Source organism: Argiope bruennichi, chromosome 11, assembly GCF_947563725.1.
Source record: "Argiope bruennichi chromosome 11, qqArgBrue1.1, whole genome shotgun sequence".
NCBI lineage: Eukaryota > Metazoa > Arthropoda > Arachnida > Araneae > Araneidae > Argiope > Argiope bruennichi.
The window spans coordinates 34,135,869-34,196,816 of record NC_079161.1 but is presented as its reverse complement, the minus strand read 5'-3'; the positions used below and the strand labels follow the sequence as shown (position 1 = coordinate 34,196,816).

At 30.8% G+C, this 60,948-nt stretch overlaps 2 protein-coding genes across 2 annotated transcripts in view; both read right to left on the bottom strand.

Moving 5' to 3' along the window:
* Positions 1-635: 635 nt before the first annotated feature.
* LOC129957481 (glycine dehydrogenase (decarboxylating), mitochondrial-like) lies at positions 636-39,707 on the bottom strand. The gene is made up of 25 exons (XM_056069805.1): positions 39,479-39,707; positions 31,409-31,487; positions 28,437-28,572; positions 27,750-27,914; positions 26,665-26,742; positions 26,302-26,449; positions 23,283-23,479; positions 21,831-21,927; positions 19,705-19,810; positions 17,943-18,082; positions 16,756-16,836; positions 14,418-14,518; positions 12,998-13,082; positions 12,567-12,608; positions 12,206-12,348; positions 11,390-11,465; positions 10,216-10,341; positions 8,391-8,470; positions 7,280-7,462; positions 6,184-6,437; positions 5,069-5,164; positions 4,132-4,239; positions 2,883-2,947; positions 2,726-2,806; positions 636-843 (listed from the first exon to the last, which is right to left on the bottom strand). Exons 1-25 carry the CDS (start codon positions 39,653-39,655, stop codon positions 730-732), a joined length of 2,958 nt encoding a protein of 985 aa, XP_055925780.1. The 5' UTR covers positions 39,656-39,707; the 3' UTR covers positions 636-729.
* Positions 39,708-47,688: 7,981 nt separating this feature from the next.
* LOC129957518 (uncharacterized) overlaps positions 47,689-60,948 on the bottom strand; it is a 14,643-nt gene continuing 1,383 nt past the window's right edge. Inside the window, exons 2-7 of the mRNA XM_056069856.1 lie at positions 59,104-59,332; positions 55,266-55,318; positions 53,892-54,002; positions 52,258-52,305; positions 49,257-49,313; positions 47,689-47,861 (exon numbers count right to left, since the gene is read on the bottom strand). Coding sequence (XP_055925831.1) covers positions 47,754-47,861; positions 49,257-49,313; positions 52,258-52,305; positions 53,892-54,002; positions 55,266-55,318; positions 59,104-59,329 — 603 coding nt within the window. The 5' untranslated portion in view covers positions 59,330-59,332 and the 3' untranslated portion in view covers positions 47,689-47,753. The remainder of the gene's footprint in view (positions 47,862-49,256; positions 49,314-52,257; positions 52,306-53,891; positions 54,003-55,265; positions 55,319-59,103; positions 59,333-60,948) is intronic.

The following is a 60,948-nucleotide window of genomic DNA, read 5'->3' as shown; positions in this document are numbered from 1 at the left end:
AGCTAGAGACTAAATATATGACTGTAGATAGATCAAGATTGTAATTTTTTATAGTTTAGCCTAAATTTTATTTCTTCATAATGAAAAATAATTCACAGAATTTTAATTTGAATGGGCCCTACTTTATTCAAAACCCAATCCACAACTAACACATTGTATTTGAAAAATAAATATTACAGAATAAATACCCATGAAAATATTAAAAATAACAGAAGTCCGTCCTTCAAGCAGTTAACTTTCAACTTACAAGTTTCGCCAACAGATCTTTGAACCAGAAATACGAAACAATTATTCTCCACGGAGCTTTTAATAAAAAGCCATGAAGGAAAAATAAAGAGATAAGATTGCTTTATTTATTATAAGTCTTATTTTATTAAAAAAAAATTTCTACCTATCAAAATTGCAAAGGTATTTTTTTTCGTACAAAATTTTTGTCTCATAAATAATGTAAAAAGTAAAAACAGCTCCTATTTTTTTTTTTTTTCAGAAGCCCATACTTTATTTTTTATGACATATTTCGTGCTTTTCACTTTGCCTGTTGAAACATATTATATCCAACTAATTGTTTAATCGCAAAAACTTGGCACATTTGTCAAAATTATAGAAAAATTAAATGCAGTAATGACACAATACTCTTTGATACAACAAGTTTATTTTTAAAAAAAATGAAAGATGAATAATTATGGAATAAGGCATAGATGAAGCATTAGTTGCATGTGCTTTTATGAGTTAGTTCATGTAAGCTGAAACTGGCGGGCACGTGCATACGAGGTTTGTATCGCCATAGGCGTCATCGATTCTTCCTACATTTGGCCATAATTTTGTTTCTGGTCTCACAAAATCCTGTAAAAAGAAAATGTTTTGCTAAGTTAAATAATTAATGATTAAAATAATAATATGTAACATTCGTTACAGTCTTATGTTTTTCTAAATTATCTACAATTTCTGGGCTAACAATATTAGGAATTTCCTTTTTCTAATTGAAATACGACTTTAACTTTTATTTATCTTATTATATAATACATATTTCCTCATTTTCATTTTTTAATGCTCTGCTATTTCATAATATATTATATAAGTAAATAGGAATTTCATAGCCAGTATTTTTCTGAAATACGGGCTATGGAAACTGAATAAATCGATGTCCATTATTTAAAATATAAATTTCAAAAATATAAACCAAATAAAAGCATTTAAAGAGACAATAGTAAATTCAGTTAGGATAAGGAAAATTAATATTTGGAACATTAGAGTTCATAATTTCACAACAGGACAAAAAAAAATGAATTCATGACGAATATTTATAGAAATTCAAACTTTCTCTTAGAGGCTGAAAATAACATCAAATGGATATGAAAATAAATAACAAAAATATTCCATTTAATTATTTGATCTGGAAAATTTTTATTATATGCAATTTTATACAAATTTTAATTATATGCAATTTAATTGCATGCAATCAGACATTTTTTTTCTCATGATGAATACATTTTTAAACCACAAGAATATTCACAAAATATGACTAATCCTTTCCTACAACATCAACGCCAATCATTTAATAAATTTAGCATGACAAATAACTCTCTTCAGAAACATCAATAACCTGATCCAAACAGCTGAAATTATACCTTGATAGGAGAACTATTAACAGTACGTAGAAAGAAGAAAAAGTAGTTCTATACTTAGCAATTAAGAAATCTTGAAATGTGACGCTTTGAAATGCGAAAGGAATGAAAAAAGAAAGTGCACGTGCAAGACTGCACGCCAAAGAAGAAATGCATTCAAGCATTGTGTTTCTTTTAGCACATTCATTCTGCAATAAATTTCTTCAATGTAAATACCATTCACTTCAATCGAACTGTGTATCATCTCACCTGAATATAACAGTATGGAAAGTTCAAAACAGCATATGAAAAGTTTCCTTGAAAGTAATGAAAGACCTCATTTAATATTTTAATACAATTCTTCAAGTGACAAGGCCTACGGTAATGTAAAATCCATTAGCGGCCATCAATTTAAAACGCAATACATGATACAAATATGATTTTGGTGACAGAGCGCCACCTAGCGACGGATATTCGTTATGCTATGCATCTATCGGATATTCTGCAGTTTGGAGAGCCAAAAAACAACAATCAGCTTATCAGAGGAAAAGAAAATACGAAATTCTCTATGGTTTTCAAACTGCTGCAGTGAATTCTTATTTTTGCAGCTTATAGCTGATTTTAAAATAACCCATGCAAAGAAATAAAAAGAATAATTTTAACATATCAAATTTTTCCGCCCCCGAACTGATACGCAAACGATAGCAGATCTTCGAAAAAACACTCAAATCAGTTTTCAGATTTGACAAATATTGAAGCGAGTTTCCAAAAAGTAATCCATAGCACGATTTGTTTAATTAATGGAGGTCAATTTGAATATCGATTATAACATAATTTTTTTCTATATTTTTAAAAACAGTAAATCAGATAGCTGTGATTAAAAAGTAGCCGGAATACTTTATTTAAAGTAGTAGATCTAAAGCAGATATTCTTCAAAGTTTTAACCTCTTCGCGGAAAGTAAATAAACAAACATTTCATTCAATTTAGATATTTCCAGGTAGGAGTTAAACAACTGCATTCAAAATATTATATAGAAATTTTTAAATATTACCGATCTTACTTTATTTATCTTGGTTATAAAATCAGTTAAAGCTAAAAAGTAAAATTGCTAATGAATTACCGCAGGGAAAGCTGCTTTCTCTCTCGAGTACGGCCTGTCCCAATCGGAAGAACAGACGACTCTCTGAGTATGGGGCGCCATCTGGGAAAAGAAACAAACACTTTCAATATATGCACATTTGGAGAGAATACATAAGGAATACTAAGATAAATCTTACTCTGAGCACATTTATTTCAGGATCAGAGATTCCTTTCTCAATGTCAGCAATTTCTTGACGGATATCTGCAAATAAGAAGTATTTCTATAAGTCGAAGTCATATGATTCAAGGGGGAAAAAATTGATAAATTTAATTCCATTCTTTAGCGCTATCATTTCATTACAAAATCGTATGATACAGATAATCTCGACTACATAGAGCTTCAGAAATAATAATTTAATATTTACACAGAAGTAAATACAGAATAATTAAATGAAGTAGAAGTGAATAATACATAAAACATTATATGTAAATGATACATAGAGTTCTGTATCATTTACATAGAAGTAGATAATACAGATGTAAATAATTTAATATTTACATTATTATTCCATGTATGTATATTACTATTCTTTGCTTATTATTGAATGCCCAAAAACAGCCAAACCTGACAAAAAAAGAAAGAAAACTGGGAATGAAGACTAGTTAAGTTCTTATGCATCTGTTCATTATAAAAAACAATTAATTTTAAATCAGTCATATTTTTATCTTGTACAAAAGGATTTTTATTCTGTACTTGAAACTCTATCTCTTCTTTTCAAAATTCTTCGAGCGATAATATATTTTCGGAAGTTGGACAATTTTACTGCTCTTCAAAATTACAAGCTAATGGCAGAACGCATGTTTTAATTAATAATTCACATTTTATTCATTATTACATAACTTTTCAGGTTAGGGTTGAACTCTTAATAGCGATATTATATAATTCAAGAGAAAATAAAACAAAACCAAAATATGAATAGAAAAAAAAGGTTATAATTCTTCCGTCGTATACAACTTGTTTTAAAACAGTGAGAATCGTAGTAAATCTGGAAATAGAATACTAATTCTGCTTATAGTTTGGATAGATTGATCCATTGTTTTAAGAATCTTTGGACACCATAGTAATGCTATTTTTTCCTCAGTGAGATTACTAACTGCTTTGCTTGGATTCAACGTTTTTTATTATGATTTAATTTTAAAGTAGAAGATTTTTTTTTTAAAAGGATTCCAAAAAAGGAACGATGATTTCATGATTGGTATTGTTTCAAGTCTTCTGGCAACACAGATTGTAGATTAATAAAGTTTTATTTTATTAAAGTGATCACTTAATTCGACAAATTGAGAGTTGAATGGAAATGTTAAAAGTTACTGCCTTTTGCTCTTTAACAAGCAGTAATAGTGGCAGCAAGAGGGAAAGAAACATCGGACAGTATCCCATACACTTACTAATCATGGCTTGGCAAAACCTGTCTAATTCATCTTTGTCTTCCGATTCGGTGGGTTCTATCATGAGGGATCCAGCTACCGGCCAAGACACTGTGGGTGCATGGAAGCCTTAGAGAAGGAGACGAAAACACTATTAGCCTTGACATTACAAACACATGAAATATGAGAAAATTGTTTAAAATGGCGATTATTGAGGAAAAACAGAATCGCCTTTGTATTTCTTCTGAAGTCCTTAAAAAATATGACCTTTTATGCTCCCATTAGATTTTCTATACTTGTGTCCACTTTGCTTAAGAATCAACCATTTACGCAACAGAAAAAAGTTCTATTTATTTTAATGAATTTTTTCATTTAAATTTATACATATATACTAGCAATTTCCCGTATCGATTTTCATATTATACAAACAACTGATAATGTGTAATTTATTTCAGTGTAACATTTAAATGAATCAAAAAGTTTATTTATTTATTGTGCTTTGAAAAATCTTATTAGAAGTTTATTATTTTTAGAAGTGTGAAGAACATCATTGTTCTTAGAAGTTTTTGAGTACAATTTTTACAATATTATTCTTTGATGCATTTTTGGTGTGATGAAAGAAACGGATTACTTTTTGTCTCTAAGAAAAATGAATGAAAACTGTTTTGCATTTGTCATAAATATAATCGACTTTAATTTCATTTGTTTCATGGAATTATGTTAAGCTTTTGGAATTCTATAAGTAAATAGAAAATAAGTTATATAAAGATATTAGGATATGTTGGGCTTCTAATCTTTAAATTTATAATCGCATGCTTCTTTCTCAATTCAATTAGAACTGTCAATAAAAATAAATAGTCAATAGAATCAGTTGTAATAATGTTTTATGATATATTGACGCATAACATTGTCAATCGGTGAATAACTTTACTCAGAAAGTGAATAAAAAATGGCATACCATAATCTTGAAGTCTCTTGGCGATGTCCATGGCTTCAATATTGGCTGTCTTTTTTAAATCTCTCACATCGATGATAAATTCATGAGCCACAGTTCCTAAAGAAAGAAAATTAATTTTTATTTTTTATATTCACAAGAAAACACATTTTAAAAGCATCTGAATCATGAATTCATCTCAACTGAATCGTTCAATTTATTCGAATCAGATTTTAAGTATAACTTAATCATAAAAAACTTGCTAATCATAAATTCATCCTAAAAAATCATTTTCACCATAAAGTAAGATTTCATCTGTTTAATTTACCAATCCTCTATAGATATAATTTAAATGCTTTAGAATACTCAGATTTAAGAACTGCTAGCATGGAGAGAAATTCGATTAATCAGATTATACATTTTTTTCATTGATATAGTTAAACTTCATTTTAATATTGACATAAAATCAAAGTCTTATGGCAGAATTAGTTGATTACATCAATAAGAAATTTGTATAATTAATTTACTGAGCATTCTGAAATTAGAACGATTGCTGATGTTCTCTTGATACTTTTCAATACGCTCATGAAATAATTAACGATGCTAATACAATCCAAGTGAAAAAGATTTTAAAAATATATGATTGGATAATACGTTGTTTTGAAAAGATCCCTAGAATAACGCAATAATGTAGGATTTATATTCAGCCAGAATATAAATCCTACATTATACATTCAGTAAGACCACGCATGCGCAGAAACTGTATAAGAGCTCGCACTTGTCCAGTTCAGACAAAAATTTGGGATTGTCCGCTCTTTCAGCGCATGCGTAATCTTCTTTCTGCGCATGCATGACTTACCGGAATCTTATAACTGGCTGAGTGTAAACCCACTAATAGCGTTCACAGGAGTTTACCACGCCTATTTCAGAAAGATCACGTGACCACAATGGCAAATAGTTGTCCCGATGAGACAACTATTTGCCACTATCCCATTTAGCCTTGACCCGTTAGGGTCAAGTGATATTCCTAAGGTAAGCGTGGCCTTCCATTGCGCGCAATAGTTGGTGTGTGAACGCTTCGTGTGAACGCTGCTTCAGTGATTTTACAGTACTTGCTATTAATACTAAACCGGTTTTACCTCCTTTTCCGTAGAACAGTATGCTGTAGTGATCCTTCAGTTTATTGCACATGTAATTGGCATTCAGGATGGCAACCTCCGTGGCCTTTTTGAGTCCTCGAGGACCCATCATTTTGATATAAGCCCAGGAAATGGGTAAAATGGCCGACGATCCCCACGGAGCAGCACTGACTACTCCGAAAGATTTTGATGTCGATCCTTCCAAAGGGTTAATGATGGGATGAGAAGGCAAAAATGGAGCTAAGTGGGCCTTCCTAAAATTATTAGGAAACATGAATATTAGGAAGTTTTAAAAAATCCATTCTTTCATTTTCAGCAGTAAAAATCCAAAGTTGGGAATTGCTATTTTGATTGATTCAGGCATATATTGAAACAATCTGAAGTAAGTTAAATATATTTAAATTCAATATATTAAATATTTTCCCTTTATCTTATATTTCTTGAAATAATAACAAAAGGAAATTGTACCAGCATCGAAAAAGAACTACTTTTCTGAAATTTATTTAGAATTAATATAGAGCAATGCGTAGGGCTTACACACATTTTTGGTCTATATATAGAAGACCCTACACACATACTGGTATATACATAGAAGACCTTACACACATACTGGTCTACACAGAGAAGAGCATATACATATTAACTGGTATACACACAGAAGAGCATACACACATTACTGGTCTACACAGAGAAGAACATATACATATTAACTGGTATACACACAGAAGAGCATACACACATTACTGGTCTACACAGAGAAGAACATATACATATTAACTGGTCAACACATAGAAGAACATATACACATCCACTGGTCTATCTTTATTAGCAAAAGATATTGTATCTCCACGATAGTCTCTATTCGGAATGCCGACCAATATCATGACAATATTGTTGGGCATTTTGGGCTAATAGGGACATGAATGTGTGTATGCTATTCTGTGTTTTCTTGTTATGAGTATGTTGGGAGTCTCGGTCATAAATAACAGGCGTTAATAAGTTCTTAGTGAATGCTGTTCTTCATAACAAATATAATAAAAACTTTAATTAATCTAATAATGAAATAGAGCTGAGAATGGAACAAAAGGGAACGCACACTCCTATGGGTCCCATACCGGGTCCTCCTCCTCCATGAGGTATACAGAATGTTTTGTGGAGATTGATGTGGGAGACGTCCGACCCGTAATCGCCTGGGCGACATAGTCCGACTTGTGCGTTCATGTTGGCGCCATCCAAATAAATCTGCCCACCATAAGAATGCACCAATTCACACATCTCTCTGAAAAGAAAGAAAGAATACATTAGGGAAATGCTTTCAGTTTGAAATGGTGTTCATAATCAAACAAAATCGAACCGTTTTAAATTCATTGGGTATTGGAAAATAACATATGGTAATAGTGATTCAAAATTCAACCTATAGATTGTTAGGGGAGGTATAAATAACAGAAATACACCAGAATATCATAGGAATATTTGATTGCAATAGTCCGAAAAAGCAGGAATTAATAAACTGGACAAATTCCTCCAAGCATATTAAAAATAAAAAAAAATTCGAATTGTGAAGAAAACAGTTTTTTCGATGTGTGAAAATTTTATTGGAAATTGAAGTAAAAGATCCGTATTCATTAAAAAATGTTCGTTGAAACTTGGATTATTGATTACAATATATAGTCTTCCAAATATTTAACGAAAAAGCGAAATGCAATTTTCCCGAATATTCTCCCTATAATTTCGAACTTTTTAAATTGAAAATAATTATAAAACAACCCTAACATTTTTTTCAAAATACCCTAGCTAGAATAATTACAAACAGAATAAAAAAATTCAACTTATAAAATTTCGAGTTTCATTCTCTTTTCACTGAAATTTATTTTATATTTTGAATAATATTATTAAATGAAATGTCTAGTGAATAATTACAATACATTATTCAGCTCTTAAATAGTCCTTAGTTTATAATAAAATATGAATAATCGATCTTACAATGAAAATAACTGCTTAAAAAATTGTTTTGAAATGATATTAATACCTAGTCATATCGCACAATATTGTTCAACAATATTGTGCGATATTATATAATATTAAACAATATTACGATTATTGATCAATGTCATACAATATTATACAATATTTGTTTGCTGCTAGGGAATAAGCCATAAAAGTTTAAAATAAACAGGTTTGAGACATAAAAACCAGAGTGCTCATACCTGATGCTTTCCTCAAATATGCCATTCGTAGATGGATACGTGATCATCATGCATCCGACTGTGTCCTTGTATTTCTCTAACTAAAAGAAAAATCACTAAGCATTGAAAAAGAAAGGAATTGATTACTAGTGATGACATTTTTAATATTTTTCCAAAAATAATAAATTATCAAAGGAAGTGAATAGAAATAGACTTTCGTCCAATACTTTGAGTACCTCTTTTTTCCCCCTTTCTTTATGTTACTGTTATAATACAACAAAACAAGGTTTTCTTTAATTATGGGAAAATTTTATTTATAAATCATGTATAAAAAAGACATACTCTAGAGCAAAGGAACGACCATTGCAGAAACCCTTTTGTTAGAATCTTAAATCTGATTATAGAAAAAAAAAAAGTGCCAATATATTACCACTTTCATACGCAATGAATCTCATAAAATATGTGAAATATCCTGTATAGAAAAATGTTTTGTTTTTCTGCTGTTTTTATGTCCTGATTGATTGTATTAAACAGTCTGTTTCTAACATTGCATTTCTCATGCTACAAACGATGTTCATTTCTGTTTTTATTGTGGTAACAATAATCTAACGGAAAAAAATCAAGGCATTGCCATTCAAATATTCGCAATGTAGACACTATTACTATAACTTTTGTTTCTCACATTATTCTTAAATGAGCATCTTACAATTCTTCATACAAAATTTCAATCCATTTCAATTGATAGGCATGATAGCCAAGGACTTTTATATCATCAATTTAAATTTAAAATCACTTTAATTTGCTAACAAATATCCTCTTTATGTAGTCCTTTATTATGCGACTCCATTTCTATGCCACAAATGAATTTTTTTCTGTATGCCTCGCCAATCTTTAGTGTTTGGCTCATGATTTTAGAAACACCTTTTATAAATCATTATTTAACGACTGCGAATATGATTTACAGTTCGTAAATTTTCTGATGTGCGAAATTTCATAATTTGCAAGTGGCAGGAATGATGTAATTAAGATGGATTCTGCACATTCATATTAAGGCATGATTTCAGTTTATTTTTCAGATTAATAATTTCTAGACAAACAATATTCAGAAGAGTTGGATAATAGTGATATTATTATGTTTCAAATATAGCGATGATCATATAATAGCTATATAAACAGGTTGTTATATTTCTGTCAATCGCGAGAAACTGAAAAAAACAAAAACAAAATATTAAACTTTTCAAATTATTTTTATTTTATCTCTCACTTTCAATACAAAACTTCGTATTCGTAATTTTGAAAATCATTCTTTTCTTATTAATTTTCAATGCCTTATTGCTTCTCGTCAGTATTTATTTGACATTTTTTTTTGTATAAGTATTCTTTATTTTAACTTTTTCTTTGTTTAATTTTCCATTAATGAATTAATAACTTTACATAAGGAACAAATTAATTTTTCATTATGAATCGATGGAGTCCCAATTGAGGGCACATTTACTCTGCATAACCACAATCACAAACGGTCACTCCGACCCGCCACTAAGGCACACGGATTCATCTGATTGACCGGACAGCCGAACAGCAACTCAAGCGGGAACTATGGTTGAGTCTTAAGGGACGTCACCGGCTACGGTACAAACTTTCCCGTGAAAAGCATGTCCCAGCATCGGTAGGAGATAGTCAACCCCCACTCTTTCTGTTCTCACCAGGGTTGTAAAAACCAGCAACCGTACTGGAAGCTTCTCGTCCTTATTTCTGAGATGCCCCCTCGAGGGAAGATCTGCTTTGCATAAGAATTAGCAACGAGAATTTTTTTTTATTCTCAGTAAAAAATAAAATCTTCATTTACCATTTGCTTTAGATGGTCCATGTCAATATCTCCTGAAGGCAAAATATTGATAGCCTGAACCTGCATGCCAGCCATCTGGGCGCTGGCGGGATTAGTTCCATGAGCAGACACAGGGATGAGACATACCTTAGAGTGAATAGAAAATCAGATGTTGAAATTAGAAATTTGATGGAAAAAATACCAATTTTATTAATAACTTTTGCATTCTTCAGCTTATTTCTTAAGTGAATTTGTCTAGTATATGGTTTACGTCCAGATCATTCCATCCTATTGATATAGTTTCTAAACCAGGTCGTAAGTCTTTTCTAAAAATTAATGAATTAGTTGAAGTTGAAATTGGCGTCAGTGAATAACTATAAATGTTATTTGAAGATTGAATAAGTGAATATATCCATTTTGATTTCATAATGAAAAAAAAAAAAACCCAACTCAAAATATTTTAACAATATTTTACAAATGTTTTAGATCTTATGAAATATACAACATATCCTAAATTAAGCTGAAAATTTAAGAAATGTAAAATTGCGGCATTATTAAAATTGATTCCATGCTTGTGCATGAAAAATTATAAATTACATTAATAGTTCAACATTTTTTATTCTAATTTCAATATTTTACTAATATAGTGAGTGTGTTGCGACTTTCCACGGAACAGCCCGGTTTTCAGATACAATATTTTCAATCAGCATAAACACAGCTACACCACCAAATTTACAAAAAAAAAAAAAAAAAAAAAAAAAAAAAAAAAAAAGACCAGCATGTTAAAGTAAACAGTATGGTGGAGGGATTCCACCGTTTCCAACCGAAAGCATTCGGTGTTAGCGCAAGGGTTGCGCATAGAAAAAAAACCCGACCTCAGGCTGCAGGTCTCCCGTTCAACTTTTTGTCTGTAAACGCCACAAGAGGCTTCTGTAAAACGCCACAAGGGAGCGCTCTCTGCTCAAGGGGAAAAAGAGATGTTACACTAATAGATATGAATTTATTTGTAATACTCTAGTTAAAATCTTAACAAAAACTAGAAATTATGAATCAAAACACTTCAAGACGAAAGATTGACTTTTTTATGTATATTCTTTTTTATATTCTTATTATATCATTTCCTTTAATTCTCACAAACAAGAAACAAACTAGGTTATTTCACTTCATTTATATGTAAAAATAAAATATATATTACATTTCTTTTTTCTTGTCCTGTGGCTTTGAGATAGGACATTATGGTCATGAGTCCGGCATATTCTCCTTGTGCTCCACTGAAAAACAAAATTATTCTTAAACCAATTATTTTTAAATATATTAAATAAGAGTGGTTTCAGATTTATAATAGCTTTAATTCCTTTTCATCATGCGCTATCATGATGTTTGCTTTGTATAAAGGTTTAAAGTCTTCTATTAAAACTACAAAGGCAGTTAATTAATATATTTACGAGCTCGTGGTACACAAAAGGCCTTATTGTAAAAGCGAAGTAAAAACTTACCTATTTCCTTTTATTTATTTATTTGGAAAAGTAAGTAGATGAGAAATTTAAATTTCTTCACCTTGAGTGTTTATAAAACAAATTTTCATTAAAAAAATAATTTACAAAAATTGCTTATTTTAATAGCGGGAAATAGTTTTGATACGTGTTACTACAATGGTAATGATAAGCTATCAATCGTTTAGTGTCGTTTTGTTTTTTAAGTGTTCATTTTTATTTGTTCTTTAACTTGATTAAACAATATCTGTTGCAGTTAAGTAGTGAATAATCATTAAATTTATAAATTTTGATGTAGCATATACATTTTATAACATGCATAATGAAACATATGTGTACTTATTTGATATGTACCAAGCGTATTTAGAATTTATTGGGCAACATTAGTAACTAGTACAAGATTCATCACAACAAAGATAATTGAAATATGTCATTTCCATCCTGACCTAAACGCCCCGCGTGGAAAATGTTCGATTGATGACTTTGAAAATCATCATTTTTTTTTAAGAAAATCTCACCTGTTTGGTTGGAACGATATGCTATCGTAGCCCGTAATTTCGCACAAATCCCTCTCGAGTTCTTTGAAAAGTCTCTGGTATCCCTGAGCTTGTTCAACGGGGACAAAAGGATGTAGGTTCACCAATTTAGGCCAAGAGCATGGCTATGTTGTGAGAAAATAACGTTAAATCATTATAAAAATTTTATTAAAAAAACGAAAGGTACTAGGAGTAATATTGTTGTGTTTGTAGTATCTTGATACTTCCTTGCTTATTATCTTAATGCTGCACAATTTTTATGATTGCATATAAATAAATGTTGATTGCCTATATTAGTTGAAAAATGTTTTCTTAATAATTAAAAAAATATTGGGAATCTTACCATCATCTCTGTTGTACTGTTGAGTTTCATTGTACAAGAACCCTGTAAGAATAAAATTCAGTATATTATGACTATAATTCCAAACAAAGTGCATTGCTTGATTTTTTAATTCTGTAATATTCTCTGCCTTCATTAGTTGTTGTTTTTGCTCAATATTATACCCAAAAAGAAAAAAAAAAATTAAAACTTTAATCATCATATGTCATTGATAATATCTAATATGAAGTATTATGGCTTAATAAATGATACATATAAATTTTGCAAAAGATTTGGTATATTACACATAACTAAAATAGATACATTACAGTCGCTACTTCTGAGATACATCAGGTTATAGTAATTATTCAAATTCCACATTTTGATAATTTTATGTCATTACGACTTTAAAATTGTTAAAAGTGGTTTTTATTGAAACGAATGAAAATAAATACCAGAGGAATCATAGAGTGGACCAATGAGATATCTTTATTTTCCAGAGCTTTCATGTACCGCACCAATCTTGCTTCAGATCGGTAGCTAAAAAAAAAAAATCTGTCATTAGAAAAATGAATGCTCATTCTTTTTCTCAAATTTCTTCTATATTCAAAATATTTATGAAAGAAAACTTAATAGCGTGTCTGATGAATAGAAGTAGCTTTTGATTAATGAATTTTTATATATGTCCTATATAGTGATATTGCAAATTTATATTTATTTTAGCTTCCTTCCGGGAATTTATACTTTTATCTTGAAATTACAATGAGGTAAGTAAAATTTAATTTGTTATATAACCATGAGTATAAAATTTCAGATTTTGACTTAATCGAGTAACAAAATGAAATACGAAATATATCGACCCTTTCACTATATTATGTGAAAGCATAAAATACTCCGTATTAAAACATTTCTAGTAAACTGGGGCGGAAACTTTAAGTTAGTTCAGGCATGAAGAAAAACAATATTTTTTTATTAGGATCTCTGCTCAGAAACATAAAGGGTGGAGTACTATTACATGAGGCTCTTTGGCAGTGAATTAATAAAAAGACGATAGTGCACTAGATTTAATATACAACATAGGTTTAATGAAATTTACAAAGACAAAATACACATTTACATGAATAGCAACATCCTTAGCGAGAATTATTTTGAATGACACTTAAATTAAGTACTTAAAGCTAATTGCTGTTACTGCTGCTTACATTACCATACCTATATATATAGCTGATGCTGTTATATACCCAAATAAGCTGTTTTGTATATTTTTATCTGATGCTTTTTTAAAACTTAATATACTGTCAGTGATTCAACTCACTTGGCGTTTGCTACTCCTAGATCTATTGAAAAAAAATAGTTTCCTTGGATGACTGACTCTTAAAGTTTGTATCTTTATTGATGAGAAAACTTTTTTATATAAATAAACGAAAGCCCGAACATTCCCAATAATAGTTTACATTGACAACATAGTTTTCAAATACTAAAAATTGGAATCTAACAAATAAATCTGAAAAAGTTCTTAAAAGAATGAAAAAATCTGTTGTTTCAGATAATAAAAAATATGTAATCTTTCACATGTAGGCTAGTTATATTTTATGCACAAAATAATCTGTTCTGTCAAACCAAAAATTTAAAAACTATTTTTTCAAGTCCTTTCCTCCCTAACACCCCAAAACTGGCACCTTCAATTTACCTTTCCTGCTGATACGATCATCTGCATCTTATATAAAAGCATCTTGATTAATGGATTAAGTTTTAATTTCGTTATGGTAGAACTTACAGATTCCAAAAGTACAGATTGTGAAGACGAATTTTCAATACAAAATGTTTATATTCTACAATTTCATTTTTTTTTTCAAGCAGATAAGCTTTTCTTACCTGTTAAAGACTGGATGTGTCAACAATTCTAGATTTCTTTTGAATTTGTCTCCATAAAAGAATGCATTGCTAGAGGCATCAAAGGATTCTGCCAGTTCTTCCTGCAGTAAAAAAAAACTGTTAATTCTGTTTTCATTCTTTTTTAAACTCTGACAATCAATAAACAAATTATATTATTTGTCTTATTATCTTATTTATTTTTATTTTAGTTGAACAACAATTAATTATTAGAATATATTTGATTATTTTAAAGTGTTATTTGATTGAATTTTTAATAAGTATTAGATGATAACATATTTTATTTATATATGTGATTCTATATATCCCCAGTAGCACACGTATATTGTACAATATTATACGATATTAAACAATATTCGCAATATTGAATAATATTGTTGAATATTTAATAATATAAAATCTTACAATATTGTACAATATTGCGCAACATTCTATGATACCTGGGATTAGGGATGACGAATATTTTACGAGAGGTTATTACGTAACCAATATCAAAAAATCACAAATACCAGTGATCAATACTTTTCAAAGAGGGTGTGATTCAAATCCTTGATACGATCTTACTGGTGATATTTCGATTACAGGTATTGGATCACGATATTAAGTAACAATCGATATGATCTGTGAATGGGTTGGAAAGTGAACGAACCGATTATTCTTAGGATTATCGTATCATTCAGTTGCATATCACTGAAATTTATGGGAGCGGTGACTTCACTGGAAAGTGTGAAGTCACCGCTCCACTTCATGGGAGAGACCCTGACTCTCCGATTCGCATTTGACGATGCACTATTGCATAAAGATCATTTTTAATTGCTTGTGACATAACTTTGCATATATTCTTACTGCTGGCGCCATCTATTGGTAGAATATAGAATTAAAGTAAACATTTTAAAGAAATGACATATTTTTAATTCAAATTTTTCAGAAAATGGTTTACTCCAATAAAGAAATTAAATAAATAGTTTTGAAAAAAATCAAATTTAAGAAGTAAGCGGAAATAGATAAATGAATTCAATCACACGTTACTTAAATTAGTAAATTAAGTATTAATTGCAATTAATAAATTTTATATTTAATACTAATTTATAATTTTTAATTAATAATATGATTGAAATAACAGATATTTGGAACAAATATTTAAAAATAACAATAGCAAAATTAGTTGTTATTCAAAAAATCGTGGATTATACATTTCTACCTGGGATACACAACCAAAAATTGCTCCGCAAAGTTTAGCTTTTGTTGTTGAAACAACTTATAGGATATAATCAAGTTTAGATAAAATTTCATTACAACTTAATGCATAAGGTTTGTTTTTGTAGGAATAAGTTATTTAATTATTTGATATTTGAGGATGAATAAATACAAGATAGAAATACAAGCTTTTTTTAATAGTATGGGTATGAACTAAAATATACTTTCTCAAAATATTCCTTGTGATTAAATACAGCTCAGGTTTTAATCAAATGTTAAAAAAATATTAAGCATGGAAAAGAAAGATATAAATAATTTTAAAAATAAATTTTCATTTATTATAATTCATATAGAATTATCTCACTAATACTTATATAGCGTTAGAGAAGCGCCCACTATCGTTTCCGTCTGTCTAGGAAAACTTAAATGGATGTGTGATGACTCGGAACTCTACTTTCGTTTTGGAATCAGTTTATTTTTGCACAACACAAGACAGGGAATTTCATGAGGTTATTTACATCATGATGATAGAAACTGATCAGAGTATTTACAGATGAAGTGGATTGAAATTGATAAAATGATCAGTACATCAAAGAGATGAAATAACGTAACGTAAAATTCCTTTCCTTAAAGCAAACACAACATATTCTACTTAAATCAAAAACTGGATTGCCAGATTCCGAGCTGCAATAAGATGTAAGGCAAACTCTGTAATGAAAATAAACAGGAAATATAAAATTTATTAGGAGTGGCAATAAGATGGCTGGTATGAGACAAGCAAATATACTCCGAATTCTAGGCTATTCTTATGGAGTAATATATTTCATTTATTTGTGTAATATCAAGCGGGTATTGCGGTCATTTAATATTCTTTGTAACTTAAGAAAAATTAATCTCAACAATGTTAGAGAAAATTCAGTGAATGTTGAACTCATTTCCGCATTTGTATACAGACGTTCTTCGTATGTCTGTCGTTCTTGCTTATTTTCTAATAGTTTAGTGTATTACGTTACATTTCTAATAGCTATAGAATATGAATTAAAATAAAAAATGAACAATCAACTATTCTAATTAAATGTAAAATTTTATTATTGAGTGAGATCTAAATTTTTACTTATCTTACCACTGTTGTAGGACACTCAAAAATGAAGAGTAAATCGCTTAAGTCTTTTCGTTCTATAGTTTCATCTAGAGATACACCAACCTATAAAAAGTAAATATTAATGTAGAAAAAGTTGAATATTTATTTTATGTCTTAACAGAGAGAGATTAATTTCTGATATGAATTGTAAGAAAAAGAAATCATGAAATCTCTACAGCGAGTTTTTGTTTTTCTGACCATTAAATTAAAAAGTAATATGTGGGTTATCAATTTTGCTAAACAAAATTTGCAAGTATCAAGGATGAAAAATATACTTGCTTTGACAATTATTAATTTTCCTTTGGTTACTATCATAATGTGACAATTACAAAATATTATAAGTGAGGTCAACCTACATGTCATTAACGAATGTTCAATATTAAGATCGTATAGTTGATGTCGCGATAATTTCGTTCAAATTCTAAAAAGCGGTATTTGCTCGTAGGTCAATATTAAATTATGAATTTATGGTAGATTTCTCTTTTATTACATATATATCTTCATACGGAACACTTGCTACAGAGAAAATAATCGAAACAAACAAGTAGAAATGAATTTTTTTCTACTGTAGGCAAGAATTCCTCTTTTTGCTATTCTAATATACCCATACACGAACTACTCAGGTATCTGTTGAAACTCTTTACAAGTATGTTCCGGATAGAATATTGTATAATATCTACACAGAAAACTATTTTTTTCATTATAATTTATTGTTTGTTTCTTGTGGCACTTGTCATAGACAATTCCGCTGATAAATACAGCAATTTTAAGCGTCTTTTGTTTCAGTAGCATCATCTAGGGCCAAGAGTACAACTTAGCTACTTATGCGTCATAACCCTTGTCACGGAGTGGGCTGCATGCATACATTTCCTTACTCATCCACAGATCGTAAATTAGATCTGAATCAGAGAACGTTCACTTTCGAGCTAATACCTCAAGTGGTAATGTCTCCAAGTGGAGAACTTTGTGACAGCGACAGATTAATACATGCACCTGCCATCTTATACACGGAGTCTTCGGACGGCTGGGTTCGAACTCACTACTCAAACGATGTGAGTCCAACGTCCTACCAACCACGCTATCCCGGCCTATAATATTTTATAATTTTGCTGATTACTTATTAGATAAGAGTGACATCCGTAAATAAAGGTCATTTCAGAAAAACTCACCGTGTCGTCATCGAAATATCTTAAATTAATCTTTTTCTCTTCAGCTCTCTTCTTGACCATTTTCACTCCTGACTTAGGTTTGATCTTGAGAGTATCGAAAAATTTGCCGTGCTGCAACTTGCTTCCACCTTGCGTCACACCTGTGGAAAACAGCCTAATTTCAACTTTTCTTAGCAGCAGCAAAAAATAAGTAGAAGACAATATATCATCAAATGAAACTGAAATGTCTTATTATGATCAAATAAAATGACAAAAAAAAGTTATTGCTTGGGGAAAGTTGCCAAATTAGGAACCGTTCGAGAGATTAGACTGATGTCATAACCTCAATCCTATTAATATTCAGGATATCCTGGAACTAAGCTCCATTAAGGAATTTTAATAAAGGAAATTATTGTTAGAAAAGCATTTTTATTCCATACTGAAAGACAATGTCTAGCCTATTTTTCGACATAGCTACCATTGTTGTTGAAGTGTTTATCTTAAATCCCATTCCCAACGAAAAGTACGAGCCTTGCTTCCGGCGCATTTTGCCAGCTTTCCCCCTTAATTTGTGGTCATGTGGGGTCTTTGATGACGATTCATTTTACGACTGTTTTCGATAAGCTTCCGGTCGATGTTCACTGGCGAAAGTGGTCCTATAGTGAGTCAGATGGCAGATTTACTACCATCTCCGTAAAGGCAACAGGCCATTACTGATATAGTCGGGACTATATATACGGGGATTTATCAGTATAGGCGAGCTTTACAATGTCCTTCTCGTAGAAAAATGCTTTTTTTTTTGTCGTATGACTATTTAAGCCAAATTTTTACGCAGTAGCTTCTGAGGGTAAAGACATCTGAGCACCCGAGGGCAGAAGTCTGACTTCTAGCTCAAATGAAGATAGCGCACACACACACTCGTTTGTACAACCCCTTTTTACAGGAGAGCTCATTCACGCACCTCGCAGAGAGAACACAAAGAGGAGAACAACCCTGCCCGAACCAGTACTCGAATCCGGAACGTCTGGATCACGGGGAAGACGCGCTACCCCTTGGCTAGGACGCCAGCGTAGAAAGACGCTACCTGCAGTGATGAAGAATCGAACAGGAAAAAGCATTGGCAAGTCAAGATAGTGCTTTGATTCTCCTTAAATTTTTTTGTTTAACTTCTGTAAGCAAATTATCATCAATTAGAGAAACTGGTCCATTTTCTTGCGAATATTTTCTATTGTGAATATTTTCACATCTTTCATTGAAACTTCACTCCCAATTCCTTACTATCGAACCTCTCATTGCTTACAGTCAACCGTTTGAATGATTTGACTCATCATTTGATAAGAATCCATATTTTAGATGGCAAAAACCTCTGTACTAAATTTGTATCTGTCAAGCACTTTGCGTTTTGTATTTGTCGAATTTCATTCACAGGAAATCTGTCTGTACTCAAATACCTATACAGACAGATTTCCTGTGAATGGGTCTCATTCAAAATTTGATATAAATCTTCAAATTGGGTAATAATTCTATATATCAAATTTTAGCCGGCTAGTTTAACGTGTTTTTGAGATATCGTGCTCTTAGACATATTGACTGACAGAGATGATGCCACAATTTGTGTTTTTCGGACTTGAGGAGATCAAAAACATAAAGATTCGTCAAAATCTAAAGTACGAATTTTTTGACGGTTACAATATTTCCTCTAAGAAAATAAAAAATGTTTAGTTGGTCCAAATTTGTCAACTTTCCCTTATATTTTTCGACAAATTGTTGCAAATATCCCTACCAGCGGCCAAAAGGCGGGTTGCGTTATTTACTTTCGTTGCTATATTGGTGAGTCCTTCAGCTCCATGGTATACGGCATACATAGCAGAAATGTTAGCCAAAAGTGCCTGAAAAATAAAATAATCTATTGTATAAACACCGGCGTTCAGCATGTAATATAAAAAGTTTGGGATAAATAATCAAAAGTTGCTGCCAGACACTTAAATAATGCTTCTTAAACTCTTCATGGGATTACATTTTACATGGTTTTCTATCACATTTTTAATAATGGAATTCTGTGAGCTATTGGTTCATTTTTTATTATTATTGAAGTACCGAAACAAAAGAGATGAGTTATTCAAATACTGTTCTTTCTAAATTAGTCGAAGTTGTTTTGAAAAAACAACAACAACAAACAAATCAATTGATGATTTTACATTTTACCGAGAAGATATTAGACAGAAGATGGGAAATAAAGAATATTATAAGAAAATGTAAAATTGGAAAGAAAAAAAAAGAAAGAAACCGAATCAATACTAATAGAAGTTTTATTTTCGGTAATAAACAATTCCATAAAAAATATAATTAAAGTATTTGTTCGTAAAATAAAAGTATTACTATGAACTAGAATAGTTTTTCTTAGAAATTAAGAATATTATTATGGATAATAATTAAAATAATGATTTTTAAAATAATATTATTACTACGAATTGAAATATTTGATGTTTATAAATGAACAAATTGGAATATAAATAAAGTGAATAAGATGGTGTAAAACTGAAAAAACGAATCAACGGAAAATTTATTCTCAGTAATTAATAATCTTATAGATAAATAAAAAATAATTAAAACATTTGTTTGTAAAATAAAAATATTACTATGAACTAGAATATTTATTCTTAGAAATAAGAATATTATCGAGGAAAATAATTAAAACAAAGATTTTTAGAATAGTGTTATTACTACGAATTGAAATATTTGATGTTTATAAATGAACAAACTGGAATATAAATAAGATGGTGTAAAATTGAAAAAATGAATAAATAGAAGACTTATTCTCAGTAATTAACAATTTTATCAATAAATAAAAAGTAATTAAAACATTTGTTCGTAAAATAAAAGTATTACTTTAAACTATAATATTTATTCTTAAAAATAAGAATATTACCGTGGATAATAATTAAACAATGATTTTTAGAATAATATTATTACTATGAATTGAAATATTTGATGCTTATAAATGAAAATATTAGAATATATATTTTTAGAAATTAAAGCTATCTTTATAAAAGTTAATTGTAGGAATTCGATGAAAAATTGATTATACAATCATATGAAGAAATTAATCACTTGATCTTAATAAAAGAATAATTTCTGTTTTTGATAAATTGATAAAATATGTATTTTTAAAGTGGCTTCATAGTTTATATTTTGAAACAGAGAAAAGAATAATTGGAGAAAAGAATAATCAGAGTAGCTGCTTATTTTTAGATATAGGAAAATGAAAACAGCCCAAATTATACATTTTTTTGACATTTGTTCTTATTTACTGTGGAAAAAATCAAAAAGTATCGATAAAAAGGAATTTCTTGATCCCATTTGTTTAATTGTAAGGTAGTTTTAAAAAATCTATTTGAAATTTTTTTTCTTGACAAATATCTACAGGAAGAAAACGCCAATGTTTCATACAATAATAATTTATGAAGCTAAAAACAATTGCAAATAAATAAGATAAATAATAAATTTAATAAAAATAATGTATTAATAATAAATAAATAATTGATAAAAATTAATAAATTATAATTAAATATAGATTAAGTCAATTAATAAAAATAAAAATAAATAAGCATGCTAAAAATAATTTGTTTGATTATTTTGCTTATGTGAAACTTTGAAACTTCTTCATCTGAATCCCTTTTACGGAACTTGCGAAAATATTTTCAGAAATATATAAATTATTGGCTTTGATTTTCAGCTCAAATGAATGGGATATCACGTGGAATAATATAAAATAAGTGTTAATGTCAATCATACTGAAATTATTTTATTGTGCATTATTCCGTGAATCTTATTAATTTATATATTTTAATTCAACAAAATCGCGCACAATTTCAAAATATTTTAAATGGCGAATTAAAAGAAATTTACCTGTGCTGTGCAAATGTTGCTGGTAGCCTTGTCTCTCCGGATGTGCTGTTCTCGAGTTTGAAGAGCCAAACGATAAGCCATGTTTCCAGCAGCATCTCTGGTTTTTAAAAGAGATTAAAAAATCAGTTTAAATATTTTTTACTGAAAGAAAGCAAACGATTTTTTTCTTTCTTTCATAAAATAAATTTTTTAACATGATAACTTTTTGACTAAATAAATAAAGTATTTTTTATAGGATATTCTTTTATTTTCCATTGATTTATGCATATTATATGAGCGAATTGTCGGTCTCTTTGCCTAGGGGTAGCGCGTTTTCCCCGTGGTCTGGGCGCCCAGGGTTCGAGTCCTGGTTCGGGCACGGTTTTTCTTCAGTTTGTGTTCTTCCGAATGAGCGAGCCTCGCTATGAAAAGAGATTGTGGAAGCGAGTGTCATCTTCATATGAGCTGGAAGCAGACTTCTGCCCTCCGGTGCTCAGGGGTATATACCCTCAGAAGCTACTGCACTCTACCTCTCCGTGGCAACACAGACACGCCATCATCGTATGAATAATTTTTTCTTAATTTTAAAATGTAATCGATTTTTAAAAAAATTGCATACTTTTTCACATTTTAAAATTGCTATATTTTTTTTTCTTTATCTATTTTTAAAAATAATCAACAACAAACCGTGAAAGTTTTTATTATTTAATTATTTAAGATCGTAAGTATTAGCAAGAAATGTTGACTTTTTTTTCGATGCTGCAAAGATACATATCTAAATAAAAAATCATGGCAGAAAGCTAAATTAATTTTTCTGCCACAATTATAATTCATAAAAATTCAGATGAGAATAAATTAGAAATTTTATTTTAAAAATATTGACTTTATGTGGACGAACACGCAATCTAAAACGAGTTAAATTTTTTTAGGAAATAAATAATGAATGTCTTTTGTTGCATTTTAAATTGCTTTCAACAATTATTCCTTTTTTAAAAGCCGATGTACATGTTAACCGCTTGACCTCGAAAGCCGTTAATGTGCACTTTACCTAACTAATCTGCAAAAGAACTAGGCTGTTCCGTTAAAGTGAGGAATCAAGAGTTTTCAGCATTATACCTACGTAATTTGCTCGTTAACGGCTTCCGCATGGTTTAAGTCCAAAAGTTTGTTTCTCTCTCTCTCTTCACTTTTAGTTTGATTTCACGGTATTTTGCTCTTTCATAATTGGCATCTGTTGCTAGTGTGTAGCATACCTAATTCCGTTTTCAAATTCTTTTCTGCTATAAGCGAGTAAATTTGTATCATGATTCTTTGCACTATAGCTTTTAATTGATTTTATCAACTATTTTATTGATTGTTTGCTTGTATTAAGTTGATTCTTTAGAAATCGGAAATCAACTACATCACAGAACAAATATATTACTTCGCTGAATTACAATTTTAAAAAACCAAACTTTGACTTTCACATCTTACTTTGTGACTCCTACCATTCTCCCAGGCACCAAGCGAATAAATTTATTCTTGACAGCAAAGAATCCAGCGTGTGGCCCACCATAGTTTAGGTGCACCCCAAACCTCTGACTCGTCCCGATTGCAACATCCACCCCGAATTCACCAGGAGCTTTCAGAACTGTCAAGGCAAGTAGATCGGTTGCGCACACTGCTATTCCCTAAAAGAGAAAAAAAACTTACAGTTAAGCCTTGTAATTTATTAAAAATTTGGCTTGAACCGGAGTTTAACCCCCTTCTTCGCCAAGATGCGATAACGAGCCAAAGCTGGCAACCTCCGTTTTCTCTAAATTGGCAAACCTATTATCTTTCGCTTTTATTATGCGCTATGATTGGACATCTGCTCCGTCGCTTTTGAACATTTCACAAAACACGGCGCCAGACCGTTGTTGGCGAGTTGGCGATTTTTGAAAATTGCGCCAAGCAGGGGGGTAAATTCTGGTCGTACCAAAATTTGTTCTGTGAAAAGTAACATCAATAATCAATGACTCTAATCACTGCATCTTGAAGGAGTTATTTATTTCGGCACTTGTTTAGTTTCATGGCTCCTAGATTTACTTGGCGATTTTCAGAATACGTCAAAATTGCGAAGCTTCATTATGTATCATGTACAAAGATTTCACCAAGATTGTTGCATTTCCGTCTTTACTCGACAATTTCCAGATTACGCCAAAATCGCCAATGCCGAGTTGAAAAAGATCTGCATCTCTTGGCGATGTATGGCGCTGTAAGTAGAGATAATGAAGTACCCTTATTTGTTTTATTCCAATGAGAATTACTGAATACTTAAAAACTCTAATGTCTTTCGACGGAATTAATTCTTCATCATACCTAAACATGTAATAATATCGTTTTATACTTGTTCAGTTCAGTTCAATTATATTAACGTACCTGTTTTAAAGCAACACTATGGCTATTTTGGGGCGGACCTCGTAATTTTGAACAGCAGCCAGATGACGATGAACACAATACCAACGAGAGGGCATTTGGCCCCGACGGATTTAACGTGCATCAGACCCGCTTACATGGCGGTTCTTGGGTGGAATCGGTCTTAAATTTGAAACTCTCCGGTTCCGAAGCCGTGGCCTTACCACCAGGCCACCTCGAACCACATTTTGTACTTGAAGTTAAGGTATATGAATAAATTCGGGGTGAATTTTTTGAAAACTGTTTAAAAATAGTTATATTTTTGAATAATTACATAAAAAAAATACTGAAAAAAAAACATCTATGAAACAAAAATATACAAGTTAAGAGGCAAAAGTCTTTTAAAAATTAGATTTTTTTTTTTTTTTTTTTTTTTTTTTTTTTTTTTTTTTTGCTAAAAAAGAAGTGTAAAGCAAAAATCTTCTAAATTAGAGGTTTATCAATTGATTTGCTTGAAATTTTGGAGATAGTACAAGAAATACGTTGTATAGTTCCTGAACGAAAAAATAAAATTATTTCTATTCATTGCTTAAATATTGGTGTTAAACGGTTAAATAGCACGAAATCTTCCAATTTTTTTTTTTCACATTTTGACGAACTCAAATAACTATAAAATATTTCTAAATAAATAGATTACTTATTCTCTAGTTCAGAAACTGCAAAATATTTTGAGGAATTATATATATTCATTGCTTAAATATTTTTGTTAAAAGGTTAAATAGCACGAAATCTTCCAATTTTTTTTTCACATTTTGAAGAACTGAAACAACTGTAAAATATTTCTAAATAAATAGATTACTTATTCTCTAGTTCAGAAACTGCAAAATATCTTGAGGAATTATTATATCAAATTTGAACAAAAAAATATGAATTAGATTTTAGTCTCTGAGGTTTTTTATAAGAAAAAGTAGCAAAGATTAGAATTCGAGAAAATGACATTTAAAGACGTAAAATAGCTTTAAAAAATATGTGAATACAAATATATAATTCAATGTAACTTCCCAAAAAAATAGACTTGGAAACAAAATTCGGACGATTTTATAAAGAAATCCGTTCAAACATTAAGAATATTAAATGAAAAATATTCAGAATTCGCAGAAAATCGACTTTTTATCATAGTTACTTATTTACCTTAAGATTAACAAAAAAGAAATGGATAAATAGAAATCGAGTTTTCAAAAATCGATTTGCGAAGTGATATTAAAAAACCATCACAACACTTTAACCTTTCCTAGGGCCGTGGGAAGGATGCTTCCCACCAAATTTATTAATCTTTGTATGAAATTATGTAGGTTGGTATAAGTTCTGACAAATTTTTTTAGTAAGTCAGAATCTTAGATGCTTCAGTTCTTCATCTCAGACAAAATGATGTGTCTTGATTTGTTACTTAATTATTACTTAACCAAATTAATTAATTAATCAAATTAAATTTATATAATAAGCTAAATGAATCCCTTTTCTTATTCTAATTTCAAGCCTCAAAATATTTTAATATAATATGACTAGAAAAAAATGGCCCTTTAAAGGGTTAACAAGGAAATATATCGTTTTAAAATACACCTAAAATACTTTTAAAAAATAGAAAAAGAAGAAAAAACTTATGCGACAAACAATTGATACAACTGAAAGCTATTTTTTTAATTGTAAAGTGATTTTAAAATCATTTTTGTTCAGTAATATTTTTAGGAAGTTAAGCGGAAAACATTGAAATTCCATTTAACTCTGATTCATTAAAATTCTAATCACCATTTCAAAAATTAATATTCCCACTCTCCAAAATAGAAGCTGTAAGAAATTTTATAGCTGGTTAAGTTAATGTTAACCAGCTATAAAATTAAGTTTTAAGTTAAACAATCTGGTTTGCAATGCCACACATATACATGATCCTTTTTATTATTAGCAGATATCTTTATCAAAAGATATGGTAATCCATTATTTATTTATTACATTATTTATTTGGGAGTGCATGGCAACATAATGCATAGGTTTCTTATGTATTATTGAGACTCATCTGAAATTAAATTTATTAAATTACGAAACATGCAGAACTACTTACCCCTCCCTTGTGACACTGTTCAACGAGTTCAGTGAAGTCCTCGATCTTTCCTTCGGTGTCTGGGTACTGGAATAGAACACCAGAATGGTCCTTTTTGGATAAATCAACGTCCTTGAAGTCCGTCACGATTATGCGCACTCCCATGGCACTGGCACAAAATGTGGCACATTATTTTGCAGAATAACAAAGGTTTTCATTTGTTTAGTGGCATACAAATATTTTCAATAATGATTTTTTTAAAATTCATGTTTGTCTTATTAAAATTGGAAATCTTCCAGCGCTGAATCGAATAAATTAAGTGCCACTTATGAATACAATATTTATGGCTGTGTCTTTCCAAAGAAAGTATAGCATTTGTCTTACCTGGCTCTAGTCTTAACGACAGCTATCGTCTGAGGGTGGACTTTATCAGAGCAGTAAAATTTCTTTCGTCTTACATATCTATAAAGAAAAAGAAAAGCTCTTCTTTTCAAGACCTGTGTAATATTTAGGAAAGAAAAACTAGGTAAAAATACATTTTTGCTGTAAATATACATACTTTTTTAAATATTTATATATTAATCCTACAATGAATCATGCAACCATTTGAAAACACGTCTTTATTTTCATTTATAAGCTTCACATGACTGTTCCAAAGGGCATCAATGAGCGTTAGGAAATTCTTTTTTAAATGCTTTTTGATAAATGTTCGTAGAAAAGACGTTGTATGGCAACAGAATTAGATTTAAACTGGAAGCTTGCAAAAGTACCAAGATCGCTATTGTATGAATAATTTTACCATTAAAAATATATTCAAATATTTTTTGATTAGTAAAAAAACATATAGGTAGAAAAGGACGTTTACTTTTATTGCATAATTATTATAATAGGATTTGTGTCACTGAGATATTTTTTGAATTAATAATGTAGCGATTTGGTGCATTTTGATTTTTTTTAAATTTCACGAAAGAAAATTAAAAACATTTTTTACATCATTTATCTGAGTCATACGCAGTTACTCAAAACACACACACGCACACACAGCATAATTTTGGCAGATGCATGGCCGAGGAGGTAACACTTTTGTAATTTAATTTTTTAACGATTTGTTTTTAGATGGGAGGCAGTAATTTGTACATGAGGACGAAAGACAGAACCATGTGTTCAAAGGAGAGCAAAGAGGACAGAATTTTTTTCATTTAGTGATTTCACTAAGAGATTCCGATAGGGATTTTTGTGACACGCATCGATTTAGTAAACAAGTATTGAAAATGAATATAAAAGCTTCGTAATTAGTAAAGTTCTGTTTTATGCATTCTTAAACGAGTACTGAAAATGAACAGAAAACTCCTTAAGTTGTAAAATTCTATTTATTCATTGTTAAACGAGTACTGAAAAGGGATAAAAAAAGCTACATTTCGATCTCAAGAAAAGAAGGGGGAAAAAATGAGCGTCAATGTTTAATTTACCTGATGCTGAGAGACATAGCCTCAGCCGCTGCTGTTCCTTCGTCCAAAAGCGAGGCATTGGCGATGTCCAGTCCTGTGATATCCGCTACCATTGTCTGATAATTTAGGAGACTTTCTAATCTTCCCTGGGCTATTTCAGCCTGGTATGGAGTGTACTGCGTGGTCCTGTGAAAATAAAAAGAGACTTGGACCAGTAATTCTAAATAATTTAGCATGAATATATTTTATGCTCGTTTGGTCTTCCAAACATTTGCAATCTTGTCTTCATCAGTCGTTGTATGCTGTGTGTAGAAATTAAATTTATTAGCTTTTGATTCAGCGATATAGCCTATCGAACATTTTGATTGATCTTTTCCTTAGCATTTTATAGCAGACATCCATTCTATAGATATTATGTTAAAATGAAAATGAATTCGATCTAAAATATATGCTACATGCTTGATCTAGTCACTTAATATACGTTAGGATAAATTAGAAAACCACCAAATTATTAAAACAAAGAGTATTTTTGAACTAAAAATAATAAAGGGAGTACAAATGTTGTATTCATTATAAAAGCAATTAAAGAGATCAGAATTGAAATAGAACAGTTGAATTCTTGAGACTTTAAAAGAGAATTATTTTTGAGATCCTGTAAAGTGTTTTTTAATTCAAAGGTACAGAAAAGAATCGAAACGGAAATCTCACCATCCTGGATTCTCGAAGATATTCCTGAGAATACAATGAGGTACCAGACAGTTGTAGTAGCCCATACCTATGAAGGAGCGCCAAACTTCATTCCGATCTGCTACTTTCCGAAGATAATTCAGCAACTCGTGTTCACCTAAACAAAACAAAAAAAAATCAAATAATTTGGTGGAATTTTTAATGCTGTGAAATTATAATACATTTTGATTCTAAAATGTGGATGATTGTGATTATGAAGTGGATTATTCTTTTATTACTTTATACCATAGTTCTGTTTTAACGCCTTCTACATTTTTTTTCTGCAATTGTTTATTATGTCTTTTCTGTGTTTCTGTAAAAATGGGTATCAGAGTGAACTTTGCTGTGCTACAAGTTTAATATAAAATAAATTTTTCTGCCTTTTCATGCACCCATCTTTGATCCCTTTCCATCTCATTTGGTGGACAGTTTCGGTATCATTATATTCGTAGACTGTCACCATAAAAATCTAAAATTTGAATTTATTGCATCTTCTAAAACATCATGTTAAGTCTATTTTCTGTATTAAATCTTCTGTTGTGAAAATTCGTGTTCATCCATCACAATCGTTAAAGAGAAAATTACTGCCAAGTTCTTGAGCTTCGATATGATAATACAACTAAGGACAGTAAATTATTGGTAAACAGGAGCATATTAAACCAACAGTGTAGCTAAGAGTTGTCGAATGCCGTTGGGAATGTTTAAATAAATTTTATATAAATAGATCAGGAATAATTCTACAAATTAATGCTCGTCAGTTTGACTCTTTTTGCCTTCCAAATGTGGACCAAATGTAAAAGAAAGAAGAACGTAGCGAAACGGCTATGCTCTAAATCCTTTGTTTCATAATGTTGAAATGAAAGAAGTGAATTTATGTCAATTTGGTCAACATTAGTGCATATCAAACGTCGGGAACTATGAAAAAAGCTCTCTGTTTTCGAGCCCTGAAGCCGTTAACACTATTGAAAAATGCAATGGACATACTGCAGACATTCTTAATATACTGTCAGTTTGTAGGGTAAAATTTTGGAAGGTATCCACAGAACAAAACTTGCTTCGTAAAATGAATCGAAATGAAAATATCTCTTAATAAAGATATCAAAATAATGAGACAATGAAAGAGAAAGGGGAATGAAAAGCAGATATACATTACTGGTATTTTTGGAATAATTTTTTTTTAACATAGAAAAAAATTTCAAAACCAATTTAAGCGTGAATTTATTTTTCGTGCAAAATTTATATCGATTCGTCGGCTGTAAATCATTAGCATTTAGTTGGTTTAGGATATCAGTTACTTTTTAAATAATTATGTACTTAAAAAATACACAATAATTGATCAATCTGATTTAATTTGAGTGGGATTTCATATAATTTTTGTTAATTTCATGAAAGGGAAATCTGTCGAAAGAAATAATATCATAATATATATTATTTCTGTTGCCACCGTCCCTTTTTTTAAATAAATGCAAAGCATATAGCGATAACTAAAATATTAGTGGTTAGAGTTTTCCCATACTGTTATTGGTGGGATATAAGGTATTTCTTTAACTATATGATTGCTACTTTGATTTTTATGCAATTCATTGGTCAACAAAAAAAGTTCCAAATGAGTTTTTTTATATATATTAACGTTTTCTGCTTCGTTGTATCCTGGGGATGGAGAAAACAAAGAATTCGCTTTCATTATTTTATATAAAATTCGGTTTATCTTCTCGATTTGTTGTTCTTTATATACTTGATTGGCTAAGATGTCTCAGGAAAAAAAAGGAAATAGCTTTATTCCGGCATCATTCATCGTAAAATAATAAAAAGGGTATCATTCGGGAGATTTAAAAAAAGATCTTAAAGATTTAAAGACTGTTTATTTATTTAAATAAGAACAAATTTCAAAATTTCCAAAAGCAACACCCATTTTTCTATTTTACTCATCAAATTTCAAAATTGCATCAAAAACTCATCAAACTCATTTTTCCTTCTGAAAACTAAATTTTATTTGTCTAGGTTTATTCATTTAAAAATTAGGAGCTAATAAAGTTTTGAGCTTCTAATGTTAAAGGAAAATCTTTATTCATATCTTAAAAAATAATGTAGTTATTGACCTGAACTCTTTTTGCTATGAAAATATAAGACATTTACAGATTTTGCACACCCATCATTAAAAAGTAGCTTCTGATATGCGAAAAAGAATTTCAAAATTAGAGTTTAAAATGTCTTAATTTCCAATGCCCTAAAATTTGGGAATAAATCGAAGGACAAGGCCATTTTATGGTTGCAATCAAAGTTTCAGCTCATTCCTATGAGTAGTTTTAACGTTACATTATGTTTCTTGTTTTGTGCTTAAAACGATGCTCTTAAGGGCGTACTCACACATTTTAAAGTGGCGATATCATTTAATTTGGCATTAATTAATCAATCTGTCATTACAAATTTGGGAAAACCTTTATTTACTCTGTAAAAACTGTGATGCAAAGAGTATTCTTATTACCTCCGAAACAGCTGAATATGGAGTAATCCTGAAAGAATTGGGGATGCTCACTTATAAGAATCAACTCTTCTGCATGAGAAGGGCAGTACAATTACTTTATTTTAATGTAACATTTTAACGCTTAAAAGCACTTTATTGGGGTTCACGTATAATTATTATCAGAAGAATAAAGCATATATAAGAAATTTAATTTAAATTAAGCATAAGGAATGTTTCAAGAGAGATAGCTGGTCTTTAAATGCGATTAAATTTTAACTAACACGGTCAATTTATCATAAATACTAGCAAATTTCTATAAATAAGCGTGTTAAATGATTTGTAAGAAACAAGGTAGATTTTAAATAGTTATCATGCATGCTTATAGTTTATTTTTCTTCTGGTAAGAATAAAAAGTACGATGTGTATAAGTGCTTTATTATGTAGTTAGAAAATAAAATAATCTCCGCTGCGTAGGGAACAGATGCCTTACCTTTTGGAGCGCTGATATCCATAAGCCGATTGAGTCGAATGTTTGCCGGGACGGTCTTGTTTATGAGCTCATCAATGCTCTGAAAGGAAAAGGATGCAATAAGTTAGGAAAACACATACACTACATCAAAAGTTTTAAAAAAATTGAAACCCTAGTCCGAAGCAATAGCATAATAGTGCTTTAGGTGTGATTCGTCTACCTTTGATTAATTTTGAAATTCACTTTTTATTATATAATACAGAAAATGAGCCCACATAAAAAACATTTATATAATATATAAAAAACATTTATATATTAAATGTATATATTATATAATATATAATATATACATTTATATAAAAGAACGGAAAGTATGGTTGTAATTTATGTTTGAAAACATTTTTAAAATTTCATTATTATTATTAAGAAAAAAATTGGCATTACTGAAAAAAAATTTTTTTTCAATGGCATAATGGTCAAATAATGTTCTTTTTTCGCAACAATATATTTCGAAATTACTTAAAAATTAAATTTTCTACTAGGTTTTAATCTAAAATTTAATTAAACTTTTGAAAAGTTACCCTTTATTAAGCACTTACTTCTACATGAAGCTGCATTAAGTAAAAATCGATTGTAAAATATATATTGTAGTTTTAGAGATGCTTTAAAAAATTAGAATACTATTATCGACATTACATTACAAAAATAAAAATACTATTACCGATGTCTAGAGAGTATCTAAATCTTATATATCTAAACATGGGAACGGCCCCCTAACATAAAATGTCGAATAGCTTTTAATGTAACCATAGTATATTAAATCAAAATTTATTCATTGCATAATTTTTCCTTAAGAAGTCTATTCATATCATCAATAAAGGATGTTGCTGTAGAAAATTTTAAATTTTATATGATATCAAATATATCTACTATCTCTTATGAGCATTTTAGACACATAGTATTTTATTGCATATTATTAGATTTGAAATGGTAATTTTAATTTCAATGTATGGTGACAAACAGCAGAATATTGTCAAATAGTTCCGTTTTTTTTTTATTATTATTATTATTTTTACTTAAGACTGTACATGTAAACACAATAACACAAAACAAAATAACAATGAGCGTAATGGATGAAATTTTATTTTATTTATTTTTATCAGAAATGAATTTTACTGAATATACAGTATGCGCCAAAATATACAATACCGAAATGAAACGATGAACAAAATGATATTATTATCTCTGAGAGTTTATTTTTTCACAAAAGAATTTAACATACATACACACTATTAGCGTGTTGATTTACCACGGTATGCGTAATGTAAGTGTTCAAATTGCGCACCGCCTCGCTGTTGACAGTGTTCATATCGTTCACGCAAATTCTCAAACATATCCTGAAACAAAAGTTGCTGCAGACACCTGCAAAAAAGAGATGACATTCTCACGTAATATAAGCACAGTTCTTGGTGGATCTTCACAGTTGAACATACTCTCCTTTAACATCCCCCTTTTTATTGACACAGTACACTACCAGAACGGCAAAATTTCTTAACAATCGACAACATAACCGTGTTACTTGGTGCTGTCTTATTGAACTTCTTTTGGAATTGTTCTGCCGCCTTTTTCACATCCGCTTCCGTATGAGCGAAAATAATGCTCAACTACAAATGCTTTTTCCTCCGTCAAGAGAACCATTTCCAACAACAACTGCACAACACAACTTCCTTTTCAATACTGAGAACACGTGTAGCCGGAGCTATGCCTCGTCGACAACCTCAACCACGTGTTCGAGATGCGCGAGTTTCATGCTGTATATTTTCTCGCATACTGTATATGAAATGGTTGATTGCCTCACCGACCTACTCACTCCTACATATGTGACCATATTTAATGTTAAAAATTCAACAAATTAGGATTAATTTGATGTTAAAAGTGTACCTATTACAAGAATTGAATCTTGGAGAAGATACATGAAATAGCTGGTTGCAAATCGACAGTTTGCTCGCGTATATTTGAGCACAATATATGTTAAAAATGTAGCAAATAATAATTAATTTAATGTTAACCCTTTGGACTCCACCGGGAAATATATGTCCCGCTGATATTTTTAAATCATCTAAACTGATGTAGAAACCATCATCCAATCAATGGTTTTCTGTGATTACATTCATATTTTAGTAGAATTTTTAACTACATCTTAGTAATAAAGTAGTAATAAAGAAACCCGATAGAAAACTGTATGTACCATGAGTAAAGTTGCACTCTGTAAAAACTATTTTGCCTTGTATCATACATGGAAATGTTATGAATAATGTCGGATACGTAATTGGTAAGAGTTTTCTTGCAATAAAAATGTTTTAAAATATTATAAAATCTAGTGACTCAACTTTCCAATGCATTTCATATGATCACCTCAACCCCAATGGGACACATGTATCCCATTTAAAAAAACCCACTGGAGTACATATGACCCACCTCAAAAACTGCACTTATAGTTAATTGTTTTTTTATTTTTATTTTAGCAGGATATAGCTATTGATACTTTATTCGACCCATTAGAGTCCTAAATTATTTTAATTTTGGAAAAGAAAAAAACTGGAATTTAAAAGGTAAAAAAGGTAACAATCTATTACAAGAATTGCATTTTAAAGAAAACATATGAAATGTTGACTGTTTATCAGCTGTTTATTCGGGTATATATGCATACATTTGATGTTAAAAATGCAACAAATTAAATGCAAGAACTAATTTTTGGAAAAAGTATATGAAATGATTGATTGTCTTTCAACCTTTTTAATCGCGCATGTGTAAACATATTTCATGCAATTGCGTAAAATGCAACAAATTAGATAAGCGAATATCGAAGTATGGTTTGTACACCTAGATGGATCCAATACATCATTTTTCATCATCAATTTTGGATCAAATACATCATTTTTCATCATCAATTTTGGATCAAATACATCATTTTTCATCATCAATTTTGGATTAAATACATCATTTTTCATCATCAATTTTGGATCAAATACATCATTATGTAGAGATTACATCGGTTTGTCTGTATTATGTAGAGATTACAAGTCAACATTTATCAAAATACGATAACTCTGATACACAACAAATTGAAAAAATGTGGTTTTGAAAGCAAAATTATATTTCTATATATAAAAAGAGAAACTTCTGTTATTTTTTTCCTTGAAAATCGTTAAATCTGTGAAAAAATTTTCGACGCAATGTTCTAATTTTCTAAAAACGTCTTAGATATTCAGACATCATTGCGAAACAAGCATGTAATCCGTTGCTAATAACTCGTACCTGTGTCCAAGGAAATTGTTTTCACAACATTTTTATCTCAGAAAAAGCCAATTTTAATCGGAGAATGATAAAATTCTTAAGGAGAACATTTCGTATCAGAAAAAAGTAAATATATGAGATAACTTCTCGTTATATGCCCTACCAAGACAAAAGTTAAAAAAAATACGAAGATAGACGAAAGAGAAACCGAACATTTCGATATTATAAAATAATATGATTTTCAAAATTATTTATACTAGTACATAAATATTAATTTCTAACACTAATCATACCAATGTTTAATACATACCTATTTCTAACATAGCCGGTCAAATGACCGGACTTTATATTTCCTGATTGAATAATGAAATACAAATGTTAGAAAGTAGATAAATAAATTAACTTCATTCTAATTAAACAAAATTGTATATTGTCAATTTCTATGTATTGCAGTCACAAAGAATAAGAATTTTTAAATCCTTGCTTATCAGATTTTTACATATACAGGGTGTTTCCATTGTACATTTTTCGCAAACATATTTTTCACATTTAGAACAAATGATTTGATAGTTTTATTTTCGTTACACTATCCTATTTGCATGTCTTACATTGATAAGAATCAGTAACAGATTTAGGCATCAATCGTTTTGTATTTGTTCTTTCTTTTGATTGTTCACGGGCTTCTCGAAAATTGGCGGCAAGTTCTACTGCTAACTGGAGTAAAAAACCTTGTCACGAGATATTTTCGTCTGTCGTTTGCTTGTACAAAATCCATGCATTTATGCCAGTTACATCAATGTGCAATTAACTGAACACAATACTTTGAATACGCATTGCATCATAATTTCTGAGCCGATAACCTTATAAAGCAATAAATTGTTCTCCCGGTCAAATGACCGGTTGTGGTAGATAACAGTATAAGATAACTATTTCTCAAAATAGACAAAATATAAATCTAAAAAATAATAGAATATTAACTTATATAATTCTTAGAAAAAAGCATGAAGTCAGATGTGCAAAAGCGATAAATGATATTCGCATTTTCGATGCAAAAGTTCATAATCTTGTCATTTGCCTAATTATGGTATGTTTAGTGCTAAGCATAAAATTTATATATGCTCATTTCCCTTTATTCATTAGCCGTCTTAAGCGACCAGTTAGTAAGCCAAGAATACTGACTGTTTAAACTCTTATACATAACTTGATGCTCAATATTCCTTCTACAAAGTATTTTTAAACATTAAATTATGGCAGGATTTTTAGCCATGTTATTTTAAAAACTAAACATGCTCTGTTTAGTACGCGCATGTATCTTTTTAATGGGGTCGAATCATAATTGCGTTCGAGTTATTCACAATCTCCCCCTAATTTTACAATCTTTACTTTGTACAAAGTATATAAAGGGTATATATACAAAGTATATATAAAAAATCCTTCTCGTGTACAAAGTATATAAAGGGTATATATACAAAGTATATATAAAAAATCCTTCTCGTGTACAAAGTATATAAAGGGTATATATACAAAGTATATATAAAAAATCCTTCTCGTGTACAAAGTATATAAAAGGAAAATACTGCGATCCTCAAAGAATTAGAATTCAAGATTTTTAAAATAAACCTTAAATCGAAAAACACATTTTTAGAATTATGTTTGTCTGCCCATTTGTTTGTCTGCATAATAATTCTAAAGAGCTTTAAGTAAATCGTTGAAATTTGGTACATGTTTTCAAATCAAAGTTTATAGTTTTATACCAAGTTTTGAACGAAGTCATTGAGATGAAGCCTGTCTGCCCGATTGATCAAATGTTTATTAACTCGATAATAACAAAACCAAGAAACGTTGGTACACATATTTGATATTTAAATTGCAGATAGTATTAAATTTATAACCAAATCCATCGGGGGATTGACCGTTTGGTGCATGTTTCCTAATCAAAATTTATAGTTTTATATCAAGTTTTGAACGAAATCATTCTGACGAAATATGTCTACTCGATTGATCAAATGTATATTAACTCGATACAAAACTAAGAAAAATTGGTACACATATTTGATATCTAAAATGCAGATAGTATCAAATTTAGTACCGAATAGATCGGGGGATTAACCGCCCGGTACATGTTTTCTAATTAATGTTTATAGTTTTATATCAAGTTTTGAACGAAATCATTCAGATGAAACATGTCTGCCCGATTAATCAAATGCATATTAACTCGATAATTACAAAACAAAGAAAAGTTGTTACACATATTTGATATCTAAAATGCAGATAGTATCAAATTTAGAACCGAATCCGTCAAGAGATTGACCGTTTGCCAGCCTGTCCTTTCACGAGCATGCAAACGCGAAAATTCAAAAACAGAATGACTGAAGTATATGAAATCTGGTATATGATTTTCTGGTTATAATCGCAGTTAATCAGATTTTTGTTTTAATCTATCAGAAAAAAAGGCATCTAAAATGCACATGCGGATTTCTGGTCTTGCATATTAATCGTATCTGAGTGATTAATCGCTAAAAAAATCGCGCTCTAATAGGCTATTATGTAAATACTATTTTTCGGCGGTGGCACACGGTTAACAATGCATTATCGCATTTATTACAGAGTATATATGAGAAAGTTTCGGAAATTACTAATTATATTGGGTTGGGGACACACTTTTATTAAGAAGGATAAGAGATAATTTCAGAAAAATCATTTTTGCTAATTGCGTCTTTTTTTTTTCTTTTTTTTTTTTGAAAAAAATTGTTAATAACTCCGAAAATTTATTTTCCAGACTCCTGAAAAATATGAAATGAGACGATTAATCGAAATAATCAGGTCAAATATTTTGTCTCTTGCTAGCTACACTTTTTTTCTCACTTCATTCATGAGAAATGATCTCACCGAATCTTATTTGATATTCTATATTTGGGACAACAATATAAAAAGCTATCTTTATTTTTTCTCAAGGAGAAATGCTTTGAGAAATTTTTCTGTTTACCTTAAAAGCACGTGTTCACAGCGATTCGTTACAATCATGCACTTGAATGATTAAATTATTTCTTCTTATCGATAGTGTTCAAATTGAGACAGTCGCGAATTCCCTAGGAATTGATTCAGCGTCCGTTTTTCAGAGATTAGAGAGTTCATTACTAGAAGTATAGAGTATTTAACTATCATGTGCTTTTGAAATGAATCATATACTCTTTAATTTGCTATCAGCATTTGTATGAGTAAACAAACCAAGTCCAAACCAAGTAAACAAACCAATCAAGTGTTAATAATCTTTCATTATGAACTACTTGCTGCACTTGGCACAAGCCGGGAATATTGGTTGCGCAAACCTTTAATAAATTCTTTTAGGCATGTCTTAATTTTTAAAAAAAGTTGATTCATGAAAAGTTAAATTCTTTTTCATGTCTTAATTTCCACCAAAAAAATTTTTTTAAGCATCATCGAATTGTAACAGATATTAATGCAATGGTTTTCAAATAGCTTACGTCTGTTGTTTTAATATGTGTATGACCCATTCAGATAAAATTAAGTTCTATGACATTATAGAGCTATTAAACAGTATTTATCCGCTCAAACTTTCGCAGTATTGTATCTTCACTTTCTTATTCATCATCTTAGCTGTATAGGTAATAAATAGAATCAATCTTCCTTAGCTTTTAAAAATGGAAGACAATCATCCTTGGATTCTCCCGTTTGTTTAAATTAACTTCGTAGGACTTATTCTCCCCATGCTTCATATTTAAAATGTATCTTTGAATCATTTTGCACCTTATTCAATTTTGCCCCACTTTAGAAATTGTTTTAGAATTTGAAATTCTCGTCTTACATTTCCACTCTCTAATGACACTTTACAGAATTTTTCAATATTTTCCTTGACTGAATTCTGTTATTACTTTTGGAATTTGCACAAGCCAGCTGAAGAAGTCAGCGATTTAAGCCGTGTTTATACAGTAGCTTCTGAGGGTAAGAGCCCCTGAGCACCCGAGGTCAGAAGTTGACTTCTAGTTCCTACGAGGATGACACACACACGTTCGCTTGCCCAATCCCTTTTTACAGGGGGGCTGTTTCACACACCTCACAGATAGACACAAGGTAAAGAACAACTGTTCCTGAACCAGGACGCCCAGATCAAGGGAAAGACGCGCTACCCCTAGGTCAGTATGCCTGCCGGCTGAATTCTTGATGCATAATTGTCAGAATTGATTCTTTGGAAATGAACTCCATGCAAATTTCAAAGATTTTAACATAACATTTGTAGGTTAATATGATAATATTTGTACTTCTTTCTCTTGTGTACAGCCGACCACCCCGCCACCACTGGACTTAGCAGTATCGACAGAATCATAGGTTGGATATTATCTGTAATTTAATGATACATAATATTTATAATTTAAAAAAAAATATTCGATCTTATTATTAAATATTATTTAAATTGTGTTAAAAAAGTTTTTTAAAATTTTTTGTTTAAATTTACTTTTAAATTTCATTTGTGCATTCTTTTATACTCGATATATTGAAATCAACTCTTTTGAAAGTGATTTTCATTTGATTTTTTTTTCTTATTTCAGTATGCCAAAATTTTACTATTTAAAACTTATTACATAAAGGTTAAATTAAAATAGTTAAAAAAAAAATATTAGATTTTGAAATTTTTGAGGAAAAAGTGAGCTCTTAAGGATCTGCATTATCTGAAGGTCCCTAGAAGATTTAATCTTCCCTTAATTATCGCCATAAGAAATACATTAATGAAACTTATCGGCTATCATTAACAAATTTAATTCTTAAACTTCTTACCTTGAATCCTAATTCTCCCAACATAATTTTCTGTTCCGCTTCTCTGGGTCCAATATGCCTGGAAATGAATTCATCGTGAACTGGTAAAAGCCCTTTGACTCCATTGCTGGACAGTCTCACAAATGACCACTTGACCGCTGTTCTCTTCACGCCGACCGTCAAAAGTTGCCGGTACATGGTGTTCGATTCTAATACACTTGTGAGAATGTCAGCCGATTTTTCATTATCATTTGTAGTTACAATCACTTGAACACGACCGAGATATCGGTTATTGACTAAGCGACAAGTTGCAATACGGCGAGCATGAAATGATATTCTGCGCATGCTCATGAGTTACCCATTTTGTTCCGATATCCCACTTATCAGAACAGAAAATACTATCTTTTATTTCGTAAGTAGCGTTCAAATCAAAATCGTGAGTGTATTTTAAACAATTTGAGTAAAGCTAAAATAATGAATTTTTTTCTTACTTTTATTTAACTTCATTTATTTATGCATTTTAATTTTCTGTGTTTAATTATGCAAATTTTTAATATATTTTTCTATGTGCTGAAGTTCTCAAAATGTCTACTTAGGAGCACTCAAGAACCGTTTAATAATTTTATATTTCAGTCATTTAGAAAAAGGAATTTGAGGAGAACTGAAGTGTAAAGCATGGTCACTTAGGAATATTTTCATATGTTATAATAATATAATTGAATAATATAATAAATATAATTGAATATTATATATTATATGAACTAATAAATATAATTGAATATTATTAACTGTATGCCATTGCTGAACAATTGTTTAGCAATTGCCATCTTTGGAAATTTTTTTGGCAATTGATGATTGGCATGCGGTTAAAACATATGTACCAGAAAACCGATTGTGAATTTTGGACGCCTTTTTTTTCCAACCGATTCAAAATGAATGCCCAGTCAAAAATCTGACTGGTTACAACTGTTTTACAGAATTGTTTATCTAGTCAGCTATCTTGATATGTGACTTCGCAATACTGGTACTTTTGACGAAGAAAAGAGGTACTCCAAACTAGATTTCAACCAGATTTTCTACTTTTTAATGCACTAATAAAAGTTTATTTTTAAAAGTATTTATTTTATTATTTGTTTTATTTATTTGAATGTTTCTCACTTCACTAATTTTTACTTCACTGAAGGAACACTTTGAAAAAATACTGCAAACGATTTTTGGAAAAGTTCGAAATCTTCGTTTTGATAATTTTCTGAATTTTAATCCTGTCAAAATTTGATAAAGCCTTATCATGTTTGAATTTCTTAATGTTTTCGAGTACATCAATGCAACAATTCAAATACAAAACCAATTAGATAGATGAAATCTGATTAAATTTTTAAATCAAAATTGTAGCATTTTGAATCTGGAAGAAGATTCTTTAGAGGGAAAAAATTATTTTATTTAATACTTGTTCAGTTTTCTTGAAAAGTAAATATTTAAGTTTCTTGGGGGAAATTTTGTCTGTGAATTTCTTAATGTTTTCGCGTATGTCTATATAACAATTCAAATGCACAACGAATTATATGAATGAAATTTGGCATGGATCTTTAAATCCAAATTGTAATATTTCGAATTTCAGTGAAGATATTTCAGAAAGAACTAATTTTACTCCATGCATGTTCACTTGTCTTGATATGTACGGCACTATGAAACTAACCATCGACATAGATAAAAGATACAATTATGATGGGAAGTAGAGTTGAATCCATTCCATTGACGGCACATGCCACCTACGGTAGGAATTGAACAGATTTTGCTCAGTGATTGTCTACAGAAAGTATCCTCAGTTCCTGTCTTAATATCGTGGTGACTCAGAACATCTTGGAAGCTGAGGTACGACACGATTATTCTCCCATAATATTATTAAAATGTTCATATGAATGACCATATTTATATTTGGATTATATAAAAAAATTTATATAAAATTTGTACTTTATTCACTTTGTTATTATAGATAGTCAGTCACTTATCCATAACATTTAAGGTTTATATTACCAGTACTGTTTGAAATATTTAATGAAAATTATTATTGTGTCGTAGTAAGTATATATATTGCACTTGACTTGAAATGGCAAAAAAAAAATAAAGGTAAAACTTTAATTAACTCCAGATGAGTTTAAAATAATATTATTTCTACCTTTAAACACACCGTTTCTGATAACACTATGATGATTTCCTTTTGTTTACCTTTTCGAGTAACGCAATTTTTCGTCACTCGACTAGCAATCATCTGAATATTTAATCAATATACTTGCCAAAATTATTTTATACTCATTGTTATTCTTTTATAATGAATATATATACATTTTGGACCATAAAATTCGTCTGTTAGAGAGTGTTCATTCACAGCAAAAGAAAATGTCAACTAATTTTTTGAATATTATACTTATTCTTTTGTACCATAAAAATTATTAATTTAATTACAGTATGAACATAGCTAGATTAAATTTCCTCTCGCAATCTATTCAGTTTAATAGAACATGAATTTTAATTTATCTACAACTTTGAAATGAAGTAATTTTTGAGTCGCAGTAGGTTTTTTTACACATTTTCTTAATTGCGCTATAAACATACCTCTATTGAAAAAAAGCGGGGAAAAGAAAATAAATAAATAATATTTTAAAATGAGACATGACAGCACGATTTAGTCAAAATACGTCTCTTGAAAAAATCTGGAACATAATTTTAGTATTCATGGTCTAGTGTTTGCAAAATATATGCTTCCAATAAAGACAATGTCATGATGTTTAGGAGTTCTGCGAGTGACAAAGTGCCCACGGCAAAATTTGGAATAACAACTTATAATTTGTAAAATTTGCGGGAAATATTAAAATTAATTGAGCTAGTTTAGACAGGCGTATAAAGTTCTAATGTCGTGATTTGTAGAATTTTTTTTATCATGTTTAATAATCAATTGATAATTAGATTATTTTTGGAGATGGAAACTTTTAATGGAATTACATTGTTCGTGCCTTTCTACTGAAGAATGATGTATTTAATTTTTGCTTATTTAGGGATGAAAATGTTTCCGATTTTCACAGCATAAGTTTATCGAAAACATTTAACATATAGACAGCAGAATACAAATATACAATACAAAAGGAAGTATTAACATATGACATCTAGTACATAGTAAGTGTTATAAGTTTGAGCCTTAGGCAACCAAGAACCAAAATGAATCATACAATTCTAAATGCTTTATCGATTTCGCTAGCCAGTATTCTTTTCTCCAATTAAAATATATTGATAATTTTCTCCTTACTGCGTACGTGCAATCGGTACCCAGAGCTCGTTATCACAGGTGCTCTCTAATCCCTTTCTCTCTTCTACTGACTCTCGCGATGGTGTCCTGGCCAAGGGGTAGCGCGTCTGCACCGTAATCTGGGCTTCCCGGGTTCGCCCTGGCTAGGGGAAGGGTTGTTCCCCAGCCTGTGTTCTATGTGTGAGGTGTGTGAATGAGCCCCCCCCCTTGTGAAAAGGGGTTGTGTAAGTGAATGTGTGAGTGTCATCTTCATATGAGCTAAAGTCAGACTTCTTGCTTCGGGTGCTCAAGGGTCTTTACCCTCAGAAGAAACCATCTTTCCCCGATAAGGATTTGGTTTAAATTGGTGTTCAATCCAAGGGGGGTAAGCAGGAGACAACAAACTCTTGACCAACCAGAGATTGCAGCGCTACTTCTTGGAAAGGGATGAAAGCACTACAACAACCAAATCTGATAAATTTAATTGCTAAGATTGATAATTCGATGTTGAAAACCACTTTAATAAAAATGGTGATGCGTTTTATTACATAAATATCACTTCAATTGCACAGTTAATTTTCGGTTGAATTAGACAGTTTGAATTTTTTGAAACTTTCTAATATATATATTGTACCTTCACCTGCGTAAATAAATTGTGGACCTTCGTTAAAGCCATGAACGCCATGCACTATTAGCGTTATATTACAAAGAAATTCGAGAGCGGAACAAGGTAGGAAGGGTAACAAGTGGAGTACATCCATAGTCTTCCATTTCTCATGTAAAGAGCATATCTAGGTTTTGCGCTTCATAAAACACATCGTTGAATATCAAGCACGTTTAAGTCTCCTTGTCAGTGATGCATATTAGGAAACGAGTGGTAGAAATATAAATGAATTTAATTGCAAGATATATTTACCAGAAGTAAATTAACAGTATCGATTTCCATCTTCCTTAATGTTTATTGAGTGGAAAGCAACGTTACTCACAAACGTTGCCATTTCGTTCTGTAGAAAAAGAATCGCTGAATCTTATTTCTTCACAGATATATTAAAGAAAACTGAACCGTATGTCTTCATTTCGATCACAATCCAGAATAAATTTTATTAACATTAAAACAGAATTATCTCCTTCACACAATTTACAATTTTTGCATATTTGCTTACTTAGCAATTATTTGTCATGTTTTTTCATCGACCTGTCTGCCTGCAATTGCCTAGCCGTAAATCATCATTGGTCATATCAGATACGTTTTGCAATCCCAACGGTTTTCTTTTGTGGTACACTGATGGATTTCAAATCCTTTCTATTACGTTATTTTAACTTCAAACACACAATAAAAAGAACAGTTAAAATAGAATACGAAATCGTTGATGATAATTTATCTTAATCGTGATAATATGTGCCGAGGCATTTAATACTCTACAGAAAGGACATCTTTGCGGGAAAGGGCCTGCTATATATAACCAATCTTTATCTATGATTGGGAAATATCAGTTGTGGAAATCTGTGTGTTGTAATAAAGGTTTCTCAAGACTGATAGCTTTCTGCTTATCATAGAAAATAGTTTTTTATTGACACCTGTGCCCTTTTCAGAAAGTTGCAATTCTTGACACATTTAATTCAGGTCATCAAAATTGCTTGACAAAAAATTTTTTCGTTTCATAATTTGTAACAAGTTTAAATATCTATGCACGGTGATCACAAGTTGCGAAGGATTGGATAAAAAATAGAATACTCGTAGCTAATATATATTTCTATGGCCTTAGAAATTAATTTAAATAAAAATAATCAGTATTAAAAACAAAAATAAGTCTATGTGAGACTTCGACAATATCTGCTGCGCTCCATGGGAGCTTGACGCTTAATAAAGCTGAACATAGTTAAAGATTGATTGTTATGGATATGCTGTTGATTTTTCAAAGAAAATTATGAATGAAGATTTTCGGTTCGAAAAACAAAATAACATATGGAGAATTGTATATATTCAAGAAATTTGCAACAAAAAATATGGCGAACTTCATAATTCCAAAATAAAAATATGACTTATTAGATGGCGAGATCGCATATTCAAGATATGTTGTTGTACTATCTAAACCAGTGGGATTGGTCTCCTTAAAATTATCTAGCATATTCTCTAATAAACTTGTTCTGTCATGCCAGAGAACACCTTATGTTGCATTGACGTAAAATAATTATGAAATATTAAGTTTTGGCGTGAATTTAGCATTTTTACTCATTTTCATGTCATCCTTGTTGAGTTATTTGGAGATTAATCTCTGGCATAATAGTTCTTGAAATCAAATTTTGATTGAACTACTGGAACAAAAATTGACACACAATTGCACTTGCAGTCACAAAATCCTATACTAAATTTGTTATATTTCAGTCCTTGAGTTTTTGAGTCATCACATTTACTTATTCTGAAAGAACAGACCGACAGACAATCAACCTGTTGTTGGATTGCGCAAGACTTACAACGAACTACCTGCAATATCTAGCTGAAAATTCTTGAGCTGAGTCTATTCCTATTCGCACTAGCTATTCCAATACCAGACCAACCTTTTAGATATCTGTGTGTATGCTGTCTATCTTGGCATGAAATAAACTTGTACTAGTTGATCATGAAATGTTTTGAAAAAGTATGAGAGAAAATTCATTATGAGCTAAAAAGAGTCGTAATGAAAGATAAAATTCTCTTATTATTACTAGATTAAATATAGATAAAGCGATGTTGGATTTTTTAAATTTAGTAATAATGTGTATAATCTAGCATCTAAAATCGTGCGGGAGTATTTTGTACTAATAAATATCAATTCCTCAGAAATACAGTTTTATAAAAACAACTCAACAGACAGTAATAAATTGCCAACACCTTATGTGAAATTTAAGTTCATATTGGCATGAAAAAACAACTTAGAGGACATTGCACATTACAGTACACTCTCGAGTATCCGGCCTAATGAGGTGGAAGGGTAGGCCGGATAACAAAAAAGCCGGATAGGCCGGATTTCTATGAACTCATTTTTTCGCCCACAATACCAAAGGACAAAGTTTTTATACCAAAACTCACTGTCATAATACAAATTTTCTGACTTTTCATTGAGTATTAAACTTTCCATTTATCTCAAGTCTAGTAGAATATAAATACCGTCCGGTGAATCATAGAAGCAGTCACCGGTTTCTGCTGTTACACCATGATTTATTCGTTAGTAAAGAGCGTAATTTCTCCTCCAAAGTCATTACTTTTCGATTATTCCTCATTTTGAGATCTTCACTGTGGTACACTTAAAAAAAAACAACATTACGCATAGCCCAAGATCAATTTACGAATACCGTACGTACTCTGCAGTTATAATCAGGAATGGTGGCGACAAATGAGATGCGTTACACACTTGCGAAACAATGAACAAAAAGCAGAACGCTGCTCTTTTCCTGTCACAACTTGTATTTTGCACACGACAAAGCATAGAATCATTGTATCAGACGCCCGCTTCCAATGCCTTGGCAATGGGACCAATGCAAGTCTCGCTTTTCTAATTTAATTGTGACAAAATAAAACTAGGCCGGATAGTATGGAAGCCGGAAAATAGCGAACATGATATTCGGGAGGGTACTATATTTCATATGCTCTATTAATTATTCTCCAATATTACCATAATGTGTATGAATACAATTGATATATTTACACAGAATTTGAAATTATAGCCAGCACAATTCTGAGTAACGGAATTATATGTGTGACGAGGGGAAAGAGCTATTTAATTTAATAAGCTAATTAATTGCTAAATATTATCAATGATTTAATCGTTTTCAGTACTTTATGAGCTTGAAATTAGGTCTTCATAGGAATGAAAATTATAAGATCTGCAGTCTTATAGTTTCCAATTAAAATTTTTGGACGATAATATTCATGAATACGTTGATAAAATTAATACAAGATAACTGCAGTAAACTCCAGAGTATCCGGTTCGCGACTATCCGGCATCCGTAATATCCAGCCTAGTTTTCTTTATCGTAATTAATTGAAGAAGGCAGGGCTTGGCATTGGCAAGATTGCCAAGGCATTGGAAGTAAGAGTCTGTAACAATGACCTTAGGCTTTGTCGAGTGCAAAATACAAGTTGTGACAAGAAAAGAGCAGTGTTCTGCTCGTTGTTCACTGTTCCGTCACTGTGTGACGGACTTTAATTGTTGCCGATGTTCCTGATTATAACTGCACAGTACGTACAGTATTCGTAAATTGTTCTTGGGGTATGCTTAATGGGTTTTTTAAGTATACTACTGTGAAGTGTACAGTATTCATGTTAAAATGAGAACAGTTTATATCCTTTAACTTTTTCTCTAATGAATTCTTATACTGGAGTATATAAACTATCAGTACGGAGCCTTCTATTTTAACCCGACACATTACCGGCACGTCTGCTTCAATATTTCAACTGACCGTGACCACCGTTCACATTCTACGTGGCTTGAGATAAATGGAGGGCTTAGTACTCAATAAGAAATTAAATGTTGTAACAGTGAGTTTTAGTATAAAATCTTTGTCTTCTCATATTGGTGGCAAAGAAATGAGTTCATGAAACTCCGGCTTTGTTATTATCCGGCCAGTCCTTCAACCACATTAAACCGGATACTCGGAAGTGTACTGTATTCACGAATATATTGGATGTTGTTTTATCGTAATTCTTAATCAATATTTAAAAATGTACGTTTCTCTAAATAAGGTGAAAAAAGCTTGACAATTATTTTTTTATGATTCTTCTTCATAAACTGATGCCAATAACAATGATACTTAGATTATTTATGTGTTTGAAAAATTTGAAAAATACAAACATTCAGGTATTGACATCATTAATTATTATTTTTGTTGTGTATAGAAATTGTCATTTACGATCTTTTTTTTTTTCAAATAAAAAAAACTCTTGGAAATAGCGAATAAAATAAGCTAAAAAAAGTGCAAGCATTTATTTATTTTGTATTTCAATTCTCAGTAGCTAAGATCCAGTACGCTCTTCAACTACTTGCCACCCATTTCTTTCATCGGTTCCATACCTTCCATTTCTGCAACTATCGTCTCACACTGTCCATTGGCTATGTACTTCTCCAAAAGCTGCATGACACATTGCTGATAACAAGAAAGAAAAAACGTTTCATTGGATCATCAAAAAAATATACGAAATTATATAAAAGACCTCTGATGGAAGGATTATAAAAATAATCTGCAACAAATCACATCGACACTTTTACATGGAAAGTCAAACGATTCTTTTTTGCATACAAATAATGACATAGCTTTACGTGATGTACTGCAGCGCCTATCAAAATGCTAGGTTTAGTTTAATTATATTAACGTCCCATTTTTAAAGCAACACTAAGGCTATTTTGGGACGGGCCTGGTAATTCTGTACCGCGGTTAGATGAAGAGGAGGAGACGTGAGCTGGCACCTCCTCTCCAAACTTCCACACCACACCAGCAGAAGGACATTTGGCCCCGACAGATTTAAAGTGCCAAAATACTAGAAGTGAGCAGCCTCAGAATGACTCCTTTCAAGGAATTGCATGAGAAAATTTCATAAAAATAAAGCACTTATATAATTAGTGGTCATACTGGAATCAATTTTCTAATTGCCACATCCCTAACATCTTCCCAGTACCCCTTAATTATGAAAATGCATCCTGAATGTAACTATATTGTTCTAATAGTAAACTAGTATATCTAACAAAGTTTATTCTAAAGCGTTAGTAATTGCCATTACTAACGCTTAATTAATTACTAACACCTAGTAGCACACATATATTGTAAAATATTTTATGATATAAAACAATATTCGCAAAATTTGTATAATATTCTTTAATATTGAATAATATTATAAGATATAGTCGTATACTATTGTGCTACAGGCTGTGTTACCTAGGTACTATAATTAAAAGATATTGAAAGAAGTTGTGAAAAACTCAAATAACTGGACACTACACCAAAATAAATAATTTTCATAAAGCAGATGCATGGTTTTGAGTGAAATACAGAGACTCTAAGGCATTTGGAAATGGCCTTTAATAAATATCAAGGAGCTGTTCCTATTGCGAGTTGAACGCAGAAGAGGCATTAGAGACCAGAGCGGCATGACTCAGAAGGTCATGATCTTCCTAAATATAATAGTGTAATAACTCAGTATAATAATGATCCTCCTAAATTTTCGCCAAATATTTATTTATCTTCTAGTTGATTGGCTCGTTGCATAAATGGGTTAAGAAAATATTGCCAAGTTTAGAAGAATTATTTTATTTTGTGGCGGATTTAGCAAATTTAAAATGGCAACAAATGACAAAGACAGCATCTGATTTTACCATTTTGTTTCTCTATACTCTTCAGATAATTCAGAGCCTAGGCCAGGATAAGAATTTATTTTCCTTTATTCATACAGTTTGTTGCGATTAGAAGTTCAAATACATGAGCCACAAATTAAAGAGAGCATAAAGTATACGAGACAGTAGAAAATAAATCATTAAGAATACTTACTGCAGTTTCCTTGAGACGCTTGCATTTATCTCTTACTTTAGGACTTCCACAGATCTCCTTCAAAAGAAATCATTATTGAAATATCAAATACCAGTTCCGCATGATTTATATTAGTACTAGACGCCTTTGACGACCCACTTATTCTCCAGGAATATTGGAGACATTTAATTTCAGATATATTTTTATATATAATTTTAAAGGTGTTTTTTTTTAACGAAATAGTCAAAAATAAAATCTTAAATTGATAAAATTATTCATTGTGTTCTTGAACCTCCTTTAAAGAGACAAGTCCCTAAATATCAACACATTACTTTTCTGCCCTATTTAGCATCTTATTATACGTTTTCTTAAGCTCTTCTATTATTTACTTTCCACGTACGTGTTCCGTGCAAAATACATAGTTTATTCCAGAGCTAGATTGAAATACGTTAAAAAAAATTAAATAGCAAGTAAAATATTTCATTTTACTTCATATATTTCCAAATATGCCTAATATGTCAATGAATTTTGATTAATAACCTCAGAAAGAAAAGTTTGAAATAACATTAGAAACTAAAAATTCATTATGTTATTTAAAAAAGCAACAATAAACATTAAAATACATACAGGATTTTCAAAGATTAGTTTTTAACAAAAGAAAACATACTGAGGTTTCCTTGAGGCTGCAAAATATTTTTTGAAGTAATGAAAACTCTTTCAATTTGATTGCAACAATGAAAAGTACTGTTGCAAATTATGCTTAAAATTATTCTTCAAAATTTGTCAAAAATTAAAAAAAAAAATTCAGGGCAAACAAATAAATATATAAAAAAAGAAAATATTAGGGATTTTAAGATAATTTAAAAACAATTTTTGCATAATTTATAATTTTTAAAAGTTACCGGGAAAGAATGGCAACATTCCACTTAAATATTCGTCTTGCCACTCTTTGTCTCTTTCCGCCAGACTTCTTCAGTTTACATTATTTTTACACACTTTTGTTTAACTTGTTTGTGAAAATGAAATTTTAAAGCAATTTTCGCTTTTTTCCAAAATATTTTATGCGTGTGTTTTGCAATGACGACCGCTTATTTCAAAATGCAATCATTTGATTAATATACTGATTAATTTACTTATTTTATCATTTGATTAATTTACTATCAATCATTTGATTAATTTACTATCAATCATTTGATTAATTTACTTATTTTATCATTTGTTTAATTTGCAATCAATCATTTGATTAATTTACTTATTTTATCATTTGTTTAATTTGCTGTCAATCATTTGATTAATTTACTTATTTTAATTTCCATACATTAGCATTTAAAAAATTACTTTTAAGATTCCAGTTTCGCACTATTCTTGATAATAAATCAAGAATTAAAGAATAAAAAGTAAGGAATAATTTAATTAAAATAAATTTGGTTTTATTATACTAATAATTTTTTTTTTGAAAAACTTGACTGTATTTATTTTTTAAAAGATAAAAACAAAACACTGTTGCAAAAAATTATTCTTTTGTTTAAAAAAAAATTGTTTTAATTCACAATAAATTAGTTTTTTAAAAAATCCGTTATCGTTTCTGTTTCTGTGAGATTGTGGCTCAGTTTAGTTTATTTATATTAACGTCCTATTTTAAAGCAACACTAAGGTTATTTTGGGATGGACCTCGTAATTTTGAACAGCTGTCGAATGACGAGTACGACATCTGAGCTGGTATCCCCCCCCTCATCAAACTTCCACACCATGCCAAGGGGAGGACGTTTGACCCGGTGAATATGGGGTATGTGGTTTTGTTTGGAAATTAATTAATAAATTGAAAAAAGATAAAAATAAGGAGTAAAAAATTAAAAATTTGTTTTTAACTTTAAACACTTATATAAATTTCAAAATTGTTTAATTATTTTTAAGTAATTCCGCAGAATATATAAAAATATCGCTGCCAACAACTTTTGCGGTTTTCAAGCGTATTTGCTTTTGAAAATAACAACGTTTACCACTTAAAGTTCTCAAATATTACCTAGTAATTTTTTTTTCTCATGGACTTGAAAAATAAAATATGAAAAGTTTACTTGGATACATGTATGTATTGTTACAAATCTGTAATGTTGTTTCTCAACATTGTTAGTTCAGTCACTGGAAATACCGTTTTACGATCAGCTCTATTCAATGCTAATCGGATGCCGAATCAGTGACCCCCGAGGTTGGCTACCATTTGGTGAGTTCATGACGAATTTGGCGACAAAATAGATAATACTGGAATCTTCCAGAATTTTAGTGATAAAGCCAATTGGAACCGAGATATGCCTGATTGTTCCAGAACCTTCCCTGCCCGACTCCGGGAACTATAAAAGGCCGGCAGTCTCAAGTTGTGAGGCGAGTCGTGTATTGAGTTGTTTACAGAATCGTGGAAAGAGTCAACGGCGAATAGTTTGATCAGTCCAGCGAAAAGCAAGCGTTGTGTGAGCTCAAGCGATTGCTGAGTTAAGCCGTGTGCTGAGTCCTGTGTTTACTGTAGATTCATCATAGAACCGTGTGATTAATAGCCAGTTGTGTAGTAGTGAGTCGGCAGTTGGATACAGCTAAAGCGAGGAGACAGTGGAGAATTGCAGGCGTTTGGAGAGACCGTAGAGAATAGCTACGAAGATGCCCTCCTCCTGCTGAATTCTGTTTGGTCGCTTTGTGAGCTGTGGTTGTTATTACTACCGATTGCTACTTCTAGACTACTGTTTGTTGCAGTGTGCTACTGCGTATTTGTGTTCGTTTCGACTGCATATCTATTGTCTACGTATTCTTTTCTTCGTATTTAATAAAAGTCGTCGTTTGTTATTGAGGTCTGCTGATTGTTTTCACACTATACACCCACTACTAACGAACTCGGTGACTTTACGGTCTTAGTGGAATTGAATGTCCTTGACAGTATGCACATATCAAAGATGCAAAGAGTTGTAAACATTTTATTTTTTATTCGGTTTCTAATATAAAGTGGTCAGAATCTTTTATGATGAAAAGAACTCACCTTAATTGTTTCTGATGCCTTAGCTGCAAAATGATCGTTCACTTTCCTCTGAAATGAACCCAATTTTGATCAGTATCTGCATTGTTATATCGTTCATGTTTTTTGTTAAAGCAGATGATTTTCACTGTATTCCTAGAGCAATGCGGAGCTAATGTTGATTATATAGAGGAAAAACATAATGGATTAAAATGAGAAAAAAATGGTTATTGAATTTTGTCTCTTCAAGTTTGTATGTAAAATTAAAAGTATTTCAAACCGAGGACTTTGCCTAAGAATAGTACAATAAAATTTGTGTTACAGCAATAAAATATTGAACACCTTTCAAGGAAATAGAATTTGTGAAAGGACATAACTCGTCTTATATGTATAAAAAATAATGTTGTTAATTTTCAATAAATCATCATGTTTCAAGAAGACCGCACATTTATTAGACATAGAAAAGAAAAGAACACGGGTATTGTCGGTTACGCATACAGCATGTTAAGCAGGTCGCGGGAGGAATGAGCCGAAACGAATCCAGAAGGGTAACCACACAGATATTCCTACGCGACAAAAATAGTCCGCTCGCTTCATCTCAACAAATAATGCACTCATCTAAACTCAATAAATAGATATCGCATTATATTTTACACGTGCGCATTATATTTTACACGTCGCATTATATTTTACGCGTTGTTAGTTCCACTCACACAAGAACGAAAAAACGAAACCATCTAAGATACTTCCACATTGCACAAATCCGAGGACTGTGCGTAAGAAAAGTATCACAAAATTTGTGTTACAGCAATAAAATATTGAACACCTTTCAAGGAAATAGAATTTGTGAAAAGGGCATAACTCCTCTTATATGTATAAAAAATAATTTGTTCATCTAAGCCCCATAAATAGATATCACATTATCTTTTAGACGTTCTTTGTTAGCTCCACTCACATAAGAACGAAAAAAAGAAGAAAAGATTTCACCTAAGAACTTCCACATTACACAAATCCGAGAAGAAAAGCATCACAAAATCTGTGTTAAAACAATAAAATATTCAACACCTTTCAAGGAAATAAAATTTGTGAAAAGGATATGACTCGTCTTATATGTATAAAAAATAATATTCTCTTCTAAGCCGATTAAATAGACATCATATTATATTTTAGACACTAGTTGTTAGTTACACTCATATAAGAGCAAAAAATAGACAAAAAAAACTCTTTTAAGATACTTTCACAGTACACAAATCCGAGGATTCTGCATAAGAAAAGTGTCACAAAATCTGTATTAAATCGATAAAATATGTAACACTTATCAAGGAAATAAAATTTGTGAAAAGGACATGACTCGTCTTATATGTATAAAAAATAATATACTCTTTTATGCCCCATAAATAGATAGATAGCACATTATATTTTGAGTTCCCCTCACGTAAGAACGTAAAAAAAAAAAAAAAAAACATTCAGCCAACCTTTGACGTCCCAGGTCACATTTCAGAAATTAATGCAATAAACACCAATGCGAAATTTAATTCTCATTATTCTAACAATCTTGACATTTCTAGTGATTAAGTGAACACCAGATTCATTTCTAGTGAAACAAACTGAGTGAGGAATCTCTGTTTATATCGATTCTGGAAGAGAAAGTAGCTTACCTGATCGTAATCGTCCAATACACAGAAATCTTCATTGACTCCAGTAGGAGTAAGTTTTGTAAAGTTTCCGACAGGACTGTCTCCGAATAGTTTCGAATACTCGTCTAGTTCCTACATTTAAATAAAAAACACATGTTGAATCTAATTAGAGAAGTTGAGATTAGGGATGACGAATATTTTACGAGCGGTTATTACGTTGCCAATATCATAAAGTCACAAATACCAGTGATCAATACTTTTCAGAGACGGTTGAGATTCAAACCCTTGATGCGATCTTACAGGTGATATTTCGATTACAGGTCTTGGATTACGATAGAAAGTAACAATCGATACGATCTGTCCAATGGAAGCTCTCGAACAAAACAGAAAAGGAGAAATCTGTGAATGGGTTGAAAAGTGAACGGACCGGTTATTCTTGGAATTATCGTATCATTGAAAGGCATATCACTGAAATTTATCGGACCGGTGACTTCACTGGAAAGTGTGAAGTCGCCGCTTCACACTTTCTAGTGAAGTGACTTTGCTATTTTCATGAGAGTGACTTTAACTTTCCGATATTCACATTTGATGATGCACTATTCCATACAAATCATTTTTAATTGCTTGTGACATGATTTTGCATATATTCTGTTTACTACTGGCGCCATCTATTGGTAGAATATAGAGCTAAGTTAACATTTTAAAGAAATGACATATATATTTAATTCAAATTTTTCAGAAAATGGTTTACTCCAATAAAGAAATTAAATAAATAGTTTTGAAAATAGCAAATTTAAGAAGTAAGCTGAAATAGATAAATTAATTCAATCACACGTTACTTAAATTAGTAAATTAAGTATTAATACAATTAATAAATTTTATATTTAATATTAAGTAATAATTTTTAATTAATAATATGATTGAAATAACAGCTATTTGGAACAAATATTTAAAAATAACAGTAGCAAAATTATTTGTTATTCAAAAAATCGTGGATTATGCATCTCTAGTTGGATTCATTGATGCAAGTTAATGACTTATTATACACTAACATGAATTTTGGCAAACACTTTTTTTATAATATTCTTTCCTAAATGATTAATACGAAGATTTTAAAAATCTTTATGTAATTATTTAGTGATATAATATTTTTTATAATATATGATATAATATTTTTTATAATATATGATATAATATTTTTTATATTTATATAATTATTTTTGAATAAAGTGTCTATTGTCAAAATCAGCGGAATAAAATTTTCCTTCTTTCAAATTACTTACTATTCAAATTAAGTTCAATTCAAAATATTCCTATTCTCGAAATTTTTCTCAACAATTTTTGTTATCTGGTTGCTTTATGATGAAAACAAAGTTACTGAAATTCGCTACTTGCCTCTGGTGTATTTATGCGCCAGCAATCAAAAAGTTCTTCCCTCACTGCATCTCCTGTAAGATAATGATTAAGTATCAAAAACTGCAAGAAAAATCATTCATTCATAAAATGTCTCACAAATAAATAAAATTGCAAATAATGTAGGGAGTTTCAGTTTTTGATATGTATTTTTGCATAATTTTCTCTTCCTTATTATTGTTTAAATATAGTGCATTTCAACAAGCAACTACTTTAAGTGAAACTGCTTGCATTATTATTCTGTGAGAACATGATGTCGTTTTTGTTTGAGGTTTTTGAAGCCACAAAATGTACGAGCAGAAAATTGCCGATTTATCACTTTTGAAGCATTAATTTTTCACTTTTAGTGTTATTAGAAAAAGATAGTGTTGCATTTGGCGACTCAACACCTGCAAAAAGTTACAACATATCCGCCATGTACCCGATTCTCCTATCTGGTTAATAAAGGGCAAAGTTGTAGGAAACTATCGTCCGAAGAAGCACAAATAAGAAAACCGGAATCAACGCGAAACAGCGAGAGGAGGTATCAGAATGTGTATATATATATATATATTAATGATAATAATAATATAATTTTTTTAACTTTCATTTTTCATTTTCAGTTTTTCTAGCCGGCAAGTAAAGTTGAGATGGAAAAATAAACATATTTTTCTAAATATCGACGGATGCGTAATCTGATAGTGAAGAGATTGTTTCAAGCAGGTTTAAAGTGGTTAATTACTTAAGTTAAATGAGACAAACAATGACTTAAATAATAATAATGTTCTCACATGATAATATGAAATTTGCGATAGTTGTTTGAACACTGTGCTGTTTTAAAATTTTCCTCTTTTGTTTTCAGCCGAGGATGATGAAAGCTGAAGTGAGAGCTGTGATAATTTTTTTTTGTAAAAGGCTTATTTCCAAGAGGGGTTAAAACTTAACTAGATATTAATCCTTCTTTTAGAACTGTTAAAACATGAGTTGTAGATTTTAAATGGTATGCGAAAGCACTTTGGACGCGAAACGTTCTTGAAGGCCAAAATCAGCCACTACAGATGAAATCATTCGAAAAGTTCTCAAATATATCAGGAATGACCACCGATTGAAATTGACAGAGGTTGCTGAGTATGTTGTATATACAATGAAAGAGCACGTCATTTTTAACCGATATTTTGGGTATGAAAAAGTAATCAGCAAGAAGACGCCGCTTTTGCTGACGTTGGATCAAAACCTGCAGCGCACGACGATATCAGTACAATGTTTGGAGCTGTATAATTCAAACTCAACTGAATTTTTGCGGTGTTTCGTCACTGTGGATGAGACATGGATCCATCACTATACTCCAGAGACCAGACAGCAATCAAAACAGTGGATAGCGATGGACGAAGCAACACACAAAAAAAAAGCTAACAAAGTGCGCCATCTGCTGAAAATGTTATGGTAACAGTTTTGTGGGACTCTAAGAGGATTTTATAATTGAATTATCTAGAAAAAGGCAGGACCATCAATGCAGAATTTTATGCTAATCTTCTGGACAAATTGCATTTCAAAATCAAAGAAAATGACCACCTGCTTCGGCCAAGAAGAAGGTCCTGTTTCACCAAGACAATGCTCCCGCTCACAAGGCTGTCATTGTGATAGCAAAACTTCATGAACTGAAATTTGAAATTCTCCCTCATGCACCTTATTTTACTGATACGGTTCCTTCAGACTGCATCCGCTTCCCCAACTTGAAAAAATTTCTGGCTGGAAGCAAATTCTGTTCTGATACTGAAATCATTTCAGCGAGGAATGCCTACTTTGATGAAAGCTCTGACAGAAAGAGAAGGAGATGGGTCCAAGCATTGCCTCATCGCTGGAGCATATGTCTTTGGAAGAAGACTACGTTGAGAAATGAAGCAATCTTTAAACGGATTTTTTTTTCCTTGTAAGGCCGGAAACTTTTCTACCCAACATGGTATTTTGGGAAAGATATTTGACTGCAATCACATATTGAAAGTTTTCAAGAAAAGGAATTAAATCAACCAAAATAAGGATATAATCTACGGCATTTTTCTGAGCTTTGCCGTTTTCTTACAGTTAACCATCAGCTGCTGAATTTTGTTTTCAAATTAATTGCAACTCTTCTCCAGCAATGCTCTCCGGATATACTCTATGTAATACATCTATGTAGGCGATCTTTTGATGTGGAGTTCTAGTGCAAACAGAAGAATGACTCATGCGATGGCAATATCTTTGCATTTAAAGATAGTCCAGGCCAAGCTATTCAGTATTCGGAATATTAGATGTGATTCTCAAGAACATCTGGTGATTCACGACTGTATCTAGAATATATACAGAAGTATGCCTTTTCTCATATCTGTATAAGCTATCGATAGTTGTGGACTTACCAATCTAAACTGCATTATCTTCTGGACTTGTTCATGATTCTCTTGTTTCAGAAATATAGCAATACAAGTAGAAATTAATTTATCTGATGACCATGCTATACATCAACAGTTACATGTCCTCCATCTCAATGTGATTTTATTTATTGGCGTTTTTCTCTCTTGCTAATAGTATTGGACATATAGCAACGACGAAAATAAGCAAATTTGATCAAAAAAATCCCCGTGGCAAAAATTTTCCTTTAATTAAAAAGACTTAGTGATTTTTGAACACGGCAGATGTGAATTGCTTTGCTTTTTTTTTTTTTTTTTTTTTTTGAAATTTTGTTGTAAAATTTCTAAATTTAAATCAAGATGTTCTGTACTATTTTTCTATTAAAACCCCTTACTTTTTAAACGAAATTATTTAAAAATTTACTTTATATAGTAAACATTATTTACTGCTTTTGTATTAATTATTTATTAAAACTGTTGAATAGCAAAAATAATTATGTGGTTATCCTGTTTTCATCATGGTGACGTCACGGAAATCATAGCTCTAAATTAATCAAATTTCCCTTATATCCCTTTCGGGACGGGTGGTCTCTATGTTAGACGCACGCATGGGACAGAGCGTGTGCGAAAGGAATCATTCCACAAGATGGGGATTTTGTGTCGTTAAGCCTAACTTTGAAAAAAAAATCACAAAAAATAAAGTTTAAGTCCTAACATCGTTATTTTTGCTACCTTTTTAAATTATATGTTCATCCATAATACGAACACATTCTTCCTCTGACAAATCGCATTTTCTTGTCTTAATAAACCAAAACGAAGACTTTTCGTAATAAAAAAAGAGAATTGGGCGAAATGTGTCCGAAATCTACGCAAAATACAACAGAATTGAATGTAAAACCCTGAAAGATTAGCTATTATTACACAGTAATAAAAAAAAGAAGAAATAATTCGGAGGCAGACCAAAAATCCGAATACTTCTATCAAGTGGAAAGTTACATAACCCAACTCTGTTTATTTATATTACTCTTACCCCCGCTCCAGCAACAGCTGATGATACCAAAGTTGGGTTGAATATGAGCAAACTGAAACTCAGGGTACTAAACTATATTTATTTCAAAAGTAATGGACACAGGGAGCCATCTAGTTGCGATTAAAATTTGTTCCAGTTTAAAATGCACACATGCATCACCGTCCCATGAGATCGATTTCCAGAAATGCATGGACGGTACGTCCAGTTGTGAGAGAAGTTCGTAGATAATGCATATATGATACTCCTGTCGCGAAAGATATATATATATATAGAGAGAGAGAGAGAGAGAGAGAGAGAGAAAGAGAGAGAGAGAGAGAGAGAGAAATGATATATTTCTGATGACATTTTCTTCTACTATGCAATTACCATCCAGTGTTTATTACGCACGCTTTTGGCATGCGAATAACTTTTTCAACTATGTACTGACCTAAATCGCAGTTGACATCGGCAAAACATTCGTAGAACTGCTGTTCCGTCAATTCCTCTTCGTCGAGTTCCTTTTTAGCCTCTACTGCTTTGTCTTTCATCTCCATCGCATCATGTTTCATTTTATCAGCTCCACCTTGCATCATATCCGGCTGTGGCACTGGGCTAAACATCTCAGCAAGAGGCAGCCACAAGCAAACAAAGAAAACAATCCACTGTTGCAGCATTTTCTAAGAGAAAATAACATTTACGAGTAAACAATCGTGCTTCAGAATTTTAAAATTTTAGAAAGGCAGAACTAGAGGCAATACTGACTTGATGGACGAGACTTGGAGAGCTTATGAGAAGAGAATTAACATTTCCAGAACTTTTTTTAAATGTGTGAAGTTCCTATAATGGTTATAAAAGGTGGCAATACAAAAGCCGAAATAGGACGTGTTAGGGTAAAGTTCGAAAAAATCAAGCCAGTTTCGACTATGATTTGCTTGTATACTTTCACGATACTAAGAGCTTTGTGCTTAATTATACTATAAAGAGGATCTAGCAAATAGTTGACTTTTTTCCCCGATATCTTATTACGGAAATATTTTGTTACGGTTACATGGTCTAACTATCAAGACCACATGTTAAATTTCATTTACCTATTTTTCTGTGTTTTTCAGCAGTCGTATTCGCATACAAACTGATTGAAAATAAATAGAAAATCTGGTTGCATAATATTTAAATAAAATTTAGACACAGATCTGTCTCCATTCATTTCACCATTTATTCGAATACAAAGGTTGATGCGCATTCAAATTGAAGTGAAGTGAATCTATTCAGTACCGTTCTATAATTTTAATGCTCAACCAATGACATAATTTGTTGCACATTTGAGCTATAGTGTTAACATGCACACGGATAAAAAAAAAGTACTGCAACTGGAAGATTTCGTTAAAAAAATCCACCCCTCAATGCATCGTGTAGCCATTTGGCTGCTCATTTTTATTTCCATTTATAAGCTTCACATGACTGTTTTAAAGGGCAACAATTAGTGATTGGAAATCCTTTTTTAAATGCGTTTTGATAAACATTTGCAGAAAACACCGATACAAAAGCGGAACTAGAATTAGATTTAAATTGGGAACTTGGTAAAATTCCTAAATGTCTATTGTATGAATAATTCTACCATAAAAATGCTATTAAAATACTTTATTTCCATTGTAAAAAGTTTATTAGTAAAGAGGAACGTTTATTTTTATTGCAGAATTTTTATAATGTGATTTATGCCACTGAGCTGTTGTTTAACTCATAATGTAACAATTGGTGCATTTAAATTTTGTTAAAATTTCGCAAGAAAAAATAAAATAATTTAAAAAAAATTAATTATCTTAAATTACACGCAGATGTTCAAAACATGTGTATTTTTCAACTTAAAAAAATGAAAAGTCATTCGTTCTTGGGTTAATTAACACCTAAAATTTTAATTTAAATATGTTATAATAAATATTTATCCATTTAGTTGCCTGCACTTTTGTTATTACTTTCCTAGAGACTCCGACACACAGAAACATTTCTAAAAGTGAATTTTCAGATTCACGCAGTTATAAAATACAAAAATTCCTTTAAATTCATATTTATTTAAATAAATCATTGCGTTCTGTTTTAAGTCTTTGCTTATAGAGGGCGCTAATGCGCCGTATGAACCACTAGTGTTTAAGTTTTAACGTAACGAAAGAACCCAAGTTTACGTTTTGGCAATTGAAATATTTGCAGGTAATGTACTTCATATACGAAAGAATTTCTCCCTCTATATTTAGTATACAAGAAAGTAAAAGTACGGTAAATGAAATAAAATTATTCAGTT

Bases quoted from the DNA above. Each gene is read 5' to 3' on its own strand.
- LOC129957481 (XM_056069805.1), bottom strand. From the start codon at position 39,655: ATGTACCGGCAACTTTTGACGGTCGGCGTGAAGAGAACAGCGGTCAAG. The intron at 28,573-31,408 runs GTAAGGCATCTG...TGTTTTGTTTAG, and splicing joins GGATATCAGCGCTCCAAAAG to GTGAACACGAGTTGCTGAAT. The intron at 5,165-6,183 runs GTAAAACCGGTT...TTCTTTCTTTAG, and splicing joins ACTGTTCTACGGAAAAGGAG to GAACTGTGGCTCATGAATTT.